This window comes from Phyllobates terribilis, unplaced genomic scaffold (assembly GCF_046119375.1).
Source record: "Phyllobates terribilis strain yellow unplaced genomic scaffold, ASM4611937v1 Scaffold_1__5_contigs__length_1240528914, whole genome shotgun sequence".
In the NCBI taxonomy this organism is placed as follows: Eukaryota; Metazoa; Chordata; class Amphibia; order Anura; family Dendrobatidae; genus Phyllobates; species Phyllobates terribilis.
In genome coordinates, this window is record NW_027362761.1 from 772,917,663 (window position 1) to 772,989,751 (window position 72,089).

At 43.2% G+C, this 72,089-nt stretch overlaps 1 protein-coding gene across 1 annotated transcript; it reads right to left on the reverse strand.

The window, feature by feature from the left end:
- Positions 1-2,087: 2,087 nt before the first annotated feature.
- Positions 2,088-42,079, reverse strand: HGSNAT (heparan-alpha-glucosaminide N-acetyltransferase). The gene is made up of 18 exons (XM_073636988.1): positions 41,639-42,079; positions 31,649-31,761; positions 29,970-30,097; positions 29,112-29,233; positions 28,939-29,008; positions 25,740-25,809; positions 25,403-25,506; positions 23,170-23,246; positions 22,860-22,890; positions 22,580-22,740; positions 21,518-21,633; positions 17,469-17,590; positions 17,088-17,214; positions 14,821-14,907; positions 14,122-14,199; positions 11,628-11,698; positions 10,143-10,255; positions 2,088-3,070 (listed from the first exon to the last, which is right to left on the reverse strand). Exons 1-18 carry the CDS (start codon positions 41,748-41,750, stop codon positions 2,889-2,891), a joined length of 1,884 nt encoding a protein of 627 aa, XP_073493089.1. The 5' UTR covers positions 41,751-42,079; the 3' UTR covers positions 2,088-2,888.
- Positions 42,080-72,089: the final 30,010 nt, after the last annotated feature.

Sequence of the window (72,089 nt, forward strand, 5' to 3'; positions counted from 1 at the left end):
GGATGGGGAATATGAAATTTCCCGCATCCTTAATTCTAGACGGTATAGGGGGAGTTTGCAGTATCTCGTCGCTTGGAAGGGTTTCGGTTCCGAGGATAACTCATGGTTGAGGGCGGATGATGTTTCTGCTTCCAGACTTGTCAGAGCGTTTCACAAGAGGTTTCCGGATAAGCCTGGGCCTAGGGGATCCGGAGGATCCTCTTAGAAGAGGGGGTACTGTTAAAACTCTCCTGTTAGGTTTTTTCTATTTTGATGGTCACATGACCTTTTTGCCTATTTAATCCTGCTCCGCCCTTCTGGCCATGCTGGACTTCATTGTAATTTCTACTCTTAAGCTAGCCAGGTGCTTTGTAACCTTTCTCAGTCAGTTTAGCTAGGTCTTTTGACCTTTATGTTCTATGGTGTTTGTTTGTCTTTTTACTGCTACAATTTCTGCTAGGAGGTGTCCATCTTTCTCCCAGTCCCTGGTTCTTGTAGGGATCCATTCCTCACATCTATAGGTCTTCGTTCAGACTAGCTGAGGACTTTAGCAGGTCTGATCGCAGGATCAGGTTCCCCGTTACATCGTAGGGATCTAGCTTAGTTCTATTATAGGGACAGATCTCCTGTTTTTCCATAGTGCTTGTAGCCTATCATAACAGCCTGACTGCCATTAGGTACTGAGGTGAGATCCTCAGACCCCTTGTGAGACCATATGCTGGTGCGGTTGGCCCTAGGTTCCTCATAATGCAGGACAATTTTTGTGTGATTTTGTAGTCAGCACATTCAACTTTGTACAGAACAACGTTTTCAATGAGAATATTTCATTCATTCAGATCTATGATGTGTTATTTGAGTGTTCCCTTTATTTTTTTGAGCAGTGTATATGCTTGACCTCTGGATGCCATGCAAACCCTCAGCTCCTCATGATTGCGCCATTAGGTTGACAGAGGAAGCCTCTTCCCTCTTATAACCTTCTGAATGCCACAATCACTATTGATCACAACATTTAGAAGGTAAGCAGCAAGTGCCAGTATTATTTATTTATTATGCTTTGCTTATGTAGCGCCATCATATTTCACAGCACTTTACAGACATCATTATTGCTGACCCAATTGGGAGACAATCTAAATTCCTTATCAGTATGTTTGAAGTGTGGGAGGAAACGGAAGAACCCAACACAAACACAGGGAGAACAGATGTTGTCCTTGGTGGGATTTGAACCCAGGATCTCAGCATTGCAAAGCAACAGTGCTAACTACTGAGCCACCAGTACTGGTACTAGCACCGGCTCTGGCTGTTACAGCAGTAGTTAGGCCAAGCTCCCGCAGTGACCACTCCAAAGCATATTTTGCAAGAAATGCCACCACTCGAGCTGTACCCAAAAGTACATTTAATGTCAGGAGGGATTGAACATGTTTGACACCCACTTAGTACTGAAAAATAAATACATAAAAAGCCAAAAAGCAAGACTTCAATTAATGGGGTTGTCCCCAATCAGAAAAACTTGGCTACTTGCTTTTTGTAACTGAACACAGTCCAATTGAAGTGAATGGAACTGAGCTGCAATGTCATTCATAACCCATGGTCAAGGGTGGTACTGTTTCTGAAAGAGAGCAGCCATGTTTTTGTAATCCTGGACAACCCTTATTTGTTTTACTCGCTTATATAGCGCCATTAATTCCACAGCGCTTTACAGACATTATCATCGCAATCCCCATCTGGGCACACAATCTACAGTACATTCCTTATCAGTATGTCTTTCGAGTGTGGGAGGAAACCCACATAAACACGGGGAGAACATAAAAACTGCTCTACAGCTACCGTGTTGCCCTTTTAAAGGTTACCTACGCCTGAGTGAGGCATATTTATGGAAGTTAATGAGAAAACAGTATTCCTAGTCAGTGGCCCTAGAGCTAAACACCCCAGGGCGAGCTTTCAATTTACTGGTATTCCTCACTGTACATGTGTCCCTACACAGATTGGTACTGTCAGCGATGATTGGACAGTGCCAGATGGTAATTGGCACACCCCATTGATAATGAAAAAGGCGACGCCCAGTTGTCAATTTATTCATACTTTTTCTGGAGGAAAAACTAGAACAGTGCTAAAAATACAAAGTTATTTATTTTTCATGGAGAATGCAATTATTTACTAAAAAACAAACATGGTTGGAGAACTTACAGGTTATCTTAAGCACATAATATTTGGCTGGATCTGAGAACCAAATCGTATAACTAGTGAAATATTTTCCAAATCTACAATTATCATACATAAAATATTAACAAGTCTCACTCCATACTTGAACACGTTAGCTGATAAAAGAAAACACAAGTATTCACAGAATATTTTAAAATGGACTAAAAACTTACATTTGACATTATTAGAATAGTAGACCTCTAACACAGGCTTGACCAAACATCTGGACTGCTGAAGAAGGTATACATAGAAGTAGTGGTGGACACAAAGAAAAGGGCCCCTATGCAACAACAGGATATGGATTCTCTGTAGTTAGTTCTGTCCATGACAGAAGCTACTTTCTGCTATAGAAATGGAAGTGGGCCCCTTACCTCTTGGGCCCCTATGCAACTGCACAGGTTGGACCCTTAATATGTCCGCCCTTGCATACAAGTTATCTGATCAGAGAATAAATGGGGTGGAATTTGAATCAAACATGTACATGGAAATTCACTTGAATTATTAGTGTTTACACGCGTTTTAATTTATACAAGAATTTAACTGCTAAGGGCACAATGATAGTTGTATAATAAAAAAAAAGTTAAAATGTTCCCTTTTTTCGTGCACCCCACCATACTGTGCCTTATGTGATGAACAAGAACATTAAAAATTTAAATTTTGGACTATTTGGGAATGACTCTTCCTTTGGTACAAGAAGATTGAAATAGCGGTCAAATCTTCCAGAATATCCTTTTTTTATACAGGATATATGAGATCAGCACCCAAATAGATGTAGCTACAAGATTCTGCGTAAGGTGCTGTGCATGTGATTGATTGTCCTCCATCTTCCACCTAAATGGGAAATAATTTTCAAAGACTTCATGGCCAACGTAAACAAGGATGGAGTTCATTCCTGAGGAGGACAAAAATGATTTTATTACATGTTGGATAATAACCGCTCATGCAGGTGTAGACAAATCTGGTCCCCTTTTTACCGAGGTAGAAAGCCTAACATCAATAACTGCATGACCGATAAAAGCAGACTTGCCATAATATACAGTTTGGTCCAGAAAAAACTTTGACATTGACATGTTTTGGTATTTTAGCTATTTACCAAAACATTCAAGATAGTAACAATTAATATGGGCTTAAAGTGCAGAATCTCAGCTTTAATTTGAGGGTATTAATATCCTAATGCAGTAAGGTTTTATGAATTACAGCTCTTTAATATGTAGCTGCCTCTTTTCAAAAGGGACCAAAAGTAAGTGGATAAATATCTCAAAAGCTCTTTAATGGGATACTCCCTTGTTAATTCATCATCAATTAAGCAGGTAAAGGTCTGGGGCTGATTCCAGGTGTGGCATTTGCATTTCAAAGCTGTTGCTGTGAACCCACAACATGAAGTCAATGACCTCTCAATGGAAAAGAACCACACCACCATTAGGCTGAAAAAAAAGAAGAAATCCATCAGAAAGGTAACAAAATGTTAGAAGTGGCCAAATCAGCAGTGTGGTATGTTCTACAAAAAAGAACACACTGGTGAGCTTGTGAACTCAAAAGCCCTGGACGTCCACGGAAGACAACAGTGAATGATATAAAATCCCTTTCCATGGTGAAAAAAGATCCCTTAACATCCACCCAAGTGAAGAAAACTCTCCAGGAAGTAGGTGTTTTAGTATCCAAGTCTACCATGAAAGAAGACTTCATGAGTGCAAATACAGAGGGTTCACCACAAGGTGCAAACCATTAATCAGAACTAGGCTACAGTCATACGATCAGTATTTTGTCAGGATTTCACATCAGTATTGTAAGGCAAAACCAGGAGTGGGTGATAAATACAGAAGTGGTGACGTGTTTCTATTATACTTTTCCTCTGATTATTCCATTCCTGATTTTAGCTTACAAATACTGATGTAAAATACTGACCAAATATTGATAGTGTGACCGTAGCCTTATAAATAGAAAGGCCAGATTAGACTTTGCCAAAAAAAACCATCTAAAGAAGCCAGCCCAGTACTGGAAAAGCATTCCTTGGACAGGAACCTGTAACAAAATTTTAGGAAGAAGAAAGTAAAGTATAGAGAAGGCTTGGAACGGCTCATGATCCAAAAGCACACCACATCCACTGTAAGGCTTTATTCACACATCAGTATTTGTATGCCAAAACCAGGAGTGTCTCTAAAACACAGAACAGGTGTCAATCTTTGAATTATAGTTTTTCTTTGTAAGTTCCTTTCCTGGTTTCCATACAAACATCAGTGTAAAATACAGACCAAATGCTGAGGCCTAAAGCATGTTGAAGGCATTGTGATGACATGGAAATGCATGGCTTCTAATGACACTGGGTCACTAGTGTTTATTGAGGATGTGACTGAAGACTGAAGCAGCTGGATAAATTCTGAAGTATACAGGGCTATACTTTCTGCTCAGAGTCAACTAAATGTAGCAAGGTTGATTGGACAGACTTCACGGTACAGATGGACAATGACCCAAAACATACTGCGAAAGCAACCAAAGAGTTTAAGGAAAAAAAGTGGAATATTCTGCAATGGCCGAGTCAATCACTAGATCTCAATCCCATTGAGCATGAATTGAGACAAAATTAAGGCACAGACCCACAAACAAGCAACAATTGGAGTTAGCTGCAGTAAAGGCCTAGCAAAGCATCACAAACAGGGAAACCCAGAGTGTGGTGACAGCCATGGCTTCCAGACTTCAGGCAGTAATTGCCTGCAAAGGATTCTCTACAAAAGTATTAAATATAAACATTTTATTTATGGTAAAGTTAATTTGTCCAATTACTTTTGAGCCCCCTGAAATGGTTGCAATTCTTAAACGTTATACAGGATATTTTTGTTCAACCGCCTTGATTAAACCTGAAAGTCTACACTTTAATTGCATCTTGGTTGTTTCATGTCAAATCAAAATTAGTGGTATGCAGAGCCAAAATCACGAAGATTCGGTCACTGTCTTGATTGTATATATTTTTTTTTTTTTACATCTACCAAGGAACAATGGATGTCATAACAGATGCTAATTAGAGTGACGACCATTTCCTACTGAAGCTCCGCCCAGATGACATGAACCAGCAGTGTTCTAACTTTATTTTATCCTTTTTCCTACTCAAACTTCTGATTTACATTAGAATAGGTTTAAAAGACGTAGTTACTTACCGGTTACGGGATTTCTCTGAGCCCATGACAGCACCACGGAGAGAGGGGATCCGCCCTTCAAGGACAGGAAACCTACAGATAAAAAAGGGCGGTGCCTCTCCCCGCATCAGTTGATTACAGAGCACGAGAGGACCTCCAGATTAATGCAACAAAAAAACAAAATCATTGTCTTGCTTATAAGCAACACCCTGTGATTAAATAAAATTAACAAATAAGTGTGCTCACCACAAGTGCAGGGAGGAAATATACGGGTGCTGTCATGGGCTCAGAGAAATCCCGTTACCGGTTACTAACTAAGGCTTTCTCCCTCCCCCATGACAGCACCACGGAGAGAATTACAGAGAATTGTACTCTAGGGAGGGACCACCGCTTCTATCAAAGGTGAGATCAGAGGAAGAGGATAGGTGTAGCCGATAATGTTTAAAGAAAGTAGAAGGGGAAGACCAAGTTGCAGCTTTACATTTCTGCTCTATAGAAACGCCCGCTTCCTCTGACCAGGAGGTTGCCACTGCCCTTGTTGAATGAACCTTCAATCCCTCTGGAGCGGTCTTCCCACTTGATGAATATGCTAGGGAAATGGCGCCTCTTATCCATCTCACCAGTGTGCCCTTCGAGGTCTTTAACCCTTTACTAGGACCCTGAAAACATACAAACAGAGCCCTATCCTTCCTATACTCCTGTGTTGCTGCTAGGTATTGGATTATACACCTACTCACGTCTAGAGTATGGAGGTTTTTTTCCCCCTTTGTTCTTAGGATTGGAGCAAAAGGGAGGAAGGGTGACTTCTTGGGATCTATGAAATCACGAGGCCACTTTGGGCAAAAAAGTGGGTCAGGTCTGAGGACTACTCAGTCCTCCAAGATCTGTGTAAAGGGCAATCCTGCTGACAGGGCCTGGATATCACGAACCCTGCGCACTGATGTTAACGCCACTAGAAGTGATATCTTGAGGGACAGAATTTTTAGCGACGTGCAGTCTAAGGGTTCGAAGGGGGTCTTAGTCAAGGCCATAAGAACTAAATTTAAGTCCCAAGGTGGAAGTTTTTTTACTAACTATTGGTCTAGATCTGGCCGAAGCTTTGATGAAACTAGCTATCCATCTGTCCCGCACCAAATTAGAATTAAACAGTGCCCCTAGTGTTGCGACCTGGACTTTCAGGGTGCTAGTAACTAAACCTTGCTGTAACACCTTCTGCAGTAACGCCAGGATAGTTGGTACTGGAGCTTCTAGTGTTACGTTAGTCCCGAAAAACCCCAGGAATTTGCTCCAAGTTTTCCCATAGAGCCTAGTAGTAACCAATTTTCTACTTTGGAGTAGGGTGGCAATTAGATTTGGGGAAAAACCTTTATCTTTTAGGAGAGCCCTCTCAAATTCCAAGCAGTCATATGTAAGCTTGAAATTTGAGGATGACACACTGGTCCCTGTGAGAGAAGATCCGGAATTTCTGGTAGCACCCAAGGATCGGTGATTGACAACTTACTCAGCCAGGAAAACCATATCCTCTTTGGCCAAAAAGAGGTAATCAATATTACCCTTGTCCCATCCTCCCTGATCTCTCAGGACCACCAGTATCAGGACCATTGGGGGAAAGGCATAAACTAGACCCTGATTCCATGGGATCATAAAGGCATCTAGTGCGAGGGGACTTCCTTCCGGGTCTATTAAACAGAAGGTTTCTATCTTTTTTGTTCCGGTTGTTGGCGAACAAAATCAATGACAGGAAGGCCTCACATCTGTACAATCTGGTTGAAAACGGACTGGCTTAGTTCCCATTCACCCTGTCTTAACCTGGTTCGACTCAGGAAATCTGCTTGGTAATTCTTTACGCCTCTTAGGTGTAGTGCTGATAAGGACATAAGATTGATCTCGGCTATCTGAAAGAGGAGGTTTGTCACTTCCATCAAAGGGCGGGAACGGGTTCCTCCCTGGTGGGTCAAATATGCAACCACTACCTGATTGTCCGAGAACACTCTCACATGATGACCCCAGAGAGAGTCTAAGAATTCTATCAGGGCAAACTTCACTGCTAGGAGTTCTTTCATATTTGAGGAGACAGACATTAGCTCTTTTGTCCAGATACCCTGAGCTACCTGATCTTTCAGATGTGCCCCCCAGCCACTGGGACTTGTGTCTGTGGTCAAAACTTGAGGGACCCTGCCCACCCAGGGAATAATGTTGGTTTAATTGTTTCTTTCCCCACCATCCCAGGGAAAGAAGGACTCCTGGAGAATAGCGTTAGCCAACCTTCTAAACGGTCCCTGGTGTGGATTTGGGCCCACTGAACTGCTGGGTTGCAGGAGGTCATGGAGCCTAGTAGGGACATAGCCTTCCATAAAGTCATAGAGGGGTGATCCATTGCTTGAGATATCTGCCCCATAATCCTTTGTATCTTTTCCTTTGCGAGTCGACACTCTTATCTCTCGGAGTCCAGAATGAGACCCAGAAAATCCTGCACCTGACTTGGCTAGGTCTTTGATTTATTTTTAGGTTCAAGAGTCAACCTAAACTTGTTAGAGAAGTCATGACCATCCTCAGCTGATTTCTGCAGTGGTGACTGGAGTTGCCATCACCAGGAAGTCGTCCAGGTACGGGACAATTAGGATGTTTTGCTCCCTCAGGTGTGCCATTGCTTCCGTAATCAATTTGGTGAACACCCGTACCTAATTTTTCCCTCTATAGAGATCGCTACACTGAGGTTTTTCCGGAAGTCTCTGTGAATGGGGACATGGTAGTAAGCTTCCCTTAAGTCCAGAACTGTCATGAAACAAAACTTTCACAGCAGTTTTTATTGTTTCCATTTTGAATGTTGGAATTTTTAGAAATGTATTCAGTCTCTAAGTTTATGATAGTCCTGAAGGATTAGTCTGGTTTCCACAACAGAAACAACGGGGAGTAGAACCCTTCTCCTATTTCTTTAAGGGGGACTTCCTGTAGTACGGCTTTTGTTACCAGCCCTAGAACTTCCTGCTCTAGGAATACCTGCTCTATGTTTGAGGATCGTAGGGGAGTCACTACGTAGTTTGGTTTTGGGAATGAAAGAAACTCTAATCTTAGACCTGCCTCTACCAGATTTAAGATCCACACACTGTTGGAAATCTTTTCTCAGGCAGGGAGAAGCAAGGATAGTCTTCCCCCCCACCTGGGGAAAAACCTCATTGTGAAGGTTTTTGGTCATTACAGGAAGGGTTATTGAACATGAAACCCCTGTTCTTCTGTTTCTTGTCCTCCCATCTATCTTGGCTTTTAGGGGGCTTTCTTCAAATGAATTTCTTTCTCCGAACAGACGACTTATATGAAGGGATAGTGGGGATGGGAAATCATTTATTATCTCCCACCTTATCAAGTATATCGTCTAGGGTTGACCCAAACAAAAATTCCCCGTCACAGGGAATAGAGCAGAGTCTGGACTTTGCCTGAAGGTCTCCGGCCAACATTTGAGCCAAAGGGCTCGACAAGCAGCATTTGAGAAACCGGCTGATTTGGCTGCCAATCTAACTGAATCGGCGGATGCATCGGCCAAAAAAGAGCTACGCCCCGCATTAAAAGGGATGGTGTCTAGAATTTTTTCCCTAGATACTTTATTCTGAAGTTGAGCCTCCAACTGACTCAACCAGACCATCATAGATCTAGTAGTGCAAATTGCAGCAACCGTGGGTTTTCGACCCTCCACCCACCTCGGCACCTTCCCAGGACAGTTTAGGAAAGTGTCTGCCTTTTTATCTAAAGGGTCTTTTAATACTCCCATATCTTCAAAGGGAAGGGCAAACTTTTTGGATGCTTTAACTATGGCTACGTCCAGCTTCAGGGCTCTCCTTATGTGGAGCAGTCTCCGGCGTCCTCCCAGCATTTGCTGGTCTCCTGCGTCAGGTTACTTCCGGTCACGTGCCCCTCGGTCCACGTCATCAGGAAGAGCCTCCGGCATGTCCCCGCGCATGCGCAGTCGGGCGCCTGGAAGCTCAGAACCGCAGTGTGGTGCCGCAGCTGCGCTCCTTCTCCCACTCTGAAGGCCTGCTGGACCCAGCAGTGGGGCTTCAGCACGCTGCACCAGCCGAGGCAGGGGACCCCCGCTGCCTTGGATCGGACTGACCAGGTCTGGGATGTCTTGGAATCTTCTTTCTTCAGGTGCCACCACACTGAAAGTTCCCCGTCAAGGACAGGAAACCAAATGATGCGGGTAGAGGTACCACCCTTTTTTATCTGTAGGTTTCCGGTCCTTGAAGGGCGAATCCCCTCTTTCTGTGGGGGAGGGAGAAATGATACTTTAAGACCCTGTGCCATCATGGCTTTAGTTAAATATTCAAAATTCTTACAACCTAACTGTATGCAGGAATATGGATGGAAGTGTGCTGGGAGTTTGTGTGTTGGGTTCTTGAAATGTATGGACTGGAGTAAATTCCTGGTGGTGATGCACCTTTTTCATTAAGTGTTGTGCGCTTCATAATGAAGTAAGCCCTTCACTGAGGGGCATGCGCAACTCCAGTCTTAATGAATCGGCCCCTTATTATTCAGTCCCACTGCAATCTCATGCTTGATTGTACAATACACTGCAACATAGCAATAGGCAGGTCATACAAATACCAATTAAATGCAGTGTTATGGCCCAAAGGCACTTATCGCCAGACATTTTACATGACTATTAAAAAGTCGGTCTCCGTTGACCAGGATTCTTCAAACTATGTAACATTAAACATGCAATGCAAAAAAAACTGAATACAATAAGCATCAACATTTTTAAACATAACAGCTGGCCCTTTAATGTATGGTTTTTGTTTAGGACATAGAGACTTTATTGGCCGTTTTCACTTTTCGTACCTGGATAGAAGAATGGCCCGCCCATCCAAACCCTTTTAACATCCACAAAAAAGTAGATCAGCATCAGCAGGAAGAAAGCAAAACCACTTAAGGTTGTCACATAGGAAATGGACCTATAAGGTTAAAGGCAACAATAAACATGTTAATCGTCAAGTATGTACCATGCTATTATAGTACTCTGTAAGTTACACAATGTACATAGGCATACAGGGGATTGAATGTGGACATGTGCGTTATATGTGTTACTGTGAAATACAATAACCATACAGCCATATGATCTAAAGCCACCATGTCGTGTGTCTCTATCTTCTAGTACTCATTATTAAACACTTATTAAAGGGAACCAGTCAGCAGAATTTGGCACCTAACCTGAGAGCAGCATAAGGTAGAGGCAGAGACCCCGATTCCAGGATTGTGCCACTTACTGAGCTGCTTGCTGCAGTTTTGATAAAATCACTGTAGCAGATCATCATCACTAGAAGACTACTAAATCTACTGCAATGTAGTCCTCCATATTCATGAGCTCTATATAACCCCGCCTCCCAACTATTGACTGACTTTCTGCCTATGCAGTGTACACAGAAAGCTGTCAGTGGTGTGAGCGGAGTTATACAGAGCTCAGTATTCAGGGAGCTGCTAGATCTGCAGCAGATAAAACTGTAATTGTATCAAAACTACTGGAGATTTAAGAAGTCTGCAAACAGTCCAGTAAGTGACACATCACTGTAATCAGGCTATAAATGTACATGGTAGTACATGTGGCTACAGGTCCATAATAAGAACCTGTCAGGACTTCCCATCATTATACAGGGTCTGTGCACACAATCAGGAAAGCATTGTGTTGGAGTAGTTCGGGTTTGTCTTTGTTTTTTTCATTTTTCAGTTTCAGTTGTCAGCACTCTCCATTAAAGGGAACGTGTCATCAGAAAATGGCCTAGTATTTGACTCCTACTTCCTGTTGGACACATGGACATTTCCAGCAATAGAATAATGTTATTCAGTAGGATCAGAGTTAAAGTGCTTAACGAGCATTGAAAAGGGAGGGGGAGGAAGTGAGCTGTGACCATCATTTATTGTCAACGGTTAATCCTGTGCAATCTATTGTCTATAGAGTTGTTACAGTTCATTGCACTCCTGTCTGTGATAACGAGACTGCTGAAGTGTCTTCTGTACAGAAAAGGAAATGTGAGAGTATTATATGGCTTAGCGGCCAGTGTGAAAATTACACGGCTTCAGTATGTATGTATACACACATACACAGTGATATGGGCAATTGGAAAAAAAATTATAATCCATATTATTATAGAGATATATATTTTTTTTTTTTTTTTTTTTTTTTTTTTTTAAGTAAAAACGGCAAGACTTTGGGATAGAGACCGAAAGATCGATATAAAAACACATGAATACATTTTATCCACATATTTTAAGGGAACAAGATCATGGTTGGTGATATGGAGAGAAACCATTAACATTTTCCCATCTTACCAAAGATTTTTGTTGACTGGAATGAATCCTTCATTAGTTGAGCATTTAGTCAAAATTGCAGAAATAACACCCTGAGAACAAGAGAAAGAAAAAAACAAAACACATTAACCCCTTAGTAACCACCAATAGGTCTTTTTACTGACCTGAGATGCAGGAGAATAGCAATCTCCGACAGGTGACAATCCAGCAGCTGTCAGCTGTACTCTACAGCTGACACCCTGCTGCATCAGTCACGATCAGTGTCGAGTATGGGGGCTCAATACAACATTAAGATCAAGGGGGATAATTTGGAGATGCGGCTGCGAATATGCTGCCGGCGCCATTTTGTTGCAGACCATGGGGGTTTTTTTTTTTTTTTAGGAGACCACAGCAAATTATTGTGCCGGCGCGATATTTAAATAGGAAGCGGGTCACTGACGGAACAATGACCTGTCATTCACACAGGAGGATGAGTAAGGGACCAGAGCACCAAGAAAAGACCCTGCCCAGAGGTCCGCACTGATGCACAAACATGTCATTAAATGAAAACTTCACAAAGATCACAAAAACACAAAATTTATTTACTGCAGGTATCATTTTAATCAGCATCACAGCGCCAATATGGCTGTGTGTGGACTTCACAAAATTCTGCTGACAAGTTTTAACTATTTTCTGTGGTATGACTATCTGAATTAAAAGGAATAATCATAGTTTGAAAAATATGTTTTTGTTTTTTTAAATTTGTCAAAATTTCTCATATTTTTATAAGTAAACGCAAAGCATAATCGACTCACAATGTGTCACGAAAAAGCAGTCTCACTGGGATACATTAAAACATTCCAGAGTTATTGCCACATAAAGTGACTGGTCAGAATTGAAAAATTTGGCCTGTTTACCAAGGGGATAATGTAAAAGACGGCATGTTATAATGTGTAAGGCTGCGCGCCCACCATGCGTTTTTCAAGCGTTTTTGCCGTTCAATTTCCGCAGCAAAAACGCTTAATAAATGCTTGGTAATACGTGCCCCATGGTCCCCAATGATAATCCTCATGTGCCGTGTCCGTTATTTTTGCGGAAACGCGGCTTTTTCGCCGCCATTGACTTGCATTGAATCGCTTATATCCGCATGACTACATGTGCACATGCGGATATTAAGCGATTCAATGTGCGGATGGTACCCGGGTCAGGAGAATAGGAGACTCTCCTCCAGACCCGGGTACCTGTTTATTTTTTATTTAAAAAAAAGAATTTAACATATAGTCATTTTCTGATGGCCCCCGGTCTCCTGTACGGTGCGTCCTGGCTCCCCGGTGGTGTAAAAGGACCTTCTATGACGTCATTTAGTCATGTGACAGGTCACGCGACAGCTGAAGTCGGCGGTCACATGACTAAATGACGTCATGGAAGGTCCTTTTACACCACCGCGAGCCGCCCAAGACAACGGACGCACCGGTCAGAAGACTGGGGACCATCAGAAGGGGAGTATAATGTTTTTTTTTTTACCATTTTTATTCTTTTTTTAACTATTAATTTGGTCACACTATATAAATCCATGCCGGTTGCATGGATTTATATAGTGTGACCAAGTTGTCCAGCACTTTTCCAAGTGATGCTAAAATCGCTTGGAAAAGCGCTTGATAACTCGCATGCAGAATTGCATGCAAAAACGCTTGACAAACGCTTCTACCTGGCGGGAAAAACGCATGTAAAAACCGCATGCATTTTTCCTGCCAGGGAGATGCAGAAAAAATCTGGAGCATTTCTGCATCGTGGGCACATAGCTTCCCTTAGGCTAAGAAACTTTTATTCTTCATACAAGAAAAATGGATGCAATAAGGACTTAACACGGCACATTGGAGAAAAAAAAAAAAGCTTAAATGGAATGCACCAAAAAACAGTGTTTGCAGGAAAAGTGCAGTGTAAAATATGCATTTTTTTTACATGCCATTTATTTGGTTCGGTGAAAAACACTGCAAAGACACTAAAAGGAAATAAGTGACATGCTGCAGATTTGAAGAAAAAAAAAATTGAGTTTCAGAAATCTCATTCAATTTAAAACTCATTGTTTTTTTACCCTTAAAAATTGCGTAAACACACACACACACACACACACACACACACACACACACACCAAAAATGCAGCATGTGAACTAGCCCTAAGGGATAAAAGTCATGCAATAGCCATCCAGTATAGATACAGTATGTGTAGCTCTGTCTAAACAAAACTTTTCACCTGTCTGTCCATCACACGATTAGGAGAGATTTTTATCAAAAGGGAATAATGAAGGTTTCCATTATTTGCCATCAAGCAGAGATCTTGAAAATCATAGAACTGATGTCAAAAATTGTATAACTTCATTATGAGAGTTTGCTCAAACTGGAATACCCCCTTTAACACTACACAAAAGCTTCAGATGGAAGAGGATATTGGTGGTAAATGGGCAATGGCACGTAATGTAATTAGCACTTTAATCAATACATTGACAAATTCAGAAGAAAAAGAAAAATAACATACCAAGAACACACTCCATGTGAAGAACCTCACCAGAACCTGTTTGTGTTGATTCTTGTACAACACAAGGATTTTACCAGCCTAGTTAAAAAAATAAAACATAAAAATATAATCTAAAATGAAACCAACCAGTAGCATTAAACTGCTGCAGATCAGGAAATATTTACCAATCAGCGGTGGTTTAATAGCTTGACACAGGCAGACTGATAATGTGTAGTGACTGATCTGTAGAAGATCGCTCAGTGCATATAGGCTGTCATTGTTCTCGGCAGCACGAGTCCGCTTTACACAGGACGGTGTGCTGCTGAGAACTATGATCTTTTATGTAGCACAATAGATCATTCACCTGATGAAAGAACAAAATGCTCATCTAACAGGTGATTGGCAGCCTGTTTATCGGGTGATTGGCAGCCTGTTTAGGGTACACAATTATCATCATGAAACAAGTGGTCCTAGGAATGCTCATTCGCGACAATCTTTCAACGTAAATGCACCTCAATTCTTCACAGCTTTAGACCTGTACAGAGCCATAATAGTGCTCCCTTAAGGGTGCATCGTGCCCCCAGTGGACACCCTTCCACTATCCTCTACTCATCATGGACACAGCCTATGGTAGATCCAAGATTCAGGGGAACAAAGAACAAAAAAAAGAAAGACACTGGATCTTTACAATAAATTACACCGGAGAATGAGTTATATTACCTGGAGTCCAAGAAAAGCCATCACCACCGAATTGATAGTTCCTAAAATTCCTTCGGGATCATAAGGCACTGTTGTTTTATAGACCACCTGCAGGAAACTATATGTCAATGATGTCTGCAGAAGACCAGTGCACTCCAGGCATACTTCTGGGCCACTTTACTTCCAAGATGCACTAGTGTTGAATATCTAGTAATTACATTTTTCGGGTGCAATAATACATTCATCTTATGTATTCACATTATGGGTCAGAAAACAAAAAAAGGGATGGGGGTGGGGGAGGGGGGAAATGAATCAAGGCTGACATTTCCTATGCCAGTCTTGAAAAAAATGTGATATGACCACCATGCATTGACCTTTATTTTGTATACACTTTTTATGAGAGTCTTTGAGAACACTGTACTTTGTGAAATCTTCCTGACCATGCATTGGAAGGCTCAAAAAAATAAATAAATACATTTTTAAAAAAGTGAGATTTATGTGAACAGAACCTAATACAGCCTCAGCAATAAGGGACAGAAAAGAGATCTCGATCTACAACTCACTGGTATTATTTTCTATACATTATATGATATACAGTGCCTACAAGTAGTATTCAACCCCCTGCAGATTTAGCTGGTTGACACATGCGGAATTAACTTGGCATTGTGACATTTGTACTGTAGATCAGCCTGGAAGTGGGAAATGCACTGCAGCAAATTTTTTTTAAAACGTTAAAAGTTAATTCAGAGTGTCATTTATTATTCAACCCCTCAAACCACAAGAATTCTGTTTGGTCCCCCTAAAGTATTAAGAAGTAGTTCAGGCACCAAGAATAATGAGCTTCACATGTGTGGATTAAAGATCTCTTTTGCCAGCCTTTTCTGACTATTTAAGACCCTCCCCAAACTTGTGAACAGCACTCAGACATGGTCAACATGGGAAAGACAAAGGAGCATTCCAAGGCCATCAGAGACAAGATCGTGGAGGGTCACAAGGCTGGCAAGGGGTACAAAACCCTTTCCAAGGAGTTGGGCCTACCTGTCTCCACTGTTGGGAGCATCATCCGTAAGTGGAAGGCTTATGGAACTACTGTTAGCCTTCCACGGCCTGGACAGCCTTTGAAAGAGTCCTCCCGTGCCGAGGCCAGGCTTGTCCGAAGAGTCAAGGCTAACCCAAGGACAACAAGGAAGGAGCTCCGGGAAGATCTCATGGCAGTGGGGACATTGGTTTCAGTCAATACCATAAGTAACGTACTCCACCGCAATGGTCTCCGTTCCAGACGAGCCTGTATGGTACCTTTACTTTCCAAGCGTCATGTCAAGGCTCGTCTACAGTTTGCTTATGATCACTTGGAGGACTCTGAGACAGACTGGTTCAAGGTTCTATGGTCTGATGAGACCAAGATCGAGATCTTTGGTGCCAACCACACACGTGACGTTTGGAGACTGGATGGCACTGCATACGACCCCAAGAATACCATCCCTACAGTCAAGCATGGTGGTGGCAGCATCATGCTGTGGGGCTGTTTCTCAGCCAAGGGGCCTGGCCATCTGGTCCGCATCCATGGGAAGATGGATAGCACGGCCTACCTGGAGATTTTGGCCAAGAACCTCCGCTCCTCCATCAAGGATCTTAAGATGGGTCGTAATTTCATCTTCCAACAAGACAACGACCCAAAGCACACAGCCAAGAAAACCAAGGCCTGGTTCAAGAGGGAAAAAGTCAAGGTGTTGGAGTGGCCTAGTCAGTCTCCTGACCTTAACCCAATTGAAAACTTGTGGAAGGAGCTCAAGAATAAAGTCCACATGAGACACCCAAAGAACCTCGATAACTTGGAGAAGATCTGCATGGAGGAGTGGGCCAAGATAACTCCACAGACCTGTGCCGGCCTGATCAGGTCTTATAAAAGACGATTATTAGCTGTAATTGCAAACAAGGGTTATTCCACAAAATATTAAACATAGGGGTTGTATAATAATTGACCCACACTTTTATGTTTAAAATTTAATAAAATTCAACTGAGCAACATAACTTTTTGGTTTGTAAGATTTATGCTTCTGTTCATAAAACCTACTCTCGTTTGCAGTTTGAAGGCTCTAACTTATTTGCATCTTATCAAACCAGCTAAATCTGCAGGGGGTTGAATACTACTTGTAGGCACTGTAGCTACTAGATACTCAAAAGACACAAGAGACAACTCCAACTGGCATTTATTATGGCAAAATAACAATCTTTTCCCAAGTAATCTGAAGTCAGAATGACTGGAGTAACGGCAAGTGTGAACTCACATTAGACGACGGATGTTGATACACATGGTCCTCACCAAGAACTAAGCGGTCAATGGAACCAGCGGCCCCTCCGGTACAGTTTGGATATTTTCCAAAATCACCAATACCTCCAGGTCCAAGATACCCCCTGCAGAACAGATAGTTCCATCAGATCTTCAGGAATATAACCAAAGTTAACATTAAAATGTACAAGACAAGTAATTACCCCCTTAAGTATAAGGTCTAATATCTCTCTATAAATTTAATCTTAAGCAACCATTTTGCTTTTTCAGTTATAGTGAAAAACGTGCCACATAAAGTGCAGCCCCCTAAGTGCACAGCGTAGATATCACCAATGTATGCAAGTACGGAAAATAATAAAAAAAGAGTGTAGAAACTCACGTGGGGCATCCAGGTACAGGAAGCAAGAAAGTCAAACACAACCAGCAGGCTTCCAAGACTAATATTATCAGCCACTGAGGCCAGAAAGGGACCACGTCTTGTAAAAAGAAACACGTGCGGCTCTAGAATGGAAGGATAGCATATGTAAGCAAGAAGATCACTGTAAGGTAATGCAACATGGATATAGTTACAGTACAAGACCCATTCTCCCTGTAAGGAACAATGGAGAACATTTCAGGGTTTAAAAGGAATCTGTCACCAGGATTATTCTTCCCAATTTAAAGGCAACATGATATATGGGCAGAAGCCCTGATTCCAGCCATGAGTCCCTTACTGGACTCTTTGCTACAGTATTGGTAAAATACTTCTGCAATGAACTCTGTGTCGCAACATTGATTGACAGCTTTCAGTACTCAATCACCATAGACCACACCTGTGCAAAGGGTGGCCCGCGGCCACATCTGGCCCTCTGGCTGTTCCAGTCCGCCTGCTGATTGAGACAGCTGAACAAGTGGCCCATAATTTACATATCAGTAATGTGTATTGATACTGTCATTTTCATAACTCACAACTTTTTCCCAATTTGGTGTTGAAATTTCAGTTACTGTGTATATAAATTTATCATACACACACACACAAACAAAATTTTAGGTAGGTGTAGACAAATGTTGCACTGTAGGAATACTTTCAAAAATCAAACTGTCAAAAACAAACTTTAATCGATTAATAAAAAGAAATCTGAATCAAACCAAATGTTTGGTGTTACCAACTTATGCTTTGCTTCCTTTAAACATTTTTCTAGGTACATTTGCAGTTTTTGAAGAAACTTGGCAAGGAGGTTGTTCCAAACATCTTGGAGAACTAAACCACAGATCTTTTGTGGATGTAGGTTTGCACAAATTCTGTGGGGCCTTATCACTTTCAGGATTCCTTGTTCTTCTTTACACGGAGATTGTTGTCCTACTGAAGAATATTGATGGTATTGCATGATGGAGAAGTATTTGTCTGTATGGGTCAGCCTTGAGGACACCAAGGAATGTGCAATGTTGAGAACCATAGACACAGTAGTCAGTCAAGGAAACTTTGTGCAGGAACTGAAAAGTATGTATAATGTGCCTTTCTACGAAATCAGAAGATGTCCAGCATTGCCATCATCTCAGAACTGGCAACAACCAGTGGGACTCAGCCAACCATCTACTGTTAAGAAAAGTCTGGTCAACAGTGGTCTTTCTGGAAGAATAGCAATCAAAATGCCCTACCTTCAACATGGATGCAAGGTCAGGAGACTCAATTCTATACAAACACACTAACTGGAGCTCAGAAAAAATATCAGAAGGTGCGCTGGACTGATGCGTCAAAATTTGACATATTTGGCTGGAACAGAACGTACTTTGTTTGCCAAGTGTGTGGAGAGAGTGACAATAAGGTTATGTGTACTCAACATCCTATTTAGGCGGATTCCACCTCAAAGTGCATAATTCTTTTTAGCACTTAACATATGCACAGCAAGTTGTTTTGACATTTCAGTGTATATGGTCAGATTTTTTGACCTTCTTTTAACGGTTTCATACGTTGAAAGCTGTGACCTGACAATTCATCAGGCAGGACTAGTTTATATATACAGTTAGAAAACAACAACGTAAAAAAATCACCACAAAAATGAGCAAAAAGACATTTCTGGAAAACATCGGTAGGGTTTCATGAAGAGTCAGGAAATGGAGTTTGTGATTTGGTCAAGATTAATGTTGTCCTCAATGTCGAAAAATACAATTATAGAGCAATGCACGATATGATACCATCAGGGAAGAGTATTATGGGCTTCACATTTATTTTGTAGCAGAAGGATGACCCCAAACCTACATTCAATATCACAACCATCTTCAAAAAAAAAAAAGGACATAAAAAAGGAGTACCGGAAGTGATGTGGCTTCCACAGAGCCCGATCTCAACATCAAGCCTGTCTGGGACTTTGTGAAGAGACAGAAGGATTTGCACAAGCTTACATCCACAGAGGATCTGTAGTTAGTTCTCCAAGATGTTTGGAACAACCTACCTGCTTAGTTCCTTCAAAAACTGTGTGAAAGTATACCATGCAGAATTGATGCAGTCTTGAAGCCAAAAAGGGTGGTCACACCAAATACCGATATGCTTTAGATTTCTCTTTTGTTCATTTTGCATTTTGTTACTTGATAAAAATAACCCATTAACGCTTATTTTGAAAGCATTCTTGCTTTGCAGCATATATACAGTGCTAAATCATAAATGAATACTGAACAACATCTCATTGAACACAAGAACAATTTCCAAAATCTTGACAAGACTGAGTTTCATACAATAATTTTTTAAACCCATAACATGATAGTAAGGTTAAAGGGGTTTTCCCACAAACAAAAGTTAATTTTAAAAGTTGTCTGATTGTGTAGGGAACATACCACAGCTACTGGGCAGGAGAGGAATAAAAGACAATACAGACATAACAGGCAGGGAAATGTTTTACCTCACAAAATGAATCCTCTGTGATCCCCTGCCTGTTATGTCTGTATTGTCTTTTGCTTCCTCCCCTGCCCAGGAGCTGTGATATGTTTTGTACACGGTCAGACAATTTTTAAACTGAACTTTTGTTTGTGGGAAAACTCCTTTAATATAAAACTTTCATTACAAAATCTTCAGTTTCACTCAAACTAGTTGATGCAATAATGAATACACTCTACGTAAAAAACTACATCTAGTATCTTGTAGGACTTCCATGATTTTTAAAAATAGCACCAAGTCTTCTACACATGGAATGAACAGGTTGGTGATAGTGGAACATCTAGCTTTTTCTATTCAAGAACGACCGCTTTTAAAAAGGCAGGATGAAGAGTGATGCTCCATTTGTCTCTTCATAATTCCCCAGAGGTGTTAGATTGGGTTCAGATTAGGAGACATACTTGGCCACTGAATCACTTTAATCCTGTTCTTCAGAAATGCAACAGTGGCCTTAAATGTGTGTTTTGGATTATTGCCATGTTGGAAAAGTGCATGTCTACCAAGGGATTGGAGTGACGGTGGCATCTTTTTCAACATAGAGCAGAAAATCTGTGAATTCATGATACCATCAATGAAATGCAACTCCATGACACCAGCAGCACTCATGCAGCCCCACATAAGGACACTGCCTTTATCATGTTTCACTGTAGGCACCATGCATTTTCCCTTCTACTCCTCACCCTTGTGAAGCCATATAGCATTGTAGCCAACAGTTCCAAAAACATTTATCTTTGGCTCATCAAACCAGAGTATGGAGTCCCAGTAGTCTTCTTATTTTTCAGCATGGGCCCTGCCAAATTGTAAGTGGGCTTTTTCGTGCATGGGCTTTAGGAGAGACTTCCTTCATGGACAACACCCATGCATACCATTCCTCTGCAATATACGCCGTATTGTGTAAAGGGAAACTCTCACCCGGGTTTGGCATTCTACTTCTTTAGCTCAACTGTGTTGAGCTCGCATGACAATTTTTTTTCAACTCTTCTCATTAGAAGACGCTCCTGTTTTGATGTTAACTTCCGTGGTTGGCTTGGACGTCTATTTTCCATCTTTGTTACATTTTTGTGTCACTTTTGCTACAGTATTGTGACTGATAAGCAAGGCTTTGCTTATCTTCTTGTAGCCTTCAGCTTTCTTGCGTAAAGAAGCTTTTTTTTTTTTTTTTTCAGGTCTCGTGACATTTCTCTGCCATGTGGTGCCATTGCTGACAGCATGAAATGTGAAGGGGTTTTCTTATAAATAGACTTACCTGTAATTGAATGCTTGTTAATTATCATTTTGTAGTCTAAACTTTAGCTTTGCTCCCAAAAGTTTTATCAGGATGTACTCATTTTTGCAACATGGTCTTGAATGAGTTTGTTAGAAAAATTGCTCTTTTGAGTGTACAAAGTAACAAATCTTGTTTGCAATCAATGGTCCACACTTGTGGGAGTATTTTGTAGTATGGTATCACAAAGAAAAGGTTGATTCTGAAATATATATTTATTTTTTTCCTGCATGTAGTACGTATATAATTTCTTTACCTGGGGCATAGATTCCGGTAAAGGCTTTGTAAACAGTAGCTCTAAAGCAGAAACCACAAGATACGTAAGACTAAGCCGCTGAAGCACACCCATAATTCGGATATCACTCCAGGATACTGTAAGGTAGGATATATACTGCAATTAAACATTTAATAAAGATATTCCCAAAGCAGCAAGGCGAAATTCATGCACTTGTTTTACAGTAGACACCTTTGTGCCCACTTTCCAATAAATATCTTTATGTATGTCCAGTCTTAGAATGTTTTAGAAGTATCATTGCTTCAAAGAAAACTTAAAAAAAAAAAAATCTATCTATATCTCTCTTGTCCTAAACTATCCTGAGTATTTGTGCAGGGGCTTTGTCTAAAGTTAATAAAGTAGTAAAATTGCTAATTGGTTTTAAAACATTAAAAAAAAAAAATTACTCCATCTTTACTTTACAATCATTCAACTTGTTTGCCAAAGTCACTAGCCATCCTGCAGTACCAGAGGCCTTTTACCTAGGTAAGGAGCATGCACTGTTATAGCAGGCGCTATGATTTACAGCCTGCTTGCGCCACTCCGGACCCAACCAGCTTCAGTCCTGCAGCGCTTCTCCCCTCTGCAGAGGCAAGGCCCACTTTGCTTAGCAGCTTGGAAAGCGCACAGGTCAGCCCAGCGACACATGCTGCTGATCTGAACTAACAATCTTCAGGAGAAAGCAAAGCATAAAGCCCGGAATCAGGGAAGCTATGCAATCCTGAAAATTAATCTTGAGAAAACGCCTTTAATGCCTGAAACTCACATCTATGCTACTGATTAAGATGAAAGTCCATAATGACCCATTAAAGGGGTTTTACCACAAAGTACATTTTAATCAATAGGTCTTAGAAAAATAATAAGTTCCACAATTGGATGTGTTAAAAAAAAAAATGTTCCTGTGCCGAGATAATCTTATAAATGTGTCCCAGCAATGTACTGATGTATTGTGTAATGGTTGTGTCTGGAACATAGTCTACACATACCATACAGTTTAACTCCCCCCAATCACTCTTATAAAATAACTAAAATAAAAATTCTTACATGGTCCACGACAGTAATTTTCATTGATCACAAACAATCCAATGAGGAAAAGCTGAATGCTTCTCCAAAGGACTTTCCAAAATAGTTTCCATCTGGAGATTCCTTTACGCAGCATCGAATTCAGGGACAAATGGATGGAGGTTCCCATAATGAAGACAAACCTACAATAAAAAAGACCAGATCTCAAACAGAAACAAGCACACAACCCATCGTGAAGAAAAAGGTCTATTAGAACACATCACATTGTAATGAATAAGATGCATATAAGACCATTGCTTACCATGGAAAAACCAGATCAGCTATTGTAAGACCTGTAAATAAATAGAATTGCATAAAGTTCTTATAAAGTATTGTCAGTGCACCAGTTTAATGTATTTTATTGCTTAGTGAACTATACAAATGCGCTTATATTTATAAAAAAAAGTGGCCATTTCCATGAGATCAGCACACTGAATTTTAGTGAAACGCTGTGGCCATCATATATTCATAACACTATGCAGAATTTAACATCGCTACTTATTTTGACAAAGAATAGAGAAAAGGACATTAAACTTTCTACAAATGGTATCTAATAATCCAAGGAAGCTTACCATTCCAGCTCTGATGTTTGAAGAACCAGTAGCCTCCTCCACCATAATTTACAAACACCATGATTATAAGAGAAAGCCTAAGACCAGAAAAAAACTAAATGTCATCCATTTATTTTTAAAAATTAGTTCAAATACATTAGGAAATAAAATAACTAAGGAGTACAGGCTGCCTTTACATAGTTATACCCTGCCACATGTCACTACTTGTATGGCACTTGGGCGTCCAGCTCGGTTTATTGACCATGTGGCTGCATACACAGAAAGTAAGTGATTGTGTGGTCACATCCGCAACGCAATGGACAGACTCGAAACACTCAATGGATACAGAATATGAACATCAGAGGACTTGACTTCGTAGAGTATTTGCAAACAGAGATTTTTGAGGAGTCTTTTGTAGTGAATGCACTTTGAAAAACACACACAAAAAAAAAAACAAAAAAAAACACAACATGACTTAATCTTCCTATTTGCTGTTCACACAGTCAGTCTTGAGTGTTATTTCCCACTTCAGGTTTTGAAAAACGCCTGGTGAGAGACAAGAATGTGCATGTCACTTCTTTGAAGAATCTCCTGGTGAAAGATGCTTTGAACTAAGCATTTCCCAATCAAAATTCTGGAAAAAATAAAAAAACAAGCTTGAAAAACTCTTCCAAATCACTTCGGTAAAGAAAAAAAAAACTCATGAAAGAGAACAAAAGAGTTTCTTAAAGCAGTTTCCACTAGCAACAAACAAAAAAAAATGTGTGCAAATACCCAGCAATTGTCCTTCTAGTTTCCCTTGTTTAAAAGCAGTCTGTAACGAGATGTCCATAAAGGGTTACTGCTGAGTGTGCACGCCACATCAGTATCCAGGGGGCCATGTACAGTGTCCAGCGTCACAAAGTGGACTCCATTTGAAACTATAGGGTGAGTTTTTTCCAATAGAAATGTTTTTTGATCATGTCAGTGGGTGGTGGGAAATAAAACTGCATTGCCAGGGTATTGTTGGGGGCAGAAAAGATCAGAGGCCTAAGTCCAAAGACATATTTTGATGCCGCCTTCTCCCCACTGCAAAACACGTAACAATTAACAAGATGCTAACTTTCAGAGTAGCTAATGTAGTAAATGTCACCTGCAGTCCCATGTAACCCCCAAAGATAAAGTGACAACTCTCTAAGCATGGCGGGAAGAAACAGCTTGGAATTGGCCTCTTGGCCAAGTCATCCATGTGACATGGTCCCCGGTCAGCTTCTAAACGTTTGTTTTCTCTGAAATGTTGCAGAATATCAGAGCAAGACATACCTAGCTTGTAGGATAGATCCAGTGTCTGATACATGTTGCCCGTTATTCAGGCAGCATGTATCAGCTGTCAGGTTCCTTTTAACATATATACTCCATTGGAAGGGGAAAATAGGGTCAAGGGCCAGTGGACCTGTCCAAGCCTTGTTTCATCAAAGCACTAATGGCAGAAGGCAGTCTTCTCAGGGGATACAAGAAGTGATCTCATAACTGTTCTCGGAGCTACGATGCTTGCCGATTGGTGCAGGATCAGGTATATCATCCACACACTGCACCAATCAGATGCTATGGAGCTCCTGGGATCGCACTCACTAAATCTAATCTGACAGCGCTGCTTCCAGTCATTTCTGCTCTAATGAACATGACAAGCAGCAGATGGGATTCCTGCCCGTTCCCCATCTGCTCTTGCATCAGTGGGATCCTGATGCAGTGCGACAACTGGTGGAGCTCGGGGCCGGGATTCTGCAAGGGTTGAAAGCAGGGAGCGACAATCTGTCCTAGCAGGGAGCAGAAACAGACTTGGGACGTGGGCCACCGGCTTGACTCTGGAAGGCAAAGGTGCGTGTATGCCAAGCGTGGTGACACTGTACCTTGTAGAATATTAAAACAAACTAAACTTTACTAAAAATTGAAAAATGCAGCACTAGAAATGTGGGGCAGTGCACTTATGATTCAGGAGCACAGGCCCCGAACCAAAGTGACTAGCGACACCACAGCTGTAGGGGCAGACCTGTGTAAATTCCATCATGATCATCTCATTCTAAAATCAAGAATAGTTCAACTCCAAGCGAAATCTGAACCAAGGCTTATCTATTATATTGCTGAACCCTTGAGACCAGTCTATGGATATAAAGGTTTGGGAACATTTTTGCAAAATATTTTGTTGCGCATGACATTTCTTCTACCCAAAACTTCTAAAAAATGATGACCTTAGAGTAAAAAAGTAAATAGTTACCCTCTAAATGTGTCAAGCGACCGGAGTCTTTGGGGCACAGTATTCCAGGTAGTGTAATGGGCGTCCTGGCTGCTTATATCAGTCCTACTAGGGGAACCAAGCTCCTGGAAACCCAACAAATACAAAGAATAGACTGAATAGACTGAATGAATGAATGAATGAATGAATGAATGAAGTGACACCACATATCAATTCCATTAGTTCAGACCATGTGTTACAAACAACCACACTTGTAAAATATGTAAGCCACGTAGAATTTCTTATGCCACGCAAGTTTTGTGTAGTAAAAAGGCAAGGCCAATGGAATATGTAGACTTGAAAGCAATTATAAACTCACAGAATTAATGAGTCGATCAGTTTCAACAGGGTTAATCCGCTTGCATAGCCAATTCTGTATGGTGTTCAGTCTAAAAAGATCAAAAAAGTTTTATTTAAATGACAATTGTTCTTTCAACAAACTTTTCATACATCAAAAGTACAAGTTAATGTAAGAAATTGCTTCTTTCTCCTCTTATGAGCCACTTCTTCCCCTCCCTCCTGAACTTATCATTCCTTCTAAATTAAAAAGAAAAAAATAAAATAATCAAATCCATCTTGCCCAATACAAGACGCAAAGAGGTGTCAGACACCAATATGCGGTGTGACCTATGAAAGGGATAGTGAGGAGGGAGAAGAGGCAGAGAAACCGTGCCGAGTCTAGCCAGCATATCCCAGCTCTGAATTCACAGTGAGTGTATGCCGTTCTTTGTGGAGTAAATGTGCACAGTCTCTACACAACTGTCCAGTGAGTAAGAGCACAGGGGCAATTATAGGAGCACCGGGTCAGTAAGTAAGCACTATGATGAGTTAGTACTTTAATAGGTGACTTATGGTAACATTTCTGTGTGTGCATTACATAATATTAGTATTGCATGGTACCATTATTTGTTTTGATCCTTTTGCTACTAATGCTATGCGTAGTCATTTTTATTTGTGCAACGCAATGTACAAACCTATTGCTTGCTCAATAAAATGGCACTATAATCCCGGGAATTAATAGCACAATGATATACATGAACTGTATGGCACTGATTTATAACCATTTTTTCTTGTGTGGGAAAATTGTTTGGGTAATGCATGGTACAACTATTTAGACAGAATAGGTAACTACTGTGTGTGAAATTTAAAGGGGTTTTCCATCCGTGTTCTACAAACGGCACTGTGTGCTCTATAAAGAAAAACCACCACATACTCTCCTACTAATCCGCTTGGCTGCACTATTCAAACTGAAAGGAATTAGACAAGTGGGGGACTGGGGCAGTGGTGTGAACTAGCTGGAAGTAAGTAGGTGTGCGTTTTGTTTTTTTATTTTTTTAAGGAGTATAACAAAAGCTGTTTCTAATGTAGAAAGGTGTGAATAACCAGAAAATTTAACCCCTCAATTAATTTATACAACTGTGTAGCCCTTTAAAAGATAAGCCCAAAAATCCCTTTAGGACCCCAAAATGCTACTCCAGCATGAGAAATCGAATTTTGAACTTGTGTCTGGAAATCCATTGGGGCGTGACTATGCATTTCTAGCCTCTCCGCCTCACGCTGTATTTCCTACGTAGCAGCGCCCTCCACTGGCTGATTAGTAGGCCGTTAGCCAGGGGAGGTTGCTGCTAGTCAGGGGAATACAGCGTGAGGCGGAGAGGCTAGAAATGCATAGTCACGCCCCAATGCACTTCAGACTCAACCTAAATGTAATTTCTCAATGCTGGAACAGAACTTTGGGGTCATAAACTGGCTTATCTCTTACACAGTTATATTAGTGGTTTGAAAATGTAAGAGTTTGACAGGTTCCCCTTGAACACTATTGTATAACAGCATTAAAAGCTTGTCCATACACAACATATGGAGACAGAAAAAAAAAAAGTGCATTTATAGGAAACCAGCAGAAGAAAGGAAAACTACCAAAAATATAGCGGCTGTACATGTCCTTAACACAAAAGAAAGAGGATTAAAAAAACAAAACAATGATAGTCGGATGAGACAGTATACAATGGATAATGTGACCGTAAACATTAAGCCGTGTCTAATAAATTGTGTTTGCATACCAACAATAATAATCATTGGTGCAGCTGCATAAAAAAGGAAGTAGAAATGCTGAATTTTTCATTTTATGAGCACAAGTTCCCGTTTCATTGCAAATTCTGATTATCCAATGCAGGATAATTATTACATTTCTACCAGACACAATGTTACTTCATTGATGATCCCTACACAGTTAGTTACAATATTAAAGATGTGCATTTTATTTTGTGAGCTATGAAATACATCCATGACTTCTATAAGTTATACATTCAAGTAGAGTCGAGTGGGGAGAACTTGATGGGGGGCCCGTGACTAGATCTCTGGCCCAATGTTCAAAGTAGGTTTTCTCCAAAACAATGCAGGGTTTCATATTGAAACATTTGTTATTTTTATTTCGGTAGCTCAGGTCCGATTCACACAGCCCTGGTTCAGCATTACTCATGTGACATGTGAACTTTAAGCATTAGAGGTGGTGTTCACTTCTTGGACTACTCCTTTAAAGGGAATCTGTCACCCCCTGGGACCTATCAGACCTCTAATATGGGCATACAGGTGATAGAAATGTAAAGCTATACCTACCTGTATGCCTCATATTAGGAGGTTTGCTTGGTTTGAAATTGCTTTTTATTAAATTAGTTTTGACATGCTTCCCGTCCGGGGGATGCGAAGAAATCCCCGCCTATTAACTTAATTTCCATACCCCCCCACCTCACCTACACGTCACTGGGCCCTGTGACGCTTAGTTCACGGCCGGATCCCGCGCCTGCGCAATTTACCTTGTACGGAAGCCGCAGTAATCCCTGCCGTCTGTGTAGCCTTGTAGAGCAGTAAACTTGAGCGCAGGCGCCGGTGAGTCACTCTGCCTTCCCGACACCTGCGCGCAAGTTTCCTGCTCCACAGGTCTAATTTCAAAGCAACCAAACCTCTAATATGGGGACTACAGGTAGGTATAGATTTACATTTCTATCACCTGTATGCCCATAATAGAGGTCTGATAAGTGCCAGGGGGTGACAGATTCCCTTTAAAATAAAACAAAAAAAACACATACTCCCCTCCCAGACTGGTGCCATTCCACCAATGTCAGCGCTGTGTCTTCCAACCCTCCGTTCAACATTGTAATGTCAAGTAAGCGCTGCACCCCATCAATGGCTGCTGATGGGCTGCAGCCTTCACACTTCCCTCAGATGGAACAGTTTCATCTGAGGAAAGTGTGAATGCTGCAGTCGATCAGGGGCCATGGATAGTGGTGTCATGGAAGCACCGGCAGACACAGCACAGTGCCGACATTGCTGGAATGGCACTTTATTGTACATGGGGGACTATAGCATTTAAGAAGTTATTATCCAATGAGTGGTAATCTAGACAAGACAGAATCAAAAAGCAAAGAGACCAGCATGAATCTCTAGATTTAACTACAGGTGTATACAAGAGAATAAAAAAATAAAAAAAAGGAATAAGAAGTGAAGAAGATTATGCTTACCTTAAAAAATACGATCCCAAGAATAATACTATAAAGATGGCCACATATATGAAAAATGCAATGACAATGGCTGCAGAAAAAAGGAAGAAAGATAGTGGATTTTAGGGAAAAAAAAATATGACAAAATGCAACTGCTTTGTGAAAGTGTTGCATTTGTGGTTGTAAGTACTCACGAAGGTTGGAGTAGCCTGGGTTCTGATTAATAATTATTCCACAGGTTACATCTTGGGTAGTGGAATGGTTTGCCTTCACCCACAAGGAGTAGTTTCCAAATTCTCTAAAACTGTAATGAATTCTGTGGAGAGAAAAAAAAAAAAAAGTGCAACTCTGAAGTTTAGAACATTATGGAGCTGCAGAGAGACTTTTCAGCCCTATACATTTCATTCAATGAGGGCATGAAAGGTAATCCTACACATTAGATTAATGTTAGCCGAACGAGCAGATTCTCTGATGTAAAATGTTGGGACGATAGAAAGATTGGGCATGTCGGATTTCAATATGCCTGATTCTTTGATAGCCAACAGAGATTGTAAGGGTATGAGCAACTTTACATACAATAAAGTCTATGGTGGTTATTATGAAAACAAAGTATTATTCCCACTTAAAAAAAAAATTTTTCAATTTGGCCTATTATATACAGTAAACATAATGTAAGGAAATTTTTCCACGGAAAGCGTAAATTCACATAAGTCAACTCATAACCTGCAACCATTTGTTCTTACGGGAAAAGGTTCTTCATAGGACTATTACCTATTGAGACCACCTACTTGTTCTTGCGGTTGCTCGGGAGGGATACCTGTCCATACATCTAACAGTTACCTAAGGTGTATGGCCATGGCATAATAGTTGGTGGACAAGAGAACTCATCGATAGAATGGCATTATGAAGGTCCAAAGATATAAATGAATAAAGAGAAACGCTAAATATGCTCTAGTATTCTAGTGAAAGGTAATTATTCAAAATATTTTTTATTTCATTAGTTGGAAAAAGAAACAGATGAAAATTAGGAAGGAGTTATATTAAACACTCACCGACAGAGCTCTGCTCTCCCTGAGGTGGCATTAATTTGTAGAGTGATTGGGTGCCGAGTATCTACTACAGCTACATCACTAGCACGCTCTATCCGATGGTCTGATATAGCTAAAGTCTGATACAGGCACTGGCAAGGGGAGAGAAAGAAAAGAAATTGTCACCATCACTATGCTAAGTACGTGCAATATCTTAAAAGGGGTTTTACCACTAACAAATAATTTTAATCAATAGATCTTGGAATAATAATAAGTTCCACAATTAAATGTGTTTAAATAAAATGTTCCTGTGCTGAGATAATCTTATAAATGTGCCCCTGCTGTGTACTGTGTAATGGCTGTGTCTGACCGTGCAGGAACATGGTCTGATCATACCACATCTCCTGGGCAGGGGAGGAAGCAAGAGAGTATACAGATATTACAGCAGGGGATCACAGCTGATTCTTTATGTGAGATAAAACATTTCCCTGCCTGTTTTTAAGCAATGTTTTATCTCACAGAAAGAATCAGCTGCGATCCCCTGCTGTAATGTCTGTATACTCTCTTCTGCTTCCTCCCCTGCCCAGGAGATGTGGTATGATCAGACCATGTTCCTGCACGGTCAGACACGGCCATTACACAGTACACAGCAGGGGCACATTTATAAGATTATCTCAGCATAGGTACATTATTTTTTTCAACACATCCAATTGTGGAAATTATTTTTATTCCAAGTTCTACTTTATTAATTAAAATGTATTTTGTTCTAGAGTAAATATTATAAACAGTAAAGCTTTATTTTTATTTTACTCACTTGTATAGCACCATCATATTCCAAGCAATTTATAGACATCACTATTGTATCCATTATTGCCTAATATTAAGTGTTTATACTACTTAATGATCAATTTTAAAAGTAGCCTCAAGGTGCAAAGGTGAGAAAAACAAACAGACCCCACCATAGGGGATAGCAGTAAGGCTCACTTCACATTTAGGCCACGGCCCCACCATCAGTATTCGGTCAGTATTTTTTCTCAGGAGTGGGAGCCAAAACCAGGTGAGGAACAATCAGAGAAAAGGTATAATAGAAACAAGTCACCAATTCTGCATTTATCACCCACTCCTGGTTTTGGCTCCCACTCCTGAGAAAAATACTGACCGAACACTGACAAAATACTGATAGTGGGGCCGTGGCCTTAGTCAGTGTATTCCGCTGAACTTACAAGCCTGAATTGCAGAAAGCTGTATTCAGAAGCATATGGCAGCGTATCCATGGACTAAATGGTACCTGCATGGTGCAAGTGCAGAAGAACACCGCGGGAACGGAGGACAGGTGAGAAGAATCCCCCCCCCTGTTATGTGCACTATGGGTACATTCCTACAATATGGGGATCTGGAAGGGGGACGTTACAACAAGATGAGGACCAGTTCAAAAGGTGTATAGAAAAAATAGTATCACTAAAAAGGTCACGCAAAGAATGCGGCCCCCCAAATTCAATTTTTTTCTGTGTGCAGCCCATATAACAATCTGAGTTTGAGACCCCTGGCCTAGAGCATCAGTAGGGTCCTATCAGGCTAGTTAGAGACCACTTAGTGAAGGCTTTAAATCTCCTGAGATGTACACTAGTTACCAACTATCAGAATTAGTGACATGATTTTGTGCTTGCAATGTCCAAACAAGTCATTAAAAAAAATAGCTATACCTCGTAACACTGGTCAGAAAGCCAATAAATAATTAAAGGCTCGTGGGGCAACTCGTTGTTGATTAACAGAAGAGCTTGGTCCATTTTTAAATGAGCTGGTCTTTTAGACATACCTAATAGAAAAAGAAAATAAAGATCATTAAAAATAAATATTAAAAAAATTAAACCAGTGACAAAGAACAAAAATAAAATGAATTTAAAACTATGTACGGTATGTTGCAAGCAAATTTCTGTAAGATCTGGCAACACCAATATCACGGTCTCAATTTTCACAAGTGCAATGACAGATCTGCTATGATCAGCTTTGTAATAGTAGTAATGGATGCCTCTACAGAGAAAGAACGAGAAACCACGAGAAACCACCTAGTCACCCGGGGAAAGAATGCAAGGGAGACTAGGTGGTTTCTAGAGCTCCAGGACTTTAGTTTTTCAGTGGAGCACAGGCCCAGGAAACTACATGGTAACACAGATGCCCTGTCCAGACTTTCATGTTTAGCAAGAGAAGGTGCCAAAACTCCTGGCTTTGGGCAGATGGGAGGATATGTGACAAAGTCACTAGCAGAATACTGGAGAGGAGATATGTTTCACTGAGGCTGTTAACTTCTGTGATGTCAAACATGGAAGTTCCCTCCTGCATGGTAGATGCAGAGACGGTTAATCAGCCATGTTTAAAAGGGTGTGTTTTATGTGAACAACCATAGAGCAAGCGGGAGGTTGTTCTTCATATCTCCACCTCAGGGTGTGGTCTGGGCTATAAATATCCAGCCTTTTGACTCAGGTGTAGTTCAGTATCTGGAGAGGCTTGCTCCAGAAAGGAGCTTGCATGTGTTTTTGCTAAACCCTGAGTGGCCGGACCCTGGCATGTACTAAGACTATGCTGAACATTTTCTTTTGTTTTTCTATTATGAACTCTATATTGGTTTGGCGTTTAATAAACCAACAAGAAATTTAAAGAGACAGTCCTTGTGTCTACCTCCGTGTGCAGCCGAGTGAGCAGATCTACCACAAATAAATTATGTGTAATTATGTCTATATGTACACACTCAATCCCCCCTCATTGGATCCAATAATGAAGTACCGCAATTACCCTAGATAATGTATGCAGGGAAACATCAAAAACGAAATGAAAACAGACTAAATAGATTTATGGGGCAGCACAGTGGTTCAGTGGTTAGTACTGTTGCTTTGCATGCTACCCCATAAATTTCTTTAGGCCGTGGACTCCTCCAAGTAGAATATACCTGAAAAACGTCCAGATCTAATGATGAGCGCAAGTGCTCGTTACTCTAGTTTGCTCAGAGTGCTCGAGTGACATGTTAGAGTCCCGGAGGCCGCATGTTTTGTGGCTGTTAAGATACCCTCAGAACATTCGGTGATTGCCCGTGTTTGTCAGGCAATCCCCGCATGCTTTGTGGCTGTCTAACAGCTGCGAAACATGCGGCTGCAGGGACTCAAACATTGAGCACGCAGGATATTTGGTGCATACCCGAGCACCCTAGGCAAACTGGAGTATTGAGCACCTGCGCTCATCACTAGTCAGATCACTTCTTTTAACCACTTTTTGTCTGAAACCTAAAGCGGTTAAATAACGACCAAAAGACTGAACATATGAACAATTAATTTTTACGTACAAAATGCATGTTTTTAGAGTAGACTTCCTCTTACTGAAAAAAAAAAAAAAAACTCTTAAACACCCTTTGGCATTTCATTACAACATTGTAAACCATTACTGTATATTTGATTAGTCATTAGTAAAATAGTAGTGTAAAAGATAGTTATTCTGGAAACTGAAGTAGGTCCAATTCATCATTGCTTTTACACTTTTTTTGGTCTATTTTTGTGCGCATTTTACACCAGTTTTTCTGTTTGCACCATATTCATCTTCATTTGCGCCTTTTTTAAAGTCACTGTATGTGTTTGGTTTTCCAGCTTACCATTGTATTCAGGGCTCCAGATCTTTTCACCCAAATCATCAATTGCAACTTTTTGAAAAGTTGCAAAACGTTTGCGCAAATGTACTCCAGTCACCCCCCCTAAAATTATTTTATGTACGCCAGAATTTGTGAGTTTTTTTTTTTTTTACCTAAAACAGTTTAAAAAAAAAGGTTTAGACAAAAAAAACAAACAAAGATTTTTGACTTTGCGCAGAATTCATGAACAGCATCAGCTGTTTTGAAGAATTTGGTGCAAAAAACGCAAATACCACAACACAAGAAGTGACCCCCACGAATAATGAATCAGGCCATAGGTCACCTGCATGAAGTCTATCTAGCACATGCAACAATGAAAAGCACTTCAGAAAGAAGGCTCAACCGCTGCTGTATCATTAAATGTCTTCTATGATGCCAGATTTTTTTGTTTTCATTGTTGCAAGTCATTAGGGCATTGTTAGTATAGGATTTATTAGTTAGTGCTGTCAACTCTATTACATGTCATATAACTTGTACACAAGATAATTTCCAGGTCATATGCCTTTATAAGCAGTTTATTTCCCCCATTTTCTAGGCTTAAACATGTATGTGGCATCCTTTACTTTGGAAAGTGATATGAAGAATGCAATGCATAGCATAGGGGGATTGGATGGGGAAAGATTTTAATATATATATATATATATATATATATATATATATATATATATATATATATATATATATATATATATATATATATATATATATATATATATATATATATATATATATATATACATATACAGTGGTGGCCAAAAGTATTGGCACCCCTGCAATTCTGTCAGATACTACTCAGTTTCTTCCTGACAATGATTGCAATCACAAATTCTTTGGTATTATCATCTTCATTTAATTTGCTTGCAAGAAAAAAACACAAAAGAGAATGAAGAAAAAATCAAATCATTGATCATTTCACACAAAACTCCAAAAATGGGCCAGACAAAAGTATTGGCACCCTCAGCCTAATACTTGGTTGCACAACCTTTAGCCAAAATAACTGAACAACCGCTTCCGGTAACCATCAATGAGTTTCTTACAACGCTCTGCTGGAATTGAAGACCATTCTTCTTTGGCAAACTGCTCCAGGTCCCTGATATTTGAAGGGTGCCTTCTCCAAACTGCCATTTTGAGATCTCTCCACAGGTGTTCTATGGGATTCAGGTCTGGACTCATTGCTGGCCACCTTAGAAGTCTCCAGTGCTTTCTCTAAAACCATTTTATAGTGCTTTTGGAAGTGTGTTTTGGGTCATTGTCCTGCTGGAAGACCCATGACCTCTGAGGGAGACCCAGCTTTCTCACACTGGGCCCTACATTAAGCTGCAAAATTTGTTGGTAGTCTTCAGACTTCATAATGCCATGCACACGGTCAAGCAGTCCAGTGCCAGAGACAGCAAAGCAACCCCAAAACATCAGGGAACCTCCGCCATGTTTGACTGTAGGGACCGTGTTCTTTTCTTTGAATGCCTCTTTTTTTTTCCTGTACACTCTATGTTGATGCTTTTTCCCAAAAAGCTCTACGTTTGTCTCATCTGACCAGAGAACATTCTTCCAAAAAGTTTTAGGCTCTCTCAGGTAAGTTTTGGCAAACTCCAGCCTGGCTTTTTTATGTCTCGGGGTAAGAAGTGGGGTCTTCCTGGGTATCCTACCATACAGTCCCTTTTCATTCAGACGCCGACGGATAGTACGGGTTGACACTGTTGTACCCTCGGACTGCATGGCAGCTTGAACTTGTTTGGATGTTAGTCGAGGTTCTTTATCCACCATCCGCACAATCTTGCGTTGAAATCTCTCGTCAATTTTTCTTTTCCGTCCACATCTAGGGAGGTTAGCCACAGTGCCATGGGCTTTAAACTTCTTGATGACACTGCACACGGAAGACACAGGAACATTCAGGTCTTTGGAGATGGACTTGTAGCCTTGAGATTGCTCATGCTTCCTCACAATTTGGTTTCTCAAGTCCTCAGACAGTTCTTTGGTCTTCTTTCTTTTTTCCATGCTCAATGTGGTACACACAAGGACACAGGACAGAGGTTGAGTCAACTTTAATCCTTGTTAACTGGCTGCAAGTGTGATTTAGTTATTGCCAACACCTGTTAGGTGCCACAGGTAAGTTACAGGTGCTGTTAATTACACGAATTAGAGAAGCATCACATGACTTTTCAAACAGTGCCAATACTTTTGTCCACCCCCTTTTTTAAGTTTGGTGTGGAATTATATCCAATTTGGCTTTAGGACAATTCTTTTTGTGTTTTTTCATTGAAGACAAATTAAATGAAGATAATACCAAAGAATTTGTGATTGCAATCATTTTCAGGAAGAAACTGAGTATTATCTGACAGAATTGCAGGGGTGCCAATACTTTTGGCCACCACTGTGTGTAATATATATATATATATATATATATATATATATATATATATATATATATATATATATATATATATATATATAATATTGGTCCATAATTCTGTTCTAAAAAGTATTCACTATGAACATGATGGCTTTTTTTGTAGACATGGTCATTAACACCAGCTTGACATTTATATTTCTACTAGATGGTTGCCCGATTCTAACGCATCGGGTATTCTAGAATATGTATGCGGCCGACCAGGCGCGACTAATCAGCGAAGCACTGTTTAAATGGGTTGTGCACTACTTTAAATTAACCCCCCAATGTATCCCTGCGGGGCCCCTAATGAATTTTGTAATTACGTCATGTTGTCAATACTGCTTGTTACAACATCGCTGACCACGCACAGCCAGCACGTAATTCCCCCGGCTGCAGCCGGCTCTTGCTTCCGCTTACATCATGATTATTTGCGGCTGCAGCCAGGGGTCTCCTGTTCCGCGTACCACGGTGAATGACGGGCTGTGGGCGGGATTATCCCCCATCGTGTCACACCCAGCATCCACCGCGCGCTCTGTCAATGAATGCGCGTGCGGTGGATGCCGGGTGTGACGGGATGGGGGATAACCCCACCCACAGCCCGTCATTCACCGTGGTACGCGGAACAGGAGACCCCTGGCTGCAGCCGCAAATAGTCGTGATGTAAGCGGAAGCAAGAGCCAGCTGCAGACGGGGGTCACATGCTGCCTGTGCGCGGTGACCCGAGTATAAGCCGAGACCCCTAATTTTACAACAAAAAACTGGGAAAATGTATTGACTCGAGTATAAGCCTAGGGTGGGAAATGCCGCAGCTACTGTTAAATTTCCATATCCTGGTATGTATGGCTCCCTCATCTCCTAATTGTGGTTTGTATGGCTCCGTCATTCCCCTAATCCTGGCTTGTATGGCCCCCTCATCCTGGTTTTGTATGACCTCCTCATTCCCCCATCCCCACAGCACAGTTAAAAAAAATAAACACTAATACTCACCTTCTTTCTTTACCTCTGCTCCAGCGCTGTCAGTCCTGTCTACAGCAGCTCCTGGCAGGATCTGAGGCACAGTACGCGCTACATCACACACTGTGACTGACAAAACATGTTCAGTACGTCATGGGCAGTTGGTGAGTCACATGACCACATGGGCGGAGTCAGCCCTGCTATCTCCCGACGGTGGCGTACTTATTTTAAATGTGGCGCCAATTGGCCGGAGAGAGTGTTTAAATTTGGCGCCAAAATCGCTGATTGGTCACGGCCGCGACCAATCAGCGAACCGTGTTAGTGAGGACTGGGGAGCGGCGCTGCCTGTGCGGGTACTTTTGCTGCGAGCAGCCGGGAGATGACCGGCTAGCGCCGGTCATCTCCCGGCTGCATCGCCACTGACCTCCGTGCGGCAGATGAGCCGCTAACGGCCGCTATCTTGTTCTGAAATCCCGCGTCGCTGATTGGCCGCGGCCGGACCAATCAGCGATGCGTGATTTCCTAGACGGACAGACAGACGGGATAAGCCGATTATATAGTAGATGGCTTTTATGTTGCACAAGTCCACAACTTTGGAAGGACTGGGTCCATACTATTAGTATTGGATAGAAATATGGTGCATAATTAATAAGCATTTCTAGCTAAGTTGTAACAAATGGTTTTATATTAGTATGGTCATTAGACCCTCCCAGCAAGAGTAAGGCTGGTGTCAGACATCTGTGTTTTGTGGTTCAAGTACAGACTGCGATGATCAGACCCAAAACTGGTCTTTCGAACGCGACAGCCTCATATGTCTATATGTACTCAAGCTGAAAATTACAGATGTGTGAATCAGTCCAAAAGCTGTGTTGGTTTGCATTACATTTACTTAAAGTGATTGTCCAAGTCTAACATATTGAGGACCTATCCGAGGTGTAGGTCATGAACATCAAGTAGGTGGGAGTCTGATATCCAGAACCCCGCAGATTAGCTGTTTTCTGCTCCTGCAACAGTCAGATGTAAGCAAAGACCAGCACTGCTCCGTAAATCCTATAGAAGCCATTCCTGGGCACGGCACCTTTTCTCCCATTGTAGTGAATGACAGTCAATGTGCCGTACCTGTGAGTGCCGTTCTGGCACCTTACATTGTTTACATCGGCCACCCCTGCTGCTGATCGGTTCGGGTGACTGGTATCAGAACCACTAGGATTAGATATTGTTGATGTACAATATAAAAGTCCACCTCACTCACCAACCCAAAAGCTGCACAAAGCACAGCACCATGGGACCAAAGAAGCAAAAACATCTTAAATACCGTAATATCGGTTAAGAATCAAACATTATCCAGACAAAGACACAGAAATACAGTCTGACGCGTTTCAGAGGTATTCTATAATCTTAGACAATGATTAAATGATCACCTACGATCAAAATGAGTCAACTACTCTATTTCGGTGTCTTTGTCGGGATAATTTTTGTGGATATTTAATAAGTCAAAATTTTAATAGGCATGCCGGTGCTGGAGATCACTTTTCGCAAGTTATTGATGTGTTAATCACATATAAACCCTCCAATAAGTCTTCATTCCATCCTGAGGCCTAGCATTTTATCTGAAAAAAAAATTGTGTGCCACGCTGCTCTATTCTGTCTATTATCCTTCTCCATATCTTCTAAAGAGGATCCTAACACAGGTGTGAACAGAGTCTAAGATACATCACCTCAAATAAAATGTCTGGATATTACTCAATTTATTCTACAACAAGTGAACAAGTCAAATATGGAACAAAGACTTTTAGTCCCTCCACACATTACTAGATGAATGTGTGCCACTCATGTGAAAGGAGTTTCAGCTCATGCAAAATAATTTGCTGCAGCTCCCAGAAGATGTGGTGAAGGGAGATGGATTGGCCGTGGAACATTTTATCTACTTGTTTCTGGAGGCTGGAAACAAAGGGAGGTGGCCATCATTATCCTATGACAGAGTGACCTTACTAAATAGATGTTCCCTCCAAAATGGAATATACTGGATGACATAAGTCACTTGGTGGTCAGATCCTGATGACAATTTGATGTCAGTAGGGACATTCTGATTGACCTTTTAAATTACCTGTCAAAGAAATTGCACAGGTTGGGATTTTATTTGTCCGTGCCTGTTGGCAGAAAAAGCAGGAAGAGGTCCAACATTAAATAAAAACCTGCATTGGTAATGTCACTGGCACAACACTATGAAGGAAGTGACGTAAAAAGCGGGAGGATACGTACTTTGCGTACGCATTCTTCGTACGATCCCTTAGCTAATACCCTGGGCTACGCAATCGGAAATAACGTATTACGTTGGGACCGGAAGTGACGTTAAACACGGTGGTACGCTAGTTCCTTAAAGCTTGCGTCTCGTAGTCAGGGTAACGCTGGGATTGATCACAGGTGAAATTAATCTCGTGGCACATGGCATTCCACAGATATATAGGGATGAATCCCACCATTGAACATGCGGTTGGACTCCGGTATACAAGGAGCTATTATGCGGGCATCTATTATGGCTCATCTCCTCTAATATTTCTTGTCCCCTGATGAGCCCCACATTGAGGAGGGAGTGAAACGCGTAGGGACGAAGGGACTAATCCTAAGGAATAACTTTACTGCTGATGATTTTACACCAGTCTGAGGGACCTTGAAAATTGATGCCTGGAGTGCTGTTACTATTTTGAGGAGTTCTGAATTGTGGATTGACTATATTCAGTTATGTACAAAAAGGACATCTAATGGACACCACTCAAGGCACTGTGTGAATCTCAGATGGACTAGAGATTAAGAAAAGTTTATTACTATTTCTTATTTGGTCTGACTAGTACACATTTCTACCTATTCCAGTGGGTTGGGACGAAGGGATTAATTATAACCTTATTTGCGGATGACTTTACACCAGTCTGAGGAATCTTATAATATTGATGTCTGGAATATTGCTATTATAGCTTTGGGAAAATTTGTATTGTGGATTGACTACATTTAGTTATTGTACTAAAGGCCAACTAATTGATATCATTTATGGCATCGCTTGAATCTTAGTTTGATTGGGGATGAAAATATTCTTAATATTTTTTTCGGACTCGGTCTGACTGGTACACATTTCTATCTACTTATATTAGTGGGCTACTGTAAATCAAAAACCTTCTATTTGTGCAACTATATCTATTTTTGCCCACTTCCCACTGATATGGTATTGTTGTAATTTCTTATATTGAGCATGTCAATTATGACATGAATAGTCTACAATTGGTCCATTTATATGTATGTGTGTGGCATCTTTTGACTGTGTAGGGATACCTAGGGAAAGGAGAGGGACAGCCTCCGAGGAGCGGGGACACCATCTGAACCTTAGGGTGAAAAACACTCTGCTGTTAGGTAGGGAGAGCAATCTTATTAGGTGCTATCCGGGGTAAGTTTGTCTGAATTAATTGCTAATTTCATTTTTATATTCTCCTTACATGGTATCCTGTTTTTGAGATATATGTGTAGTTTTTTCTCACTTGTACTATAGAGTACACTTTTAAGGATAATTATTAAAAGTTAATTTTTATTGGCTATTTTTTCTGTCTATGGTTCTCTGGTAAATATATATACCCTATTACCAATTTAGTTTGGTGAATATTTTTCTGGTGTTACCACAACACTATGAAGCACTTGTACTACAATAGCCCTTTGTGTAACATCTAGCTGATGCATCAAATGGAGCTTCCTCAAAATCCTGAGGGCTTGCAGATACACATCGGAGATTTGGAAGATCACTGCTCCTTCCTTGCTGGGTGATGATGACTTGAGTACAGTTGAACAAGTTACTATCCTGCATAGTAAGGCACAACATCGGCTTATAGGCAACCAGCTCCTTGTACCCAAAGCTGCATTTCACAGTTGAGACCATTTTAGAGCAGGTCACAGGGTTTCCTTGAAGTATGACTGTCCTATCCACATTACACATATGTAATGAGCGAGCAAAAAATAATCACACAGATCATAACATGTTCTATAAATAATCTACAGGTCATTCAGACCATAAAAGTATAGTAAATGAAGCATCTGACACTGAGGTAGAGCTGATCCACAGATGCTGATGCAGAGGACACTCAGCATGGCCTATTGCCCCACAGTATCATAACACACTGGGACATTCATGGTTAATTGTTCACTCATTACCCCTGTGGAGGGTAATTTTAGACAAAGCCTGATTAGTGCAGCAGGGTCACATTTCTTTTGGTGTGTTAAATATAGGACAGTCTCCAGGGGCAGATGAGAGATACTATGTCCTCCGGCCTGACCGATGTAGCGGGATTGGTATCCAGAAAGTGATGCTTTATTAAAGCGCCCAACCCATCACCCCTTTCTGCATTATTTTGTGCCCCCTTTCCCCATCAAAAGTAGCCAAAGGTCATTTACTTCTTATAATCCAACTGAAACATCATGGCCACTGCGGCTTTTTTTTTTACTAGGACATCAGAAAGGAAAACATCACATCTGCAGCCGGGCTAGAAGGAGTCTATGGTGATCCTGACATCAGGAGCTGCACAATGTCACACACAATGTAACTACACTGACACAATGTGTACACCTCTACCACAACCACCACATCAGACAGGCATGCTGTGCCCAGCGCCAGGGTCAGGCCATGGGAGAAGCACTTACTGTCTGCATGCTGCCTGCTGCTGCTGGAGGAGCTGACCAGCAGGATGAGGCTCAGGGTGGACACCAGGCACAGGCAGTGGGCAGAGGCACAGGTGGGCCATGCCAGCCCCATCCTCCTGCTGTCACCGCTGCTGTCCTCACTAGTGGGCTTCTTCCACCGCTTCTTCCGCCTCCCCCTCCGTTTTCTCACTTCCTCCCTGTTTTCCAGGGTTTTCTCGGTGTGAGGAGCCCTCCAGCTTAGCTGAGAGTGCTGCGGTGTGCACAAGCTGTGTCCCCGCCCCCGGATTACAAGCTGCCGGTCTCCGGTGCTCCCCTATTAGAGCATTACTTCCTGCCCGGCCGCTGTCATCCTCATAGCGTCTACCTCGCTACACCTTAAAAATCACGAGCTCAGACTGGGACTGTCGCAGCCAGGAACGCCCAGCAGCCAATCACAGATCAGAAGCAGCGTGGGCGGGTGACAAACCGACCAATCAATGAAGAGCTATTGAAGTCATATGGTACGCGTTTGCTTTTTGTTTTGTGCTAAGGTGGATTTATTAAAGACGGTCACGTGGGTTTCTTCACTTCTTTTCTGTGGGGCTGTGTGACTGTACCACCGCATGCTCAGCATATATACGGGGGGCAGAAGTTACTGTACCCTCTGTACCCAGGACCTGCCACTACCCACATAAAAATATAGCATGGAGGGGCAGTTCCCTGCATTTATTTGTATAGGGAGTTCCAGTAGCAGCCAAATAAAAGAGTTTTCTAAAATCACATTCACACAGTGCGTTACTTTTCGGGACGTACTTAAAAGACTGAAGAAAAGCAATAAAAAGAATGAACGTGATAACTTATAGATGTAAATGACGCGCCCCCTGGGCCAGTGTTGTTTGGGGGATACCCGGAGCCGGATCAGATGGGGGTTGTAGTCTCCGAGTGGCGGTGACCCAGTCCGTACCCAGGGTGTCAAGCTCAGTGTGTGGCAGTCCTTATAGATGTTACTAGATGTTCTTTTGTGTCGACTACGCCACCCGTTGATTTGCGGTCAATACGGCCGCCGCTGCAGCAGGGTCCGCTGAGGCTGGTGGTATGTGTGCAGCTTCGGGTAGTATAACCCCCAACGGGAGGGGTATAGCCTCAGGGGGTCAGGTGTAGAGGATGGTGGTAGTGGTGGTGCAGTGTGGATGTTAAGAAGACTCCGAGCCGGGCTGTGCAGTTCAGGGTTTTTACTTACTGCTGTTCTTGTGGTCACTCTGGCCTTAAGTGACCGCCCGAGCCGTGCTGCGTCCACCAGGTCTTGGACTCGGCCAACCCCCAGGTGATTCTGGAGCGTGGTCCTGAGCTCCCTTTCTGACTTGTCCTTCTCTCTGGCCTTCCCCACCAGGGATCCACCTAAGTCCGGCTCCCTCGGGCCTCTTGTTGGTAAACCCTTGTCTCTGGGTTCCCTGACCCTATTCTTGGTCTGCCTTCCGGGTGGATTTAGTGGGTGGTCGTGGCAGATCCTGCCCACGACCTCCGGTCTCTGGCTGAGGATTAGTGCCCTCCACCAGCTTGGGATCCGGTACCCTTGTGCCAACTCTTCACCCTCTGATCTAATCTTGGGTTCTTGGAGTTCTCTCTTCTCCCCCTCTGGGTCCTTCTTTCTCCTCTCTCTCTCTCTCTCTTGGCCTTGGAGCTGCTCTCCTCCTCTGCTCCTCAGGTTACACTCTGACAGACTGACCAAACCTCTACAAAAGACTGACGTCTCACAGACTGACCCTGATCTAAGATGGTTCCCACCTTATATACTCCCTCTATGTGTGAGCTCAGGTGACCAGCACCCAATGAGCTCCTAGCTTTACCCAGGCTGCTCCCCCTATCTGCCCCTACACTACTGGGATGTTCCAACCCCCCTCCCACTCCAGCCAGGGACAGACGCTGTCGTACCTGCACATATATTGGTGGGAGTACCGTCGATCTGTCCCTCGGAAATGGGATGTGTGTAGTGTATGCAGCTATCTGAGCTCAGTTCCACACTCCATCCTTACCCGGGAGTGGAATATCACACCTCTGGGTTGAGGTGCAATACCCCTGTAGCAGCCGAATCCTCAGGGTGCTACATTCCCCCCTGGTAAATCACAGCACGTCCTCGGGCTGTAAGATATAAAAACATCCAAAACATACAATTTTTTTCATAAACATAAACATATAAAACATCATAGATATATCAGCAATAAAACGTTTTCATAAATAACATTCCTGTAAACATTCCTGTCTCTGGTTCCTCCGGTCACGGTGCAACTTGTGACCGGGTAAAGTGCGACAGTCTCTTTTGGAAGAAAACAGTTTCCTATAAAACCGATAGGGGGCGCTTTAGGAAGCGCAACTATATACAAAGGGGATATGGCCGCTCTCAGTCCTCGGCCAGGTATTAGGAACTAGGGACACACGGGCATCAGTTCACACTTTGTCCCCAACGGGGAACATATTTTAACTAGAACAGTTCTTATACCCTGACGGGTAACTTTATACAGTCTCTCTCTACCGTACTTCAACGACGGCGTCCTCCTGCTCTTTCTTGTTGGTTGGTTTCAGTTTCAGACCCGTCCGGGTCCTCTTGCTCCTCCTCACACCGCAGCTCCTCCTCCGTCAGGCGATGCACATGGAGGGCGTAGGGTCCTTTGGCACACTTGTGCCGGGTGAAGGTGACCTCGTCCCCTACATACAGGTCACGACCTCTGTGTCCCTCCGGCAGATGGCTTTCTACGTCTCTGCGGGTCACAAAGACGTCGCCGGGGGTATGATGGTCTCTAATGAAGCCCCACCCATGCTGCATGTTGAATTTTATCACAGTCCCGGTGGAAGGGGGACCATGAGCTGCACGGGGATTCCTCCTGGTCCGGCTCTTCTGCTCCGCGCTCCTTATCTGCATTTGCTGTTCCCGGACCCGCCTCTCTCTCCGCTCCCTCTCGAAGACCTCGAGCTGCTGGCGGCAGCACTCTGCACGCTCCGCTGCGGCCGCCCGAGTCTCCTGAGTGAACCCCATGAGGTCTTCTCCGGTGGGGTCCCACTCAAACTGTGCCTCCTCCAGCGGGGGCGAGGTCCTCTTTACGGGCTTCGGAGCCGGAATCAGGGGTTCGCACATGGGCCTTGCTCTCTGGAGTTCCAGCTGAATATACTCCTGGGGCCATACAAAGGGCTGCCCATCCGGGCACGTATGCTGGGCGAACAGGTCTTCACCCAGGTGCGGCACTCTAGATGTTGAGGGCGCGTTGATGGTAGCGGCGCCCGGGTTAACCAGGCCTTGTGACCAGGAATGGGGCACCTTAAAGGCAAAGGGCACCGTAAGAACGGCGGCGCCCTGGGTTATTCGGCCCTGCGACCAGGCCGGTGGCTCCGCGGAGGTAGGGGGCGCTGTTGGAATAGCGGCGCCCGGGTGTACTAGGCCTTGCGACCAGGCCGGTGGTATTTCCTGCTTGGCCACGCTCGAGGTCGAGGCGTGTGACGTCACAGGGGTCGCGGCCGCGGTTTCCGGTTGAGGCCTAGTCGGCGGCGGTGACGACGCAGCGACGGGCACGGCAGGGGGAACTTCGGGCTCTGCGACGGGGAGCTGGGGCAGGCACGCGGTTTCCCGGCTCGGGGTAGAGACGTCCCCTTTACCTGCCTCCGTCCGTTCAGCTCCCTTCTCGGCGCCGTCTCCTGCCTTCATTCCTCCTGCGCCATCCTCAGAGGCGGTCTGTCTCCTCGTCTCGGGCGGCGTGCTCCGCTGACGGGTTCCGGTCTGCTGGGCCATCTCTCGGCTCCACTCCGCCAACGTCTCTCGCTGTACCTGGGCCATCCTCCGTGCGAGGCTCTCCAGCGCAGTCTGTGCACACTCCCGGTCTCGGGGGAGCTGTGCCAGGACCTCCACTAGGCCTAGTGGGGTTGTGGCTTGTAGCAGGCTCCTGACCACTGGGTCGGTGCTGCCTGTCTCTCCCTCCATCTCCGGGTAGGCTTTCTCTGGACTCTCCTCCAGACGTCTTGTCTCCGGGTGCGCTCTCTCCAGACTGCTCCAGGCGACACCCATCTTTGCTCTCTTGTTCTGTCTCCGCCCACATTGAGGGTGGTCCCGGGGCAACTTTGTGATTGTCAGTTCCAGGGGCAGTTCTCTCACGCTGATGGACACTTCCAGCATCACAGTCTCTGTTGGTGGGCGCGGTTTCCGCTTTTGGCGCCATTCTTCGACCTGGCCCACGATGGGAGGTGGCCTTTTGCCACCCTCTGGCACGCCCATAATGGCGTCCGCTCCCCCAAGGCGGGAAATCTTCGGAAATGGCGGGAATCGTCTCCCAGTGGCGGGAAACTCCATGGATGGCGGGAAAAAGCTGCAAATGGCGGACAACCGGCGGGAAACGACCTGTGATGGGGTCCGTTGGCGGGGACCCTCCGGAACCGGCGGGAGACTTCTTGTTAAGGTAACGGTGAACTTTTCTTCAGGCACGCAGTACCCGGTTGTTGCGGGCACGTTATCCTCCCGACTACGCCAAAGTTGACGCGCCCCCTGGGCCAGTGTTGTTTGGGGGATACCCGGAGCCGGATCAGATGGGGGTTGTAGTCTCCGAGTGGCGGTGACCCGGTCCGTGCCCAGGGTGTCAAGCTCAGTGTGTGGCAGTCCTTATAGATGTTACTAGATGTTCTTTTGTGTCGACTACGCCACCCGTTGATTTGCGGTCAATACGGCCGCCGCTGCAGCAGGGTCCGCTGAGGCTGGTGGTATGTGTGCAGCTTCGGGTAGTATAGCCCCCAACGGGAGGGGTATAGCCTCAGGGGGTCAGGTGTAGAGGATGGTGGTAGTGGTGGTGCAGTGTGGATGTTAAGAAGACTCCGAGCCGGGCTGTGCAGTTCAGGGTTTTTACTTACTGCTGTTCTTGTGGTCACTCTGGCCTTAAGTGACCGCCCGAGCCGTGCTGCGTCCACCAGGTCTTGGACTCGGCCAACCCCCAGGTGATTCTGGAGCGTGGTCCTGAGCTCCCTTTCTGACTTGTCCTTCTCTCTGGCCTTCCCCACCAGGGATCCACCTAAGTCCGGCTCCCTCGGGCCTCTTGTTGGTAAACCCTTGTCTCTGGGTTCCCTGACCCTATTCTTGGTCTGCCTTCCGGGTGGATTTAGTGGGTGGTCGTGGCAGATCCTGCCCACGACCTCCGGTCTCTGGCTGAGGATTAGTGCCCTCCACCAGCTTGGGATCCGGTACCCTTGTGCCAACTCTTCACCCTCTGATCTAATCTTGGGTTCTTGGAGTTCTCTCTTCTCCCCCTCTGGGTCCTTCTTTCTCCTCTCTCTCTCTCTCTTGGCCTTGGAGCTGCTCTCCTCCTCTGCTCCTCAGGTTACACTCTGACAGACTGACCAAACCTCTACAAAAGACTGACGTCTCACAGACTGACCCTGATCTAAGATGGTTCCCACCTTATATACTCCCTCTATGTGTGAGCTCAGGTGACCAGCACCCAATGAGCTCCTAGCTTTACCCAGGCTGCTCCCCCTATCTGCCCCTACACTACTGGGATGTTCCAACCCCCCTCCCACTCCAGCCAGGGACAGACGCTGTCGTACCTGCACATATATTGGTGGGAGTACCGTCGATCTGTCCCTCGGAAATGGGATGTGTGTAGTGTATGCAGCTATCTGAGCTCAGTTCCACACTCCATCCTTACCCGGGAGTGGAATATCACACCTCTGGGTTGAGGTGCAATACCCCTGTAGCAGCCGAATCCTCAGGGTGCTACATAAACATATGGAGAGGTATTATAGATTTCTTGTGCTCTTGGGACATGGAATGAATATGGAATATATGTAGATAATGGGGAAATGAACACATATCCCATATAAACTGGTATATATTATATTCTCTGTTCTTGTTAGGTGGGGAATGTACATGAAATATATGTAGATTACAGGGGAATGAACACATTTCATATAAACAGGTGTATATTATATTCCCTGTGCTTTATAGATGGGGAATGAACATGAAATATATGTAGATTACAGGGGAATGAACACATCACATATAAACAGGTGTATATTATATTCCCTGTGCTTTATAGATGGGGAATGAACATGAAATATATGTAGATTACAGGGGAATGAACACATCACATATAAACAGGTGTATATTATATTCCCTGTGCTTTATAGATGGGGAATGAACGTGAAATATATGTAGATTACAGGGGAATGAACACATCACATATAAACAGGTGTATATTATATTCCCTGTGCTTTATAGGTGGGGAATGAACATGAAATATATGTAGATTACAGGGGAATGAACACATCACATATAAACAGGTGTATATTATATTCCCTGTGCTTTATAGGTGGGGAATGAACATGAAATATATGTAGATTACAGGGGAATGAACACATCACATATAAACAGGTGTATATTATATTCCCTGTGCTTTATAGGTGGGGAATGAACATGAAATATATGTAGATTACAGGGGAATGAACACATCACATATAAACAGGTGTATATTATATTCCCTGTGCTTTATAGATGGGGAATGAACATGAAATATATGTAGATTACAGGGGAATGAACACATCACATATAAACAGGTGTATATTATATTCCCTGTGCTTTATAGGTGGGGAATGAACATGAAATATATGTAGATTACAGGGGAATGAACACATCACATATAAACAGCTGTATATTATATTCCCTGTGCTTGTTAGGTGGGGAATGAACATGAAATATAAGTAGATAATAGGGGAATGAACACATTTCATATAAACAGGTGTATATTATATTCCCTGTTCTTGATAGGTGGGGAATGAACATGAAATATATGTAGATTACAGGGGAATGAACACATCACATATAGACAGGTGTGTACTGTATATATTACAGGTCACAGCTGTGGGAGGAGATCGCGGCCATCTTTGTGGGGCCCGCAGTGTAAGCTGTGAGCTGCACTTTCCCTCTGTCATCGCACGCACTGAGCAGTCAGTACGTGCCATGAGAGGAGATGCTGGGGAGCAAGTGCTGGGGAGCAGAGGTCCGAGGTGATTACCTGTGATGGGGATCTCAGCCTGTCTGCTGTGATCACCGCTCACCACTGACATCTTCAGAGCACACAAAAGACGCAGCACATATACATATACATAGGTATATGGCCCCCATCCTAGGTATATGGCCCCCATCCTGGTATATGCCCCCATCCTGTTTTATGCCCCCATCCTAGGTATATGGCCCCCATATATTCAATGCAAAGAAAAGGCCTATTTCATGAGTTTAATTTTTTTTAAAATTCTGTGGACACAGGGATGAAAAGCAATGTCTGACTTTCATTTGTTCACTTTCATAGATTTTTAATTTATTATTACTTTTGTCAGATTCAAGTTATTTCTGTGACCATTGTGGGTTTTTCTTTCATTAAACGAGGGGTACCAACAATTCTGACCACACGTGTATAAGCCCACGGCTGTCTGCTTCACCTTGCCTGGTTACCAAAAATAGTGGGGAACCCACGTTGTTGTTTTTTCATTTATTTATTAGGGTAAACAACACATGAAAGGCACTAAAGGGTGCAAGTTTATTATATGTAGGGGGCTTTTGAAAAATATATACTACTGGACATTTATTCTATTACACCATCACAGAGCAGGGTTACACATTTCTAAGGGAGCAGTGGTGTAATGTGTTACCCCACTCTGTCCACTTCTATGGGAGCAGTGGTGTAATGTATGACCCCGCTCTGTACACTTATATGGGATCAGTGGTGTAATGTGTGACCCCCGCTCCATCCACTTCTATGGGAGCAGTAGTGTAATGTGTTACCCTACTCCGTTCACTGTTATGCAAGCAGTGGTGTAATGTGTGACCCCGCTCTGTACACTTATATGGGAGCAGTGGTTTAATGTGTGACACCGCTCCATCTACTTCTATGGGAGCAGTGGTGTAATGTGTGACCTTGCTTCATTCACTTCTATGGGAGCAGTGGTGTAATGTGTGACCACTCTCTGTCCACTTCTATGGGAGACGTGGTGTAATGTGTGACCCCGCTCCATTAACTTCTATGGGAGCAGTGGTGTAATGTGTGACCCCACTCTGTCCACTTCTGTGGGAGAAGTGGTGTAATGTGTGACCCGCACTCCGTCTACTTCTATGGGAGCAGTGGTGTAATGTGTGACCTGCACTCTGTCTACTTCTATGGGAGCAGTTGTGTAATGTGTGACTCCCGCTCCGTTCACTTTTATGGAAGCAGTGGTGTAATGTGTTACCTTGCTCTGTCTACTTCTATCGGAGTAGTAATGTAGTGGACGGAGCGGTATCACACATTACACCACTGCTCCCATAGAAGTGGAGGGAGCGGGTTCACATCTTACATACATTAGATACTGCATATCTAATCCCATCCTGTGTGATACACTCCGCTGAGTCGAATATCTAATCTTATCATTTGATACACTACACTTAGCCCTGTATCTAATCCCATCACGTAACTCTAAGGCTGTGTGCCCACTATGCATTTTTTAAGCATTTCCGCAGCAGCAATTCCGCTGCAGAAACGCTTAAAAAACGCTTGGTAGAAGGTTTGCCATGTTCCCCAATGATAATCCGCATGTGCTGTGCACATGCTGCGGAAATTTCCACTGCGGATTATCATTGCGGAAAAATCCGCAGCACTACCAATTATTTTGCGTAATTGCGGCGTTTTCGCCGCCATTGACTTGCATTGAATCGCTTAATATCCGCATCACTACATGTGCACATGCGGATATCATGCGGTTCAATGTGCTGATGGTACCCGGGTCTGGAGAAGAGGAGACTCTCCTCCGGACCCGGGTACCATAGAACCTGTAAAAAAAAGAATAAAATAAAAAATATACATTATACTCACCTTCTGATGGCCCCCGGTCTCCATAGCGATGCGTCCTGGCTTCCCGGCAGCTCGCGATGGTCTAAAAGGACCTGCCATGACATCATTTAGTCATGTGACGGGTCACGCGGCCGCTGACATCGGCGGTCGCGTGACCCGTCACATGAGTAAATGACGTCATGGAAGGTCCTTTTACACCACCATGAGACACCGGGGACACCGGACGGATCGGATAAGGACACCGGGGGCCATCAGAAGGTAAGTATATATTTATTTTTTTATTTTTTTACCATTCTTTCGGTCACACTATATAAATCCATGCCGGTTGCATGGATTTATATAGTGTGACCAAGTTGTCAAGCACTTTCCAAGTGATGCTAAAATCGCTTGGAAAGCGCCTGACAACCCGCATGCGGAAATGCAAGTGAAGAATGCTTCACATCCGCATGTCCCTGGCAGGAAAAACGCATGTACAATCCGCATGTACAATCCACATGTACAATCCGCATGTACAATCCGCATGTAAAATCCGCATGTACAATCCGCATGCGTTTTTTCTGCCAGAGAGATGCAGAAACACTCAGGAAAAAATCCGGAGCATTTCTGTATCGTGGGCACATAGCCCTAGGGTATCTAATCACAGCACATGATACACTCCACGTATCTAACCTCAGCTTAGTTAAAAGAAAAAAAGGGGTTTGGTACCGTGTTAGCCAGTTGAAAAAAAGATTGCTCTCAGTGGGAAAAACAAGCTAATCTTGTAGTTATGATACCTTTTAATGGCTAACAAAAATAAAATAAATGATGTTACAAGGTAAGCTTTCGAGACAACTTAGGTCTCTTCCTCAGGCAAGGTACAGTACAGACCAAAAGTTTGGACACACCTTCTCATTTAAAGATTTTTCTGTATTTTCATGACTATGAAAATTGTACATTCACACTGAAGGCATCAAAACTATGAATTAACACATGTGGAATTATATACTTAACCCTAGAACGCATACCTGGGGCCTCGCAGGCCTGCTAGGTTACTTGTTTTCTATTTTCATCAAGATTACTTTAGTTAGAATTTTGAAACTCTAGGTATTCCTCAGGTATATAGTTGTTAGTAATTTCCAGTTGTTCATATATTTTTATGTTATAGGCATTTCGGTAAAACAACTCTTTTTTGGGACTACCCCATATTCACATACCTGGGGCCTTTTAGGCCTGTACTTGGTTTACATGTGATCTTCAGTCTTTTTGTCTGTACTGTTACTTAGAAGGAAAACACATCACTTCAAGAAGAAAAAAAACATGGAAAAATATAATAAAAGAGGAACTATATGGTTATATTGCCCTTACTCTTCTGGCAGGGTGTACAAAATCGTACGTTGTTCCAATCAGAGAATTATTTCTGAACCCTTTTTCAGATCCACACTACAAAGCTACAATGTCAGTCAATAGATTTAAGAATATTCGGAGAAGCCTTCATTTTGATGATAAGAGAACTCGTCCTGTGAGGTTGGAAACAGATAAATTAGCCCCTATTAGCTAAATCTGGAATCTTTTCAACAAAAACTGTACAAAGCTTTACCATTCTAATGACAATGTGACAGTGGATGAGCAGCTTCTTGCTTTTAGGGGACGTTGCAAATTCATTCAGTACATGCCCAGTAAACCTGCCAAGTATGGCATAAAAATTTTCTGGATTTGTGATTCTGCAAGCTATTATGGCATGAATGGTCTGATTTACTGTGGCAAAGAAGCTGATGCTCCAGTCCAGAAAGTCCTATGTTCTGACATAGTAAAAAAACTTGCAGTACCAATTTTCAATTCTGGAAAAAATATAACAATGGACAACTACTTTACTAATCTGAAACTGGGCAAATTTTTGCTTCAGAAAAAACTCACACTTGTTGGTACTATGAGGCTAAACCGCCGCAAAATTCCTCCAATCATGAAGCACAATCCCAAGCGACCACTTTATGAGAGTGTCTTTGGTTTCTGCAATCAAGAGACAATGGTATCTTATAAAGCAAAGAAATAAAAATCCGTGATATTACTGAGTACAATGCATCATGATGGAAGTATTGACACCGATGACAGGAAACAGAAACGTGAAATCATACTGCATTATAATAAAACAAAAGGAGGTGTGGACAAGATGGATGAAATAATTGGAGAGTATTCGTGCAAGAGGCAGACAAAACGTTGGCCTGTAGTCATTTTTTATAATATCCTTGATGTGTCAGCCCTCAATAGCTATATTGTTTATAGTGAGACTCATCCAGAATTCCATGCCAACAGGAAGGACAAGAGACGTCTATTCTTGATGGAACTTTGCTATGAACTTTTGATGCCTACGATGATGGAGCGAAGCAACACGAAATGCTTGCCAAGGCAAATTACGGAAGCTATGATCCGATGTGGTATACATTTTCAGGAACATCCAGAGCCAAGAGAAAAAAAAAGAAAGCGCTGTTATATTTGTCCAGCAAAGAAGGAAAGGAAATCTGAGCGTTTCTGTACTTCTTGTGGACAAAATGTCTGCAAGGAACATTCTTCTGAAAACATATGTTAAAATTGTTGGGGTAATCAGTAAAGTTGAAAAGGAAAGTTTTTGAAAAAGAAATATTCCTGCACCATGTTTACTACAACTTTTATATAAAAACTTTTAGACAAAAAAAATCGTCACCGGAAATGGTTTTCACTTCACAGGTGTGCCCTGTCAGGTTTAATAAGTGGGATTTCTTGCCTCATAAATGGGGTTGGGACCATCAGTTGTGTTGTGCAGAAGTCAGGTGGATACATAGCTGATAGTCCTACTAAATAGACTGTTAGAATTTGTATTATGGCAAGAGAAAAGCAGCTAAGTAAAGAAAAACGAGTGGCCATCATTACTTTAAGAAATGAAGGTCAGTCAGTGCGAAAAATTGGGCAAACTTTGAAAGTGTCCCCAAGTGGAGTTGCAAAAACCATCAAGCGCTACAAAGAAACTGGCTCACATGAGGACCGCCCCAGGAAAGAAAGACCAAGAGTCACCTCTGCTTCTGAGGATAAGTTTATCCGAGTCACCAGCCTCAGAAATCGCAGGTTAACAGCAGCGTAGATTAGAGACCAGGTCAATGCCACACAGAGTTCTAGCAGCAGACACATCTCTTCAACAACTGTTAAGAGGAGACTTTGTGCAGCAGGCCTTCATGGTAAAATAGCTGCTAGGAAACCACTGCTAAGGACAGACAACAAGCAGAAGAGACTTGTTTGGGCTAAAGAACACAAGGAATGGACATTAGACCAGTGGAAATCTGTGCTTTGGTCTGATGAGTCCAAATTTGAGATCTTTGGTTCCAACCACCGTGTCCTTGTGAGATGCAGAAAAAGTGAACGGATGGACTCTACATGCCTGGTTCCCACCGTGAAGCATGGAAGAGGAGGTGTGATAGTGTGGGGGTGCTTTGCTGGTGACACTGTTGGGGATTTATTCAAAATTGAATGCATACTGAACCAGCATGGCTAACACAGCATCTTGCAGCGGCATGCTATTCCATCCGGTTTGCGTTTAGTTGGACCATCATTTATTTTTCAATAGGACAATGACCCCAAACAATGAAAAAACAAGGGGAAAGGGAAAGGGAAAACGTATGTCAGCTCACCATGTAATAGCCAGACTCATCCAGTCCCAACGAAGTCTTGCAGCGGAGATGCCCAGGTCACGGGCTACCAAGGTTCAAGTAATGAGAAAGCAAGCAAAGATGTCTCCAGCAGGACCAGGGTTGTATATATCTTGTTAAAACTTCACTTTTAATTTCAAATTGTAAAAGCCAAGGATGAGTTACAGAATGAGCAATATAGCGGCTCTTAGGTACAGCACATTCCAAAGAGCCCCTCCAGGCTGTGTAAGGGCTATTTGACCAAGAAGGAGAGTGATGGGGTGCTACGCCAGATGACCTGGCCTCCACAGTCACCAGTCCTGAACCCAATCAAGATGGTTTGGGGTGAGCTGGACCGCAGAGTGAAGGCAAAAGGGCCAGCAAGTGCTAAGCATCTCTGGGAACTCCTTCAAGATTGTTGGAAGACCATTTCCGGTGACTACCTCTTGAAGCTCATCAAGAGAATGCCAAGAGTGTGCAAAGCAGTCATCAAAGCAAAAGGTGGCTACTTTGAAGAACCTAGAATATAAGACATATTTTCAGTTGTTTCACACTTTTTTTGTTAAGTATGTAATTCCACATGTGTTAATTCATAGTTTTAATGCCTTCAGTGTGAATGTACAATTTTCATAGTCATGAAAATACAGAAAAATCTTTAAATGAGAAGGTGTGTCCAAACTTTTGGTCTGTACTGTATATAACAAGATATATGAAGAAACACAAATATATGCACACAAGAAAATAAAAAAGAAAAGCAGATGCATGGCATAATCAGGGGCGTACATAGGAATCATGGGGCCCCATAGCAGAAGTTCTAATTGGGCCCCCCCCCAAAAAAAAATGAAATGTAAATAATTGTTGGGGTCACAGAAGAGCAGATGTCACAACTTTCCAGCCTTTACATAGTAATTTTCCTCCTGCTGAAGTCCTAGATTCCTCTTTCATTGCCCCATAAAGTATGATGCCAACAAAAGTGTCCCCCAGACACAGTATGATACCCTCATGGTGAATTCCTCCACATGCGCAGTATGATGACCCTACTGTACCCCACCTCAACTCCCAAGGCAAAGTATGGTGACCCCAACACAGTATAATCCCCCAACTGTGACCCCCACACAGCTCTCCATGCAGTATAATGGGCTTATATACAATATAATGGCCCCCACACCTTTCCACACTCCACAGAGTATGATGCACTCCCTATGGTCCTCCACACAGTATAAGACACTCGCCATGGTCCTCCACACAGTATAAGACACTTGCCATGGTCCTCCACACAGTATAATGCACTCCCTATGGTCCTCCACACAGTATAATGCACTCCCTATGGTCCTCCACACAGTATAATGCACTCGCCATGGTCCTCCACACAGTATAAGACACTCGCCATGGTCCTCCACACAGTATAAGACACTTGCCATGGTCCTCCACACAGTATAATGCACTCACCATGGTCCTGTACACAGTATAATGCAGCCCCCCATAGGGTAAAATGCAGCCCCAGTCCTTCAGTATTATCAGTACACACTGATTTAAAAATAAATAAATAAATACACACTTATCGCTCCTCATGATGGGAGATGGAGTGTCACATAACGCTCCCTCCTCCATCATTGCTTTCAACCAGGACCGGCTCCAGGTTTTCGTGGGCCCCGGGCGAAAGAGTCTCAGTGGCCCCTTTAACGCATACCATGATTCATGATGCACAGATACGGCAGAGAAATATATATATATAGTACAATGCCAAAGATTTCACTGACTTGTTACATTACATGAGTGTAAATTCTACAATAGCTCAGAAACCGGCGAATCCTCGCAGCACACAGTGCAGACCGGACAGTATAGTCCTCCATACAGTAATATGGCACCACTAAGTCCTCCATACAGTATTATGAGCCCCATATAATGCTCCATACAGAATAATGGGCCCCATATAATGCTCCATACAGAATACTGGCCCCCATATAATGCTCCATACAGAATACTGGCCCCCATAAAATGCTCCATACAGGATACTGGCCCCCATAAAATGCTCCATACAGAATACTGGCCCCCATAAAATGCTCCATACAGAATACTGGCCTCCATATAATGCTCCATACAGAATACTGGCCTCCATATAATGGACCATAGAGAATACTGCCTTGCCCCCATATAATACTCCATGAAAGCTGGGCCCCATATAATGTTCCATGCAGGCTGGACCCCATGTAATGCCCCATGCAGGATGGGCCCCATATAATGCCCTATGCAGGCTGGGCCCCATATAATTCCCCATGCAGGCTGGGCTCCATACATAGGTGGATTATAATGAGGGCAATCTGGGCTACCGCCCGGGGTTCTGGGGGGCCCGGGGCACCAGGGGGATCCATGGCCAGATTGCCCTCATTATAATATGTGCTTCATCGCGGCACATACCGGCAGTCAGAGGCGGCCCTCCCCCAGCAGCGGCGCACGGCCACTACTTCTTCTTCGGCCGGGCCAGCACTGCACCTGTTAAATTCCCTGTGTGCTGGCCCGGCCACGTCACAGCTAGGAGACACGGCCCTGTGCGCGGCCGTGTCTGCTAGTGTGACGTCACGCAGTGCTTGCTGCACTGCTGCACCAGAGAGGAGCTGGAGGACTGGAGCCAAGCCAGGGGATGGTGAGTGTGTGTGTGTGAGTGTGTGTGTGTGTGAGTGATTGAGTGAGTGTGTGTGTGCAAGCAGATATTATTGTGTGATGTCTGTTTATATGTATTTTTGTGTTTCAAATGTGTTTATGCGTGTATGTATATGTCTGTATATGTTTGTGTGTGTGCGTGACTGCGTGCAGCCTCCCGCTGTGTATAGATGGCGCCGTGCGACCTCCTGCTGTGTATAGATGGCTACGTGCGGCCTCCCGCTGTGTATAGATGGCTACGTGCGGCCTTCAGCTGTGTATAGATGGCTATGTGCAGCCTCCCGCTGTGTATAGATGGCTACATGTGGCCTCCTGCTGTGTATAGATGGCTATGTGCGGCATCCCGCTGTGTATAGATGGCTACGTGAGGCCTCCTGCTGTGTATAGATGGCGCCGTGCGGCCTCCTGCTGTGTATAGATGGCTACATGTTCTCAATATTAAGCCATACAACTAATGTAAGGCTATGTGCCCAAGATGCAGAAATGCTCCGGATTTTTTTTGAGCGTTTCTGCTCTCCCTGGCAGAAAAACGCATGCGGATTGTGCATGCGTTTTTCCTGCCAGGGACATGCGGATGTGAAGCGTTCTTCACATGCATTTCCGCATGCGGGTTGTCAAGCGCTTTCCAAGCTATTTTAGCATCACTTGGAAAAGTACTTGACAACTTGGTCACACTATATAAATCCATGCAACCGGCATGGATTTATATAGTGTGACTGTAAAAGAACAGTAAAAAATAAATATATACTTACCTTCTGATGGCCTGCCGACGTCAGCGGTCGCGTGACCCGTCACATGACTAAATGACGTCAACACAGGTCCTTTAGTCTACCACGATCTGCCGGTCAGCCAGGACGCATCGGATAAAGGCACCGGGGGCCATCAGAAGGTACAGTAAGTATAATATTTATATTTTATTTTATTCTTTTTTGTTACAGGTACTATGGTACCCTGATCCGGAGGAGAGTCTCCTCTTCTCCAGACCCGGGTACCATCCGCACATTGAAATGCATGGAATCCGCATGTACAGATGCAGTGATGAGGAATCCATGCGTTCCAATGCAAGTCAATGGTGGCGAAAACGCTGCGCTTCCGCAAAATAATTGGTAGTGCTGCGGATTTTTCCGCAATGATAACCCGCAGCGGAAATTTCCACAGCATGTGCACAGCACATGCAGATTATCATTGGGGAACATTGCAGACCTTCTACCAAGTGTTTTTTAAGCATTTCTGCAGTGGAATTGCCACTGCGGAAACGCTTAAAAAACGCATAGTGGGCACACAGCCTAAAAAAAATTATTATAATTAATATATTAATATTGTACCAAATTAATTTCACGTGAACTATCACATGATCTATCACAGGGGATCATGTGACATGTGATACATCAGGTGTGTGTGTGGGGGGGGCCCGCGCCTTCTAAACTGCCCGGGGCCTTTTCTACTCTTAATCCATCCCTGGCTCCATATAATGCTCCATGCAGGCTGGGCCCCATATAATGCCCCATGCAGGCTGGGCCCATTCTAATGCCCCATACAGACGGGGTCACACATAATGCCCCATGCAGGCTGGGCCCCATATAATGCCCCATGCAGGCTGGGTCCCATATAATGCCCCATGCAGGCTGGGTCCCATATAATGCCCCATGCCTCCTGGGCCCCATATAATGGCCCATGCCTCCTGGGCCCCACATAATGCCCCATGCCTCCTGGGCCCCATATAATGCCCCATGCCACATATAATGCCCCATGTCCCATATAATGCCCCATGCCTCCTGGGCCCCATATAATGCCCCATCCCTCCTGGACCCCATAAAATGCACCATGCCTCCTGGGCCTCATATAATGACCCATGCAACATATAATGCCCCATATAATGCCCCATGTCCTATATAACGCCCCATGCCTCCTGGGCCCCATATAATGCCCCATGCCTCCTGGGCCCCATATAATGCCCCATGCCTCCTGGGCCCCATATAATGCCCCATGCCTCCTGGGCCCCATATAATGCCCCATGCCCCATATATTGTCCCATGCCCCATATAATGCCCCATGCAATGCCCCATGCCTCCATACATAAAAAAAAATAAAAAAATAAAATACTCACCTCACCTGCTGCCGCTGCTCTGCTCTGCTCCGGACTCCTCATTGTCGCCGTCTTCCCGCTCTCTGCTGCACAGTGACTGCTCAGCAGAGGGCGCGGTGGAAAGACGTCATCGCGCCCTCTGACCTGAGACGTCACAGTCAGGAGACACGGAAGACACTGGAGCTGCGGAGGCATGGGGAGAGGAAAGTATTGTGCCGGTCGGGTCCCTGAGAAAGCGGCGGGGGGTGCCATAGCGTGCCAGGGTGCCACACGGTGAGTGGGCCCCCCCGCCTGCTCAGGGCCCTGGCACTTGCTTCGGTGCTGACGCCAGGCCTGGGTGCGGGGGATACACAGTGCAGGTGACTGCTATGGGGCCCCTCCGGCTCACGGGCCCCATAGCAGTCGCGTGGCCTGCCGCCATTGGCGGTATGCCACTGGGCATAATACATTGACATTTAAATAAACAAACAAACTGTGCTTAGAGAGTGAGCCCTTAATTGGATTAGATTAGTGGTGTGAAAGTTTTATGGTCCCAATATCCATGTAAGATCATAGGCCTGGTGCCCTCACTGTCTCTGGAGAAGATTCCTCAGATTTTACAGTGAGACATAAATCCTCATGACAGATTTATTCCTGTGTGGAGGGTGCCAAAGACTCTAATCAGTTTGTATTCCCAAACCCTTTGATGTTTTTGCGATTTAAAGTTGCCTTTTAATATGACAACTTTCATATTGTTGATGTTGTGTCCTGGACCACAGCAATCTTTGGCCACCAGTACATGTTTTTTTTTTTATCTGTAATCATATTTCTGTCCTGTTTCTCACACATAGAGACCCCCAATAGGACATATAGTGCATAGAATTAAGTACACCACATTGGAAGAGAAACATGTGAATGTCCCGGGAATCTTATAGTCCTGCTGTGTGTTGGGAATCTGTATCCTGTCTTTGGTCTCTACATGGGTGCAGGTTTTGCAGCTCTTCACATTGAAAGGAAAAGTTCCTCTTGGTGTATCTGAGGGCATTGAACTTCAGATCATGATGGTTCTTAAATTTGGAGGTTGCCTGTAGCTCAGCCAGGAAGGGTCTTTGAATATTGTCTTTAGCCGGTCATCCTTGTGTAGGATGTGGTGAACTTTCACACCGCTAATCTAATCCAATTAAGGACTCACTCTCTAAGCTCACTTTGTTTGTTTATTTAAATGTCAATTTATTATGCCACGCATCTGATTTTCTTCTTTTTTTTTTCTTCTGTGCATATATTTGTGTTTCTTCATATATCTTGTTATATACCATGCCTGAGGAAGGGACCTAAGTTGTCTCGAAAGCTTGCCTTGTAACATCATTTATTTTATTTTTGTTAGCCATTAAAAGGTATCATAACTACAAGATTATCTTGTTTTTCCCACTGAGAGCAATCTCTAACCCCAGTTTATGATACAAACACCCAGATGAGGAGGAGAGGTCACACACATGTGAGCAGATCCAACCCACATTTACTGCTGTCGAAATGTGAGCTAGCAGTACACTAGGTTTTCATGGCAAATTTCAGAATCTGCTCCCCCTAGTGTTTAAAAGTGGAAATACCAAACCTTTTAAAATTATTTTTCAGATTTGACTTCATTAAAAATAAATGATAAAATTTAAATATTTAAAAAAAAAATTAAAACATTAATACATTACTTTTTTCAATTGTTGATTTTTTTTATGGTACCTTCCCTTTAAAAGTGGATCTGTTAGCAGCTTTCACATTACGCACTGCAAAACTTATTAATTATGTATTTTAAATCTGATGAGACTGGTATACTTACTATGAAAATAAATATCAAAATGGCTGTCTAATTCTCAAATTAAAAAAAAAACAATGTTTAAATAATCTTTATTGAAGGTTTTTTACAATATAAGGGAGGGGGGAATACAAAACTTCCAATATTTATAGAGTGATAAAATGTAATATATATAGATACATACGGATTGAGTAAATACACTTTAAAGAACTGAACAAAATATTACATACGTAAGATTAATTGACAAAGAAATTAAATGAATTGGAAGCATGTGAAATATATAAATGTGGATGAGGAAGCGGAAAAAAAAGAAAGAGAGGAAGGAAAAGGAGGGGCCTTAAAACCAAAGGAGGGGGTAAAATATTAAAGGAAAAAGGGGAAGGGAAGAAGCTGGGAAAACCGGAAAGGAAAACTTAAGGGGGTAAGAAAGAAAGTCTTCTGAGAATTATTTTTCCACGGATGTTATACATTATGAACAACTAGATAATTAGATCAACATGTGTAAACATTTAAACGTGCCACCGAGAAATTAAATTTGAAAACATTTTCTTGTATATTTGCATATACAAAGATTATATAAGGGAACTAGCTTTTACCCGCGGCTTCGCTCGCGTGGAATTTGGTCTGCCACATTAAGTTTCGTGACAGATCATTTTAATAGTAAAAAAAATAATCTTAATAGTAAAAAAAAATAATCTTATTTAGCTACTCGTACATCCAAAATTTCAGATGTCTAACTTCAAAACTGACGGATTCCATACAATCTTTGAACCCCTATAATATGAAGAGGGAAACTCTTGAGGGTGGAATTATCAAAATTCCTTTCTTAGTGCTCATTTAAGCTATAATAGAACCTATCTGCAAATTTCAAGATGCTAAGTTCAGTGGTTTCGGCTGTGCGTTGACCGCTAGGTGTGTCAGTCAATCAGGTTTACAGTTTTATATAATCTTCGCCTGTATGGTGTGTTTATAAAAAGTAGCCCTATGTCCTTCCCCAGGCTTGAAATTATCCATATCAAATTTCATCACAAACGGATTACTAAGCACTGATTAATAAACAGGACGGACTGAAGTTACTTGCGTTTAATATTGTTCGTGTTAGTAAAGAATTAGTATGTAATTGGAATAATGGACATCTGCAGGTAATTTATCTATGTGTTTTTACTGCAATATACTCCTGTAAACTATGTTATTTGATTTCTTTCGTTCAGCGAAAATATGTAGATTTTGCGATTTAGAAACACGTGAGCAAGCTACGTATAGCTGACCGTGGGAAAAACAGGGCGTGCCTAAATGTATCCCCGCTACCTTCAAAGTTTGCCCTTGCGATTTATTGATGGTCATTGAAAATGCAACTTTAAGTGGGAACTGCAAACTTTTGAAATTAAAGGGTAATTTATTGGGTATTATTGGGATGCGTGGTATAAGAATATTTTCACCCTTAGCTTCTCCAGTTAAAATTGTGGCCTTTACAATGTGCCTGCCTAGTTCAGTGACTCGCAATCTAGTGCCATTACATAATCTCGGGGCGTCCAAGTTGCGCATTAACAAAACGGGTATACCGACCTTTAATTCGAGCTTATGAGATGGGACCCCAGATAGCTCCAAAGAGTTAAGAAACTCCACGGGGTAGCTCGTACAGTCTTCAGATGACATGACTGTGTCGATGGAGTTGTAGGTTGTTGCATTGCTGGTTACTTGGTCCAAGATAATTTTATTGATTTTCCCAACTGTTTCATTTCTTGGTGCTAGTATAATTCTTTCACATAGCCAATTTTCATCGTGGATGTTTTGTTGCAAATTTGGAAAAACTTGAGCAATAAGTGCGTCTTCCGAATCCACAACATGACAAAATTGGTTAGTGAATAGAACCATACCTTCTTCGTCAGTTTCAATTCGACCTTCACCGATCTCGAGCAGTTTCTCAGCGTACGCGCCCGACTCTAGATCACTGAATAACTGGACACGCATGTTGGTGGTGAGGTGCAGCTTTTCAACTTTGGTCCATAAATATGAGGATTTCAGACATGCGTTAATTTCGTCTGCTGCAGCGCCTCGCTCGATGACAGGCAAAGTTTGCCTAAAGTCCCCAGCCAATAAAACAACCACACCACCCATTATTGTTTGTTTACTGTGTAAGTCTTGTAGACAACGATCAAGAGCTTCGATGGCGCGTTTGTGTGACATTGTGCACTCGTCCCACACAATTAGTTTGCACTGTTGCAACAGGAGGCCACGGGCGCTGCTCTTGCTGATATTACACGATGGGGTTTCTTCGTTCACCAGATTAAGAGGTAATTTAAAGACTGAATGTGCCGTCCGTCCACCGCTTAGCAATATTGCAGCAATTCCAGAGGAAGCCACAGCTAATGCAACGTTATGACCGCTACGAATTTTTGCTAAAAGTAAATTAAGCAAGAAAGTTTTTCCTGTACCACCCGGGGCATCAAGGAAAAAAAGTCCGCCTTCACCATTCTCAACTCGGCCTACTATTTTGTGATAAATCACTCTTTGATCAGGTAGCAAACGTAGCTCAGTTTCGCAAACGTGAGCGTCTAACTGGTTGGTATCATAGCTTAGCTCTTTTATCAACTCGTTCGACAGCTCTCCTCTACGCCGCGGTGAGGGTAGACCAAAATCGGACAATTTCTTTCCAGAAATTATTAATATTTTGTCCTCGATAAGCCCCAACGCCTCATTGAAACAGAGATCATCGTTAACGTGATCCATTCTTTCAAATCTGTGCATGATATCCTCTGATAACGCAGTTTTATACTTGTGCCAGAGTTGTAGAGGATTGGATAAACCGCAAGTGCATATCAATATGGCAAACAGCTCTCTTATTTGCGCCGGGGAGCGACATAGCACGGCCTCTTCTAAGGTGGTATCCCAGTGGTTATCATCTTCCAACAACCCCATCTTTTCACACACCTGCCGAAAAGTTGCAAGTTCTTGACCTTCAAATGTTTTTAAATCCGAGAAGTTGGTTGGACCCCTTATTACATTCAGCAGCATACGCAAACAATAACATTCAAAATTGCTAACGTGCTCCGTGTAAATGCGACCTAGAGCGTCTCCTGCCTTCACACCTGGTCAGCCATCGACAGGTGTACCTTGTAAACGACGTTTCCATTGCTTCCGTGCCACATTCCAAGTATAGTAGCGAGGCACGTCAATGTAAAGTAATGTTTTTGCAAACGTATCACTTTGGCACAACAGGAAAAATGCAGTTAGTGTAGTTTTAGGTGGTGCTTCTAATCTCTCTCTAAAATTATTTTCCGTAAAGTAAACCCTCTCGCCATTGGGTAAATGAATCGCGAGATGAGTGACGGTTGGGTGTCTCTCGTGCAGAGGCAGACCTAAGATCCGCCACGCTGCTTCGTTACTACTAATATATCGGCCGGTTCTAAAGGTCTGCACCTCATCTCTTGGGTCAATGTTAACATTCCCTTGCTGTCGGATGTTAAAAATAGCCTGGTCGCTACCCTTATTAATATATTTACAAATATATTTTATCGCCTGTACCGTATTACAGAACTCTACATTTAAATGAGAATTAAAAATTTTTGATAAGAGTGGAGAATATGGGACCACCCAGCTATTGTCCACCAATATTTCCAGTGTTCCTCTACGGGTTTTTATAATCGTCGTGCGTCCACCATTCTCTGGTGCTCTGCGCCTGTACAAAGGATAACCTTTGTCATTGGTTTGAGTATCTTTTAAAAGCTTCCTCGGATATTTTTTGGTACATTTTCCTTCCTTCATGCATGGCGATGAAGAATTGAATGTACCACATGGCCCGTGAATCATATTCTTTGTCACTGTATCATAGAGCTTTTGATCGGTTTCTGGGTTTGGTATCTCAGCACATATGATTTCGTCAATTTAGTTTGGATGCAATTTTTCCTTTAACCACAGCAGTAAGTGCACATGAGGCAAACCTCGCTTTTGCCACTCGATCGAGTACATGAAGCATTGCATATCACCAAATATGTTACCTTTTGTAAGTAGAGCTACCAACTTCTGTACTTTTATTCTAAATACTCGAGCTGTTAAGTCATGTCTGTCCGTTGAATTTTGACCAGCCATAAGCTCTTTGGTGATTTCTGGCCAAGCGGGGTTGCAAGTCATTGTAATAAATAAATCAGGCCTCCCATAATTACGTACGTATGTGAACGCATCTTGTGTGTATTCGTGTAGGTATCTCGGGCTATTTACAAATGATGACGGGAGAATCACCATCTGACCTAAGTTATTTGGATCCAAATCCGCATCATTTCTTATTGCATCTTGCAAGTGAATATAATTTTCTGCGCGCAGTTTTTTTTTATTTAAAGAAATGAACCTTAAGCGCTCACTTTCCATCTTAACATACATGTCAACCAGAAACTGATGAAATAGGAGCCTACACTTAAGCATCAAATTAAAATCGCTGCGACGGACCATCAAGTGAAAGGCATAAAAATCTTTGCAGGACACCTTTTGGCTTGGCATTGCTTGTTTGGTAATTTGATTTATCTGAGGAATATCAATGCTGTACCCCTCTTGTCCTTTCCAAAAAATTATTGGGTACTCGAGAGCGTCATAGAATCTATGTGTATCGGGAACCCTAGTGAGCATGCCATCGCGCGGCTGCACAACGATGTCCCGAGACTTAGTTTGTTCGCTACTAACTATTACAGCAGCTATTTCATTTGTAGTAGGGGCATTGAATCGTCTCTCATGTTGACCACGTGGTACACAGTCTGGGTGAATCACTACTTTGAAATGATCGTCATTGATCATTCTGTCTCTAGCCGTTTTAAATTCATGCACCAAAATGTTGTGGTCGTGCAGTACTCGTTGTAATTTTTTAACTATGGTTCTATCTACGCTTTGCACGCACTCAGTACGCCTGTTGATTTGTTCTTCTTCGTCACCTATGAAATAAACTTGTAAAAATTGTGGTTGCGAAATGGACGTAGGAATTAAAGAACCGATACGGTGGTATACTTGTCCTTGTATTGTAAAGGTCGGGCAAAACCCTGGCATTGAGACAATTTGATCTGCTCCAAAAGACGTCATATGAAAGCACATGTTGGATTTTCTTATATTATTTAGAAAAAGGCGAGATTCATCAGTTTCATTAGAGAAAAGCTCTTTTAAAGGTTGAACTGGCTCGTCTATATAAGGAAGGGCTACTTTCCCGCCCAAACAACACATACCTGCTGCTTCCTCTTTCCACTTAAGAGCTCCGCAATATTTGCAATCTATGGTCATTGCTTCTATTTTTATAAGCTTGTGAGTTTCATAATCAAGAGTCTCGTCATACTCAAATGCAGCTTTATTAAACAATATCCATGTATTTCTTGTAAATGTTTGACGTCGCTGTGCTGCCCTTTCAGCAACAGTGCGTCTGCGAGATTCGGCCATTTCATAAGTTTCAGTGGCTCTTTGGGACGCCATGTAAGTCGCTTGCTGCTGACGTCGAGCTTGGGACTGTTCTGGAGTTTCAGCAGCCCGTTGAGACGCCAGATACTCCGCATGCTGTTCACGTCGGGCTTGGGACTGTTCTTGAGTTTCAGCAGCCCGTTGAGATGCCAAAAACTCCGCATTCCGTTCACGTCGGGCTTGGGATTGTTCTGGAGTCTCTGCAGCTCTATGTGCCGCACAACGCACCGCCTGCTCAAGCCTTCGTTGCTCGGCTTGTTGAGACGTCTCTTCACGTCTAATTATTTTCATAGCTCGGGCTTTATTAGAGCTTTGCGAAATGTTAGACTTACGCTTTCGCGGCATTTTTATAAGTACTAATTACAAAATAGGTACTTAGTAAAGTTCAAACAAAATACTAAAACAATCTAATTAGTTATATTACGATCGCTGTACAGACGATATCAGTTGTATATGACTGGTCTATGAGGAGCAGCTGTAGCGCGGTTACCCATAGCAACCATTCCCAGTGATCTGTGGGAGCTGAGAGCAGCCTGCTGGTGCTGTGGGTGACATGCTGCGCTGCACACACACAGGGCTGTGCTGCACACAGGAGGGGAGGACGCCATTTGTGTAGCGCTGCTGCCGGTGCTGTCAGGCTGCAGTGTGTGCATCCTCCCTGGAGCCGCGCTCAGGTTACTGCCCCTCCCCGTGTGTGAGTCACTTCCCCTCCGCCCAGGTGAGGCGCTCGGAACTTTCCCGGCTGCAGCAGCTGGCGCAGGTGAGCGCATGTTTTATTATACGGTGTTATGTGGAGGGACAATGGCGGCAGGGACCCCCTGTGTGAGGACAATGACGGCCCGGTGCCCCCGGGCAACCTGCAGTAGGAAGCCTCACACTCCCCCCGGGCTGTGGGCGTGGGCAGGCCGTGCTGAGACGTGTAGTTCCCTAGTAACCTGTTCCTGACATATGGGCTGTTTTCTGGGCTATTTTTTTTTTTTTTTAAGTCTGAGAAAATGTCAAAAATTATCCTTCTCCCTTCAGCTGTTTCCAGAGTGTAATGTATCAGGGTGAGCTCATGACTGACAGCTGCCAAAGTTTCTAGGAAATGTCAGTCCCTGGGGGTCGTGTGTGAACCCCCTGTGCCACACTTGTACCTGGCCACGGTATATGATCACCCCTGTATTCTGACTGTGGACAGGCGGCAACTGTGACCTCACTATACAATGATCCACTATGGGCAAATTATTGTATTATCAATCTCTTCTGACTGCTGTAAATCAGCCATTTAAATATCACCTGTGTATGTGTGTATATAAGAGAGCTCTCAGAGGCCAGATTTTTTTCCGACTTAATTGACATGTATCGTTATATTGCGACCAAAATTACATAAAATCATTACAAATTGTAGCCTATATGTTATTCCGATGTATAATCTATATTACTGTAAAGTTTCATGCAAATCCGTCTGGAGTAGTTTTTTCGTGAAAGAGTAACAAACATACATACTCACAAACTTTCGCATTTATAATATTAGTAGGATTTCAATGCTTTCTGCCATTCTTTATCAGAGAATTTTTTATTTAGGTCAGCTTCCCATTTCAGAATAGATTTTGATTTGGTAAATTCCAGATCTTCATTAAATAAGGTGTAGATATTTTTCATATTCCAAATGTTTTCAGAGAAAGGGTGGTCTAGTAATGTAATAATGATGCGTGGTAAAGCCAAAGGTAAGGATATCTTATTCCTTATAAATTTTCTTAACTCTAGTAAATTGAAGAGTTCCTCTTCTTTAAGGCCATATAAGACTTTAAGAGAATGGAAGTTTAGAAGAGTAGCTTTATTTGGGCCTGTAAGGATAGAGGAACAGTTTTTGATTCCTAGATTAAACAATTTTCCGAAAGGAAATTTTGGGAGTATTGTGTTAAAAATGAATAGAGAAATTTTATCGGGAGAATAAGGACAGGTCTTGTCCTACGTGAGCTTGAAAAGTTTTTTTCCACTGGATTATTGTGGCTTTTAATAGGGGGTGTGAAGGTAGAGGGAGATTTGTAGTTAATAAGTGGATCATTTTCAAATTAGGCAGGAAAACTTTCATATTGCATCATAGAGCCTGTCATAAAGGGATTTTCAATCTAAGAATGTATTCAGATTGTATCTTATAATTCGGTGACAGATCCACTTTGTTCCTTTATTTACTCCTTTTCCAAATATATTTATGTAAAATCTTATGCCAACACTTCTAAATAAAAAAGTTATTAAAGCAACTACAAAAAAAAACCATAAAACAAAATATTGTAGAATCACTTATTGTGGATGCCAAAACAGGAGATCCAGGAAAGCTTTACTTTTGCGGACCATTATGTATTCTGCCCCCTGGATAATATCCCATCTACTGTGAGATGGAGAAATAAAACAAGGACTTACCTTACTATGGCTCGCTAGGGACACGTTCCTGCCACATTGGCAGCTGCATATATTATTTCTATTATATATGGTCAGTGGTATCTGGTGGTTGGGTCCATGGTGGGTGGTAGGTATATGATGGGAACATGGAAGAAATGTTAGAAATGTCTTATGTAAATAGTGCACAGATCATTTGTAAAATAAAAAAATGACACTCCACAACTTGATGGACCTAGGTCTTTATTCAATCTACGTTACTATGTAACATTGAAATTGCTACACCAATAAGGAAAAGTCGTGGAATTATGAAATCATAGGATGGAAAAAAGCAAAATTTCAAAACATCTGTCACAGTACTGTTGCAGGATTTCTCGGGAGACGCCGGGGTCACATGCCTTGCTATGCTTCTTACTTACCCTTATCTGTTCCCTCACCCACCCAGCAAGGTGTGAGGCTGAAGTGTATAGGATAACACTAACCAGACAGACAAGGGAAGACAGACCGGGATAAATGAAAACTGCAATCATACAAAATACACTCACCAAACAGAGTGGAGGAGTTGTTCGGTGTTTGGAGTTGGCATTTGGAGAGTTGTTCTAGAGATTTCTGTGTGGAGTTTGTATGCATGTTCATCCTCATCCTCTCCTATTTGGTTTCACCTACCTTACCCTCCCCTGTGAACCACTCTGTTGTTTGGTGAGTGTATTTTGCAAATATATTTATACCTGTGGGTTTGCTGCGGTTCAGTTGAACTCAATGTGCGGAAAATGCTGCAGAAATGCTAAAAAGAATGGATATGCTGCGGATTTAAACGCAATGACAGTCCTGTCAGGAAAATTCCTGATCATGTGCACAACACATCAGAATTGTCATTGCATTAGCTGGCACACGAATTACCTAGCGTTTTTGGTGCATTTCCGAGTGGAAAAAATGCCGCAAAAACGCACAGTGTGCATATAGCCTTAAAAGTGCACTCAGGCATGACAAGAAGCAACCATCAGAAGGAGCTGAGTTGAGATAGTGTAACTTCCGACATGGCACCTCCCCCCCCCCACACCAGCCAGAGTGAGAGCTGCTGAGGCTGCTGCAGCAAAGCTGGGGAGATTTGCCAGATTGACCTTAGATTCTGACTAGATGATTTAGAACCTGATCAGGTATGCTCACAGGGGGAGAGAGATACAAAAGGCAAAATCCTGAAGATTGCACCCAATGGCAAAGAGGAATATCTCAGCGTCTGGAGGAATGACATTAACAAAATCACAGAAACTGGCGATATAACCTACAGAGGGAATACAAACTGGCCCCATATCTAGAGAAACTATCAAATCCCAAAGAGTGACAGATCCTGAGCCGGTACAGACTGAACGCCCACAGCCTACTCATCGAATCTGGGCTGCACCGACAGAACTACATGCCCCCAGACTCTGCCAGCTGTGCCCCCAGGAGGCCGTGGAGGATGAGGCTCACTTCTTGCTGAGGTGCCCTAAATACTCCACAGTGAGGGAAACTCACTTCATGAGACTGTCCGATTTCCTCCCAGACTTCACCTCCATGGAGGAGGGAGAGAAACTGCCTATTGTTACGCCCGCGCCCGGACTGACTGGCGTGAGCTTGATTAGTGATCCCACTGGACCATGAAACGAGGAGTGCCTGGAGGGGCGTAACTAAGTATCAACTCGGTCCGACCAAGGTCACACGGCGGCTCAGTCGACTCCGTGAACCAGGGAGGAACCGAGCAGAGGGACAAGGTGCTACTCCAGGTCAGACCCCGATCACAGCTGTTGACCCACACCAGGGAATGCAGGAACAGGCAGGTTAGGCTGGCATACAGACAGGTGGGTATTGGCAGGCACGGCTGGTATGCAGGCAGGTGGGCACTGGCAGGCACGGCTGGCATGCAAAAAGGTGAGCACTGGCAGGCACAGCTGGCATGCAGACAGGCGGGTACTGGCAGGTAGGAACGCAGGTCGGATAGGGACCAGTACAGACTGGGACACAGGAACGGAGCTGCAGGTGCGGTGGACAGCAGAGCAGAGCGAAACCGCAGGTGCGGTGAACTAACAGAGCGGAGCGGAACCACAGGTGCGGTGAAAAAGCAGAGCAGAGTGGAACCGCAGGTGCGGTGAACAAGCAGAGCAGAGCGGAACCGCAGGTGCGGTGAACAAGCAGAGCAGAGCGGAACTGCAGGTGCAGTGAACAAGCAGAGCACAGCGGAACTGCAGGTGCGGTGAACAAGCAGAGCAGAGCGGAACCACAGGTGCGGTGAACAAGCAGAGCAGAGCGGAACCACAGGTGCGGTGAACAAGCAGAGCAGAGTGGAACCGCAGGTGCGGTGAACAAGCAGAGCAGAGCAGAACCGCAGGTGCGGTGAACAAGCAGAGCGGAACCGCAGGTGCGGTGAACAAGCAGAGCAGAGCGGAACCGCAGGTGCGGTAAACAAGCAGAGCAGAGCGGAACCGCAGGTGCAGGCAGACAGGACAGGGCTCTGTTCACATGGAACAGACTGTAAAATACAGGAAGATAGTTAGAACACAGGAGGTAGATACGGAGGCAGGGAAACGGGACGAGCAGAACCAGATACACACAAGGTACTTACAATGAAGTAGCGAGCGGACACAAAACTCACAAACAGAAGTACAGAGACAACGAGTTGGAGTTAGGTGCAGATTCAGACACTGCAGGATAAGGGAAGGTTCGGACATAGAGACAAACAAGTGACGGGCTAGGACACTGTTCAGACAGGAACTGAACCAGGAACAAGATACAGGAACGAGCCTGGGAACTCAGCCCCCAGGGTGGCGTAAACAGACTAGAAGTCACAGATACAGGCAACAGGCCTGGGTATACAGCCCCCAGGGTGGCGGAAACAGACAAGATACAGGACAGGACCTGGCAACTCAGTTGCACAGAACAAACTGAATGAAAGTGTTGCTCAGGCACCTCCTACTGGGTGGAGGGGGTTTAAGTATCCGGTGACTCACAGCAATAGGCTGGGGACGCATTAGGACTGCGCACACTGTAGCTTTAAGAATCAGGAAGTAACATCTTGGTGACTAAGATGCTTCCTCCCATCGAGCCATCCTCAGCAACAGATGAAATAGGTGAAGTACCAGGAATAGGACACAGGAAAGTCTCTCTCCATTTGTTAATATCGGGTAGTACCCCAAAGGATTCATGGGACAACTGGAGGTCCTCCACCGGGTTGGAGGGGTGCAGAGACTCAGGGTTAACCACCGCTTTGACGTACACTTTGCCAAGCTTACTGGATGAAGTGGGCGAAGTACCAGGTACAGGGTGTAGAAAAGTCTCACTCCATTTGTTATCAGGTAGAACCCCGGAGGATTCAGGAGACAACAGGAGGTCCTCCGCCTGGTTGGAGGGGTGCAGAGACTTGGAGGTAGCCACCACCTTGATGGACATATTGCCAGATTTATTAGAGATAGAGGATCCTAGCTTAGGGACCAACTTCAGTCTAGTTTCTGAGATGACACATCTGCGAGGTAGGGCGGTACCTGAAGCCAGATCATTGGCACAATCGTCGAGACTGTGTGGGGACATTGCCTCCGCTTCCCTTCCTTCGGAGACTTCAGCGCACAGCGAGTCAGCGACTAGCAGATCTGGTGAAGAAGAAGAAGAAACTGCT

Excerpts from the sequence above, each read along its gene's own strand:
- HGSNAT (XM_073636988.1), bottom strand. The coding sequence starts at position 41,750 with ATGGGGCTGGCATGGCCCACCTGTGCCTCTGCCCACTGCCTGTGCCTG. Across the intron at positions 25,507-25,739 it reads CTGATCGACTCATTAATTCT|GAGCTTGGTTCCCCTAGTAG; the intron begins GTGAGTTTATAA and ends TTGGGTTTCCAG. Across the intron at positions 22,891-23,169 it reads CAAACATCAGAGCTGGAATG|GTCTTACAATAGCTGATCTG; the intron begins GTAAGCTTCCTT and ends ATTTATTTACAG.